The sequence below is a fragment of the Urtica dioica genome, chromosome 3, assembly GCF_054948205.1.
Source record: "Urtica dioica subsp. dioica isolate 48M chromosome 3, U.dioica_male_clone48M_v1_H2, whole genome shotgun sequence".
In the NCBI taxonomy this organism is placed as follows: domain Eukaryota; kingdom Viridiplantae; phylum Streptophyta; class Magnoliopsida; order Rosales; family Urticaceae; genus Urtica; species Urtica dioica.
Window position 1 is genome coordinate 33,896,490 of NC_142758.1, and position 72,089 is coordinate 33,968,578.

Genomic DNA, 72,089 nt, shown 5'->3' on the forward strand with positions numbered 1-72,089 from the left:
ACTTGGTCATATCAGTCTAGATAGGATTAAGTGACTTGTGAGGGACGGTCCACTCCAAGCCTCTGCAATAGGTTTACTACCTACTTGTGAATCCTGTATAGAAAGAAAAATGACTAAGCGACCTTTCTCCGATAAGGGTCGAAGAGCCACTGAGTTGCTGGAACTAGTACATTCTGATGTATGTGGTCCGCTCAGCCAACAGGTACGTGGAGGATACGAATACTTTGTTACCTTCACCGATGATTACTCGCGATATGGTTTTGTCTATTTGCTCAAACACAAATCCGAGACCTTTAACGTATTTAAGGCCTTTAGGGCTTTAGTGGAAAAGCAAACTGGCAAAGTGATCAAAACACTTCGATTTGATCGAGGTGGTGAGTATATGTCTGGAGAGTTCGATGACTTTCTTAAAGAAGAAGGAATCGCTTCTCAGCTTACCGCACCTGGCACACCTCAACAAAACGGAGTGTCAAAGAGAAGAAACCGAACTCCTATGGAGATGGTTAGATCAATGATGAGTTACTCATCACTCCCTCTTTCCTTTTGGGGATATGCCCTCGAAACAGCCGCTTATATTCTGAACCAAGTTCCATCCAAAACGGTCCCTGGTACTCCTTATGAACGATGGACTGGCCGTAAAGTAAATCTGGGTCACATCCGAATTTGGGGTTGCCCTGCACACGTGCTGAGGCAAAAGACTAGCAAGTTGGCTAGTAGGTCAGAATTGTGCTTGTTTGTGGGATATCCAAAGGAAACCAAGAGTTTCATCTTCTATAGTCCCGAGGACGATAAGACTTTCGTTAGCACGAATGCTCGTTTCCTTGAGGAGGACTTTATGAAACATGCAAAACCTAGAAGCAAAATTGTGCTTGAAGAAAAGTTGGGTGAGGAAGCTTCTACCTCATCTGTAAGAACTGTTCTTACCCCAACTGAAACACAACCTAACTCATCAGAATCTCGTCAAGTAGTACTTCGACGTAGTGGGAGGGCTACTCAAAAGCCTGACAGGTACATGTCTTATGGAGACTCTCTCGTAGCCGTCTCTGACATGGATGATCCTGTTTCCTATAGCCAAGCGATGGCTTGTTCTGAATCAAACCTTTGGCTTGACGCCATGAAAGTTGAAATGCACTCAATGTATGTCAACAAAGTCTGGAAACTTGTAGACCTTCCTGAAGGGATTAAACCCGTAGGGTGTAAGTGGATATACAAGAAGAAAAAGGGTCCTGATGGGAACGTCGAGACGTTCAAAGCACGACTTGTGGCGAAGGGTTATACCCAACAAGAAGGGATTGACTATGAAGAAACCTTCTCGCCAGTCGCGATGCTTAAATCCATCCGCATACTCATATCCATAGCTGCAGCTCTCGACTATGAGATCTGGCAAATGGATGTCAAGACAGCCTTTCTGAATGGCAATCTTGACGAGCGCATTTACATGGCTCAACCAGACGGTTTTGTGGAAGAAGGTCAAGAGACCAAGGTTTGGGAGTTGCTTAAGTCCATTTATGGATAAAAGCAAGCATCTAGGTCATGGAATATTAGATTCGATGAAACTGTAAAGAGTTTTGGCTTTGAACAGTCAATAGATGATCCTTGTGTTTACAAGTTAATACACGAAGGCAAAGTTGTGTTTCTGGTGCTATATGTCGATGATATACTACTCATTGGTAATGACGTGGGTAAGTTATCTGAGGTTAAGGTCTGGCTGGCAAAGCAATTCGATATGAAGGATCTAGGAGAAGCCGCGTACATTCTGGAAATCCAAATCTTTTGAGATAGGAAAAACCGGACACTGTCGCTCTCTCAAGCATCTTATATTGATAAGGTGATGGATCGCTTCTCGATGCAAGACTCCAAGAAGGGTCAAACACCCTTTAGGCATGGAGTTTCACTCTCTAAGGACCTGTCTCCCAAGACTCCACAAGAGATTGAAGACATGAGGAAAATTCCTTACGGCTCTTCCATAGGAAGCTTCATGTATGCTATGCTTTGCACTAGACCTGACATCTGTTTCGCCGTTGGCGTAGTTAGCCGTTTCCAATCCAACCCTGGACCCGAGCACTGGATTGCTGTTAAGCATGTTCTTAAGTATCTTCGAAGAACTAGGAACTTGATGCTTACATACTCAGGTACTGACCTGACTATGACGGGATATACCGACTCCGATTTTCAAGCGGATAAGGATTCCAGGAAATCCACTTCGGGATCTGTGTTTATCCTTAATGGTGGAGCTGTTGTGTGGAGAAGCATTAAGCAATCTTGCATTGGTGACTCCACAATGGAAGCAGAATATGTCACTGCTTGTGAAGCATCCAAAGAGGCTGTATGACTTAGAAAATTCCTTAAGTATATAAAAGTTGTTCCAAATGTCGACAAGCCCATGACCCTTTATTGTGATAATAGTGGGGCTGTCGCTAACTCAAAGGAACCTCGAAACCATAAGCACTCTAAGCATATTGAGAGGAAATACCATTTGATTCGAGAGATCGTGCAGCGCGGAGACGTGGAAGTGAAGAAGATCTCAACGGTGGACAACCTAGAAGATCCATTCACAAAGGCCCTAGCGAACAAGGTCTTCGACCAACATCGAGAGGGATTAGGCATGAAGGACTACACACATGTAGATTTGCATGAACAAACTCTTCGTAGTTTGCTTAAAACGATATATTCGCAATCTAAGGGTCAAAAGGACTATTGACCTCAATATGATTGTTAGGAGAATCTATGATGTCTGGTTATGAGGCATTGAGAGTTGGAGACTCTATAGTTCTTCTAGGTATCTTCTGAAGGTACTGAATTGACCAGTGCACTTCTATAGACAAGATAAGAACAAACCATTTAACCTCTTATGTCTCGAAGTCACTACGTATGAATTGCATCGTGCTTACCTTAATCCTGAAATGAGACATGTCATTTCACACCTTAGTATTCTCATTTGAGAAAGTCAGAGTTCGGACTCACTATGTGATTCTAAACGAGGCCTATTGGTGAAGTACTAAGTTGTGAGAATGTCATGAGTAACTTTGTGAAGTTCTCATAGATATGGAATTCATGTACAAGATTGCTGAAATGCAATATATATCACCTCATGCTTTGTTCCTTGGAGTGTGAATAAATGAACTGGCCAGTGTCCAAATTGAGTCTTGACTCTTTTGGATGAAACAATGTGACTTGTTAGCTCCTCGTCAATACATTGTTTCTAACTTATTCACAAGCGACAAAGGAGTTGAGGAAATAACAGCTAGAAGGGTAAAATGGTAATTTTGTAAATCCCGACTAGCTGATGATATTCATGAAGGGTAAACACTGATAATATTCTGTGGATCCACTCATTACAATTAGGTTGAATTCTTGAGTAGAAAATAAATTCATTTGAACCGAGAGATTTTCAGTGTCAGCTCTTTAGTGGAGTCAGTTGACATTAAGCTAAACTTGGAAAAGGTTTGTGAACTTTTGAGTCCAAGTATTTTAGCTCAAGCTTTGTTCATTTGTATCCATGAGGTCACTGTCACGAATCACATCGATTAGGAATAGTTAAACTGGAAGCTAAGTCAAAACAAGAACGAAAATTGTCAAAATGGTATTTTTGTCTTTTGAGACATAGCATGAAATGAATGTCAATAAATTTTTTGACAAGGTCATTTAAAGACATGTTTCACTCGGCCAATATTAGTCTTATTGGGCCTTGTGGATTAATTTCATTTCATAAGAATTTTATTGAAAATTCTTAATGGGCCTTTTTCATGTTGTCATGAACAAATGGAAAAGCTTCTAGAAGCCCTTTCTTGATGAGGATAGGCGCCCAACTTACCCAAGAGAAAGAGAGAATATTTTGTGCATAAAATGAAGATACTTGCCAAAAGAAAAAGTGGAAACAAATTTCCCCTATGAGGAAATGAAATAGGCGCCCAAGTTGAGAAAAAGGCAAGGCATGGAACAAAAAAGGAAATAAATCCAAAGTGAATATGTGATAAGGGATTGGCCGATCAAATGGAATGGGAAATAAGGGATTTTTTCTCATGAATATGTGATATTCTATAGAAGAGGAAACTACCTTATTGAAGGTGAGACCTCTCCTATAAATAGGAGCCTCATTCCATACATTTCATTCATTCCACACAAGTTAGAGATTGAGAGACTCTCTCTCTAGACATTGTGGCCGCCCCTCTCCTCTCTCTCTCTAGTCAATTTCGTTTTATTGTTTTGGCACCTAGGTCCTCATTTGACCTAGAGTTTAGCTCTGCGACTTCAAGACTCATTCTTAAGTCGTAGTGTTTAAAAGTGCCCACTCATTGATTCCTTTTATTTCGAGTGATTTAGTGATAGAAACTATCGTGGTTTCTCGAGTTGCCGAGGAAAGAAAGAGAGACGTGCTGCGAGGAGACGAATGTTTTCAACCTTCCGAAGGCTCATCAACGTTCAAGCTTCTAAAGAGGTTAGTAAATTTATTATGCTCATATTAGTTTTTATTTACATGTGCTTGCTTTTTGTCTAGGTTAGTAAAAACCGTTTTTACTTGAAAAAGAAATTTTTTAAAATTCCACCGCTTAACGAAGCGTTAAACTTTTTCTTAAACCCTAGATCAATTCCAACAGTTAGCTCAAGCTTTGTTCATTTGGATCCATGAGGTCACTGTCACAAATCATATCGAGTAGGAATAGTTAAACTAGAAGCTAAGTCAAAACAAGAACTAGACAAGTTTTACGAAAATTGTCGGTATTTTTGTCATTTTGGACATAGGACGAAATGAATGTCAATAAATTTTTTGAAATTGTCATATGATGACAAATGAAATGTATCACTCGACAATGATGAGATTTTTTTGGCCTTGAGGATTAATTTCATTTCATGAAATTTTACTTGAAAATTCTTAATGGGCTTTTCTTATGTTGTCATGAACAAATGAAGAAACATCTAGAAGCTCCTTCTAGATGCATATTGCTCGTCCAAACCAAAGAAAGAGAGAGACTAATTTTGTGCATTGATGTATGAAGATACTTGACAAAAGAAAAAGAGGAAACAAATTTCCTCTATAAGGAAATGAAGTGGGCGGCCTACAATAGGCAAGGGAGAAGCAAAACAAAAGAGGAAACAAATCCAAGGCCTTCTAGAAGAACTAGTTGGCCGTGTGACTTAACGAGAAGGATGGAATATTTGCTCATGAATATGTGATATTCTATAGAAGAGGAAACTACCTTGTTGAAGGTAATTCTTCTCCTATAAATAGGGCCCTCATTCTCATTGTTTCTCATCCCACATAAGTTAGAGATTGAGAGCTTCTCTATCTAGACATTGTGGCCGCCTATCCTCTCTCTCTCTCTCTCTCTCTCTATCTCTCTCTCTTCCCTTTTCGTTTGTGTTCTGGCACATAGGTCCACATTTGACCTAGTGTTTTAGCACTTCGACTCTTAGACTTGTTTTTGAGTCGTCGTGTTTAAAAGTGCCCACACACACTTATTCCTTCTTACCTACAGTGATTTATGTGATAGAAACTTTCTTGGTTACTCGAGTTCCCAAAGAATGAAGAAAGACGAGCTGCGTGGGGGACGAGCGATTCAACCTCCACAAGCTTCTCAACGATCAAGCTTCATAAAGGTTAGTAAACATATAATCGCTTTTTGATAGTTTTAATAATAACATGTGCTTACTCTTTGTCTAGGTTAGTAAAATCGTTTTACTTGTTTAAAGAAAATTTTTATTTTCTGCCGCTTGCATGAAGTGTTAAATATTCTTAACCCTAGGTCAATTTCAATAGACAATAACAAGAAAACCGAGTTGTGGCATTGCAGGCTCGGGCCCATGAGCGAGAAGGGGATGAAGATGCTGGTGAAAGATGACATGTTGTAGAGCTGAAGACGGTGGAACATCACTTATGCGAAAGTTGCATTCTCAAGAAGAAGAAGAGAGTTAGCTTCGCAAAGGCAAGCCAAAAGCTGAGAAACTCGAGCTGGTACATACTGATGTATGGGGACCAGCTCCTGCCCTTCACTCGGAGGATCTCGCTACTACTTGACATTCATCGATGAATCCGCGAGGAAGCTATAGGTTGATTTCTTGAAGAATTAATTTGGTGTGTTCACAACCTTCAAGAAGTGGAAGGCGATGGTCAAGCTGGGACAAGATTGAAGGTGAAGTGCTTGAAGTCAGACAACAAAAGGGAGTACGTCGACTCTGACTTCAGATAGGATTAAGCTGAGAATGAGATCTAGATGATGAGGATGATCCCAAGAACTCCCCAAAATTATGGAGTAGCGGAGAGGATGAACCGAACACTGAATGAGCGAGCTCAAAGTATGCAAATTTACTTTGGGTTTCTTAAGACGTTTTGGACAAATACGATCAACACGGTAGCCTTCTTGATAAACCGAGGACCGAGCGTTCCCTTGAGTTTCAGAATTCCAAAAGAGGCGTGGAATAGGAAGATGGTAAATCTTTATTAACTAAAAGTGTTTGGTTGTTTATCGTACATCACTAGGTATTAGGTATGATAGGTCTAAAAAGTGTTATTTCATTGGTTATGATGACACTGAGCTTGGCTATCATTTATGGGATGCCGATGCGAAAACGATTGTTCAGAGCATGAATGTCGTCTCCAACGTGTAAACGATGTAGAATGACGTACTGAAGGAGAGATCGACGAGCAAATCTCTAGAGGATGAAAAGTCAACGATCGACCTTAGAGACTTATTGACGACCGAGCTTGAAAAGACACTTCGACGATCAAGGAGCGATCAGCGCGAGCTGATGACGCTCACAAGATCAAAGTAGAAGAAGGCAATGAGAACACCGAGCTCGAGGTAAATTAGCGGACTTCGATCATCGAACGGTGCAGATCAACCGAAGTCAATAAACCTATGCACAAGTTTTCTCAGTCTCTCAAGTACATCCTGCTAACCGGAAGAGAAGAGCCCGGAGTGCTACGAAGAGGCTATGCAGGTCGATGCCTTGACCAAGTAGGAGCTCGCCATGAGGGACGAGATGGATTTGTTGATCATGAACAATACATGAGAGCTGACCGAAGTACGAGCTCTGAAGAAAGCACTGCACAACAAGTAGGTGTACCAGATAAAAGAGGAAAGCAATAGATGCTAATAATTCAAGGTAAGGCTGGTTGTGAAAGGGTTCCAGCAGAATGAGGAAATTAATTTCACAGAAATCTTATCTCCTGTTGTCAAGCACATGGCGATTAGAACCGTACTCGGGCTGGTAGCCAAGGAGAATCTGCATCTCTAGCAGATGAATGTGAAGATAGCATTTCTTCACGGTGATCTTTACGAAGAGATCTACATGAGGTAGTCCGAAGGCTTCGTAGACAAGGGAAAATATGAACTCGTGTGTAGGCTCCAAAGGAGTCTCTACGGGCTAAAGCAAGCCCTAAAGTAGTGGTACAAGAAGTTTGACAACTTCATGAAGCGAGCTAAGTTTGGCAGATATGAGGCCAACCACTGCTGCTACTTCAAGATACTTGAAGACTCCTACTGATTCTTCTTCTCTACGTCGATGATATGCTGATTGTAGGCCAACCTACACAAGATCGATGAGCTGAAGAAGAGACTATCCGAAGAGTTCACGATGAAGGATTTGGGAGCCGCGAAGCAGATTCTCGGGATGAGGATCAAGATGACCAGAGATGGCATCGAGCTTTCGTTGGAAGAGGATGTGAAGAAGGTACTCCAGTGCTTCAATATAGAGGAGGTGAAGTCGGCCAGCACACCGCTGGCTAGCCACTTTAAATTGTCCAAGGGGCAGTCACCACTGACGAAGGATGAGCTGGCGTACATGGATAAGATCCCTTATGCTTTTTCCATCGAAAGCTTGATGTATGCAATGTATATACTAGGCGAGACATTGCTCATGCAGTTGGAGTTGTGAGCAGGTTTATGAATAATCTAGGGAAAGAGCACTAAGAGGCTGTGAAGTCTATCCTTCGATATTTGAGAGGCTTCTCGAGCTCGGTGTTGATATTCAGGAAGTCCGAGCTAGGACTCCAAGTGTACGTCGATGCTGACAATGGAGGCGACGTTGACATCAAGAAGAGCATGTCCGGATACGTCTACACGTTCGGAAGGGTGGATATCTGTTGGGTGTCGAGGTTGTAGAAGATTGTTGCCTTGTTGAGCTGTGAGGAAGAGAATGTGGCCATCATCGATGCTACGAAAGAGATGATATGGCTGCAAACATTTTTGCGCGAGCTAGATCAAGACCATGAAAAAAGTGTGATATACAATGACAACCAGAGTGCCATTCAGTTGGCAAAGAACTCGGTGTATCATGCCCGTACGAAGCATATAAAGCTGCAATTCCTCTTCATCGTATTGACATTGGAAGATGGAGTATTGGTGCTTAGGAAGATCGTAGGAAGTCAGAATCTAGCTGACAAAATGAGGTTGTGCTCGACCTCAGTGGGGCTCCTCACTTGACGAGTTGAGTCGCCACTGCAATTGGAGAAAGTGATGTTATTAGCCTCCAAGTGGGAGATTATTGGTGTATGGAGCCTAATAGAAAGTTGAGATGACGAGCTGAAGCCCAACGCCGTGCTCACGAGTTGAATGCTAAAGATCGAGGTTGATTGCCAAGCTCATCACGTCGAGTTTGAGACCAGACGATACTACGTGTTTTGTTTTGCCCTATTTTTTTTTCTCTATAAATATTTGTAGCCGTCACTCTCATACGTGTGGAAAGAAAATAGTAAGATGTCATGACCCGTGAGCATCAGCTCGCCCACGAGCCGCGACCGATCAACCCGAAATGCAACATGAAACATAACATAACATATCATATCATGATCAAGACGGAATTATAAATACATAAAAATATTACAGGTAAACACATATATAATAATTAAGTGCGGAAGGTAATAACATAAAGGTAGTCACAAAAATCCGAGATTTTTTTTTTGTACAACTATGAGTATATAGAGACCCTTATAAACAAGCATATCACTAATATACATGTACGAGAGTTTTAGTTTTGGAGCGTAGATTTGAAAGAGTATAAAAAAATAGTAACATAGTAGATTGTTCCCCGGAATGAGACCCCATTACCTCGTCGGTCGAGAGATACACGTTTGGTCTCGGTCTTCCATCACCTCCACTTCATCTCAACTTTTCCCTCATCTATATTACTATTGTCAATGGTGCCCACAAGAAGAGTTGTAGTCTTTATTTTGTACATTTGATGTAATAAAGTCTCACGAAGACTCTTGCTTGTAATTGCTTATTCATTAATAAAAGTTGAAACGTTCATTCATTCTTCCTTGTTTGTTTGAAGCTTTATGATAAAACCTTAGTCTTTTGTCCATCAACAAACTTAACAATTTATGAAGAGACAAATGTAGATTTGCATGAACAAACTCTTAGTAGTTTTCTTAAAACGATATATTCGCAATCTAATGGTCAAAGGACTATTGACCTCAGTACGATTGTTAGGAGAATCTATGATGTCTGGTTATGGGGCATGGAGAGTTGGAGACCCTATAGTTCTTCTAGGTATCTTCCGAAGGTACTGAATTGACCAGTGCACTTCTAGAGACAAAATAAGAACAAACCATTTAACCTCTTATGTCTCGAAGTCACCACGTATGAATTGCATCGTGTTTACCTTAATCCTGAAATGAGACATGCCATTTCACAACTTACGTATTCTCATTTGAGAAAGTCAGAGTTCGGACTCACTATGTGATTCTGAACAGGGCCTATTGGTGAAGTACTAAGTTGTGAGAATGTCATGAGTAACTTTGTGAAGTTCTCATAGATATGGAATTCATGTACAAGATTGTTGAAATGCAATGTATATCACCTCATGCTTTGTTCCTTGGAGTGTGAATAAATGAACTGGCCAGTGTCCAAATTGAGTCGTGACTCTGTTGGATGAAACAATGTGACTTGTTAGCTCCTCATCAATACATTGTTTCTAACTTATTCACAAGCGACAAAGGAGTTGAGGAAATAACAGCTAGAAGGGTAAAATGGTAATTTTGTAAATCCCGACTAGCTGAAGATATTCATGAAGGGTAAACATAGATAATATTCAGTGGATCCGCTTATCATAATTTGGTTGAATCCTTGAGTAGAAAATAAATTCATTTGAACCGAGAGATTTTCAGTGTCAACTCTTTAGTGGAGTCAGTTGGCATTAAGCTAAACTTTGAAAAGGTTTGTGAACTTTTGGGTTCAAGTGTTTAGGTCAAGCTTTGTTCATTTAGATCCATGAGGTCACTGTCACAAATCACATCGAGTAGGAATAGTTAAACTAGAAGCTAAGTCAAAACAAGAACGTGACGAATTTTATGAATATTGTCAAAAGGGTAATTTTGTCTTTTTGGACATAGGATGAAATGAATGTCAATAAATTTTTTGACAAGGTCATTTGATGAGTCAATATCACTCGGCCAAGTTAGTTTAATTGGGCCTTGTGGATTAATTTCATTTCATAAGAATTTTATTGAAAATTCTTAATGGGCCTTTCTCATGTTGTCATGAACAAATGAAGAAGCTTCTAAAAGCTCCTTCTAGAGAGTATTTGGCCGCCCAACATAAAGAGAGAAAGGGAGATTATTTTATGCATGAATGTATTTAGATACTTGCCAAAAGAAAAAGAGGAAACAAATTTCCTATGCATGGCAATGGGAATTTCGGCCAAGGCTAAGAGAGGAACAAAATAGGAAACAAATCCAAGAGCTTCTAGAAGCCTTGTTGGCCGTGTGACTTAAGAGGGTAATGGGCAATATTTGCTCATGAATATGTGATATTCTATAGAAGAAGAAACTACCTTATTGAAGGTGAGACCTCTCCTATAAATAGATCCCTCATTCTTCACATTTCATTCATCCCAAGTTTTAGAGATTTGAGAGCTTCTCTCTCTAGCTTGGACGACTCCTCTCTCTCTCTCTCTCTGTAGTCAATTTCGTTTTTTGTTTTGGCACCTAGGTCCTCATTTGACCTAGCATTTTTAGCTCTTCGACTTTAAGACTTGTTCTTGAGTCGTAGTGTTTAAAAGTGCCCACTCACTAATTCATTTTCGCTTGAGTGATTCTTGTGATAGAAACCATCGTGGTTGCTCGTGTTGCCGAGGAAAGAAGAGAGACGTGCTGCGAGGGAGACGAACGTTATCAACCTTCCGAACGCTCATCAATGTTCAAGCTTCTAAAACGGTTAGTAAATTATTTATGCTCATAATAGTTTTATTTACATGTGCTTGCTCTTTGTTTAGGTTAGTAAAATCGTTTTACTTGTCAAAAGAAAATTTTTAATATTCCGCCGCTTACCGAAGCGTTAAACTTTTTCTTAAACCCTACATCAATTCCAACAATTACCAAGGGTCATAAAGCTATTAGTCAAATGACTAAGCAAGCCGGAATCTATGTAGAAAGGAAAAATAACTAATGCCATGTGACGTGCAAACATGCACATAAGGATGTAGAATAAAGCATGATATTTATTTTGCATCTCACTCTCGAGCTCCCAGGTGGCTTTTTCATCCGCGTGCCTCTTCCACAACACTTTGACCAAAGGAATAGTCTTATTCCACAAGTCTTTCTCCTTCTGATCAAGGATCACGACAGCCGGCTCCTCATATCTAACTTCAGGAGAAATCTTAACCTCTTGATCTTGTAGCACATCTAAAGGGTCAGACAAGTACTTTCGTAGCATTGATACATGGAATATGTTGTTGACCCGTTTTGGACCACCAAGGATGAAGCAATCACGAAGGCTCCCCGGATGTCCAGGCCCAAGCAACCTGTCCCGACTGGCCATTCTCGGGCGGCCATCCCCGGGCAGCCGATCTCGGGCGGCCACTCCCGGGAGAGCAGGCTTGGGTGGCCAGTCTTGGACGGCCGTTCCCGGTCAGCGAGACCCAGACGGCCACCCTTGAGCAAGCAAGCCCGGCTGGCCAATCCCAGACGACCACTCCCGGGCGAGCAGGCTTGGCCGGCCAGTCCCGGACGGCCATTCACGGGAGACAAGGCCTGGTCGGCCAGTCCGGGACGACCATCCGTGGGAGGCAAGGCCCAGTCGGCCAGTCCCTGACGATAAATCCTGGGTGAGCAAGCTCGGTCGGCCAAGGACTGGCCGACAAATCCTAGAAGACCATTCCCGGGCAGCCAAGCCCGGCCGGCCTTCCCGGTCATCCGGCCTCGGTCTACCAATGGCCGACTGGACGACTTGCATGCCCAAGTCTGTCCTTGGGGCGCGGGAGAAGGGCCGCCTAGTCTATAAATACCTTCACTCCATGCATAAGGTAATCCGAATTTAAGCTCCAAAATGCTATCGAACCTCTAAGTCACTCGTTTCACTCATCTTTGGTCTCTAAATCCCTAAACACTCTAAATCTTTATTTCTCACATCAATCCTACTAATTTTGAGCATCGGAGAGGTAAACAGAGGCAACCCTTTGTAGTTCATTGTTTTCATTTCTTTTAGGATCAACGAAGGACGAGAAAGGTCAATCACTGTTAGGGAGAACTCGAGATACCGAGCTCAGGATGCCCATGCCTGAACGCAATCACTTGGTCAAGCCTTGGGTTGAACCGTTCTTGAGCCTCTAAATCGTTGTCCAGAAACAAGCGACAAAATTTTGGCGCTAGATGGAGGGTGCTTCCCGACTTGGCAACTTGTTCCCTCTACCACGCTTTCCTTCTACTTCCCGACATATACTCTTGATAGATGAGTAATATGCCCGTGGCCTTCGCGACCGTCTGAGCGACTAGCTCGAGGTACGGTTTGAGAAACTTGGCACACCGAATAGGCAATTAATGAACTTGTGATAACGAGAGTCAGCCCGCCAAACCGACTGACGACGCCCGAGCCGCACTCATAGAGGACACATCCCGGAGACTTGCCGAACTCCTTGACGAACCAGGGGTGGATGGCACCCTCATAGCCGATATCCTGGTTTACAATGCGACAAACCCTGACTATGTGTGAGAGTCAAAGACCGGTGAGGGTTACCTCAACCACTTACACGCCAGGTCTGAATGGTCGAGGGGTAGCATTGGAGTCCTGACTCGAAGCCAACAAAGAGCGGCTCTATTAGCGCATCAAAACTTCTTAAACTCTCAAGGATAGGCTTCCTCGACTTCAAGGGAGGTCGGAAGAGACTTTCCACCCGAGATAGAGTTGACGACAGTGAGGACGGGGCAAATAGTCGTGAAGCCCACCGAAGGGCTCGACCAAGAGAAGAGCCTCATTGCCAAACCCTTACGACAAAGTTTGAACTCGTAGAGAGGCGCTTTAGGTGTTTCTATCTAGGCCGAGCCCCCATCAATGTCGTGGACCAAACATCCAATGCGCGCCAACAGGTTACACCCCTGGCTTAGACCATCAGTCTTGCTAATGGACTTGACATGGTCAGCATGATCCAAAGCCTCCAAAATAAAATAATCGAGATGAAGGAATAAGTGTCGGGCGGCCAAAGGCCATATGGCTAAAAAGAAGAGTTGTACTCACCGTTCGCCGCTCAAATCCTAGCATAGCCTTGCGTTGGGAATTTCAAATTTCCTACAATTCCCCTGTACGATGGGAGATCCGATCCTAATTTCCAAATCCAACAGTATGAGATGTGGACGACCATGCAAGGGCAGTCCGATGCCACCTTATGCCAAGCCTTTAGCCTAACCTTCACCGGATCCGGGTTCGAATGGTTTAGGAGTCTGAGGACTGGGAGCATTCATTCCTTCCTAGCTCTCTGTGATTTTGAGGCAATACCTCGTCTGTTTCACAGAAGAGTCACATAAGGTTGAAGGATTTGACACAAAGATGTTATAACTTCCATCACCGAAGGGGTCGCATTAGCGAGTTCCTAAAATCCATTGTTGGAAGGGTCCCATGGGACATGGCGGAGCTTATGATGAGAGCTCGGACATATATGAGGATCGAGGACCATCTCGATGGACGTAAAGGAAATGGCCGAAGCCGCCTCTATTCGGAAGTTTTAGAAAATATTTGGCATTTACTCCACTAAGTACCCTGGCATAACGAATTCTGGCCCTATATGGAGACAAGCTGTGTACCCCGGTGCCCCTGAAGAAGGATCCCGCGACGTGAGATCGAAATAAGTTTTGCGAATACCACCAAGACCACAAACTCCTGACCTCAGAATGCTACCAACTAAAGCGACAAATTGAGGCCCTCATCTAGGATGGAAAACTCAAAGGTTACGTTCTTTGAACAATTGGGATAGTCGCCACGGCTGGAGAACGCCCGTGTCAAGACAAGAAAGGGCCGGTTATCACCGACCGCATGGCAAACAATGAACCTGAAAGCTCATATATGCATGTCGTGGGCACAATTCTGGGTGGTCCCGAGTTTGGCGATTGTCATACTGACAGTAAGAAATATATCCGAGTGGTCTCCCAAGAAAACATAGCCCAACACATCAATCTCATATACGATGGTCTGCCATCGTCTCCTGTTGAATCCATGTTCTTCTCTAACTAGGAGGCAGTGCGCGTTCAACATCCACACAATGACGTGATCGTTGTCTTGGCCCCGGTGGCAAATAACGTTGTCCAAAGAATCCTAATAGACTATCACTACTACAAAACAGTTAATAGACTACGCTGTTATTTTATTAAAAGTCTACGTTTTAATTAAAAGACGTAGACTTTTTTAGTAGACTACAGATATCAAAATTTAAGAATTTATAAGTCTACGTTTAAGATGAAAAGTGTAGAGATTAAGGTATTGATACACTACCATATATTGTATGACGTAGTGAAAACCTTTGAAAATAACAAAAATCTTAATAAATGCGCGCACTATGTATCCCCAAATTATTTCACCCGCCAAGAAATATATTTTCTTATTCAAAATCAAATATATTGTTTCCAATAGAATAGCTCATATAGATATATACATTAAAAAAATTAAAAATTCTTTTCGTTGCGTTCTTTTCTTTCTTCTTCTTTGTTACGAACTACTCTTAAGAAAACCCAACGCCGCCAAACTGCTCCGCCTTCTTCCAGATTACCATCGCCGCCATATTGCTCCGCCAAAATCGAACCTTCTCCGCCGTAGAATTTGTACCATCGTTGCCCTTTTTCTTTGCGTTCTTTTCTTTCTTCTTCTTTGTTACGAACTACTCTTCAGAATTCCCAACGGCGCCAAACTGCTCTGCCTTCTTCCAGATTACCATCGCCGCCATACTGCTCCCTCAAAATCGAACCTTCTCCGCCATACAATTTGTACCATTGTCGCCCTTAGTCTGAATTGGAAACTTCTTCGTGGCTGTACCATCTCCGCCGAAAATCGGTAAGAATCAATGCCATTCTTCTTTACGAGGAAACTCATTACTTGTACCCTTTCAAATTGATGGTTTGAGGTTGGTTTTTTAATTGAGTCTTGTTTGAAGATGATTATATGGTTAATTGATATTTCGAATTTGGGGCTTTGTAGTGTTTTCGGGTTTGAACTGGATTGCTAAAGAATCATGATTATACTTTAGTTTTGTGTTGAGTCTGTCTGTTTTCCTCTTGGTGTGTAATGGCGAGTGCAAACCTCTCGAAACACCTTTGATACAAATCCCTTTTGGCATAATATTACTGGGTCTCTCTCTCTCATTATTGTTGTTATAATTATCATACGAACACTGTATGAAAAGCTTGCCCATTGCCACCATCGTTGTGCTTTAACCTGTTTAGTCTTGTCCTCATTGATTATAAGTGGAATTGCTTCTGTATTGGATAGATTGAATTTGGTTTGTCCTAAGCAATGACTAAACAAGTCCAATATCAAACTTAACATAATAAGGAAACAATTGAATTAAGCTTAGAAATGGGGTTTTCAGTAAGGTTCTTTTTTTTGTCATTTATAAATGTACATATCTACTGTATTTTTTCTCCTGCAGTGGTTGTACTTGTACTTCCTCATGCGGCTTCCAAAGAAATATGAGCTTTGGTTTCATTGGACAAATATGTAATGGAAGTGTTACGGGCTTCACTGATTCGGCTTTCTCTTTATCCCAATCAGTATGCCCATCTTTCCAAGGATTCTGATGTCGTTCATGCCGTTTATATGAAGTGTAGAAAACGACTTGAAGAAAAGAAAAAAAAACACCAAATATGATGATATTTGCCAAAACAATAAAGGAAGAACCATATTTATAAATGGATGGTAAAATTAAACTTCCATCTACATTGAAAGAAATAGGCAATTTCAGAACTTTCTTACATTTATAGAAATTAATTGTCTCAGAATACAAGATTTAAACTAGTTCAAGTTGTTATCTACGTATGTGTCGCATCTCTTGAGGGGTGGCATATATCCCGCTGAATTAAAAATAAAATACATAAAAATCTTTTGTATTTTGGTCCGAAACTATGTAGTTATTTGCTTCATGCCCCCCCTCTGAATATGTTGTTTTCCTTCCGTTCCCCTAACAAGTATGGCTCTGCCAATGTTGATATATAGCAGCAGCCCTGCAACAATTCTTGTGATTATAGTTTATTGTAAGATATTATTAGATGTTCTGTTTGTAAGATAATGTCTTTGTATGGCCAAATCACTTGTGGCTTTTATTAATTCTATGTTTCCCGTTCATGAGAATAAGACAATGACCTTAATACCTTTTATTTATTTTGTTTTTTTTCCCCTTATGCATAGCTTTCTCTCAGTAATTTGGCGTACTCAAGATTGAACTCTTTCAACCAATGGGTCGTTTGAGTAAGTATATTAAATCATAATATACTTAAAAAATTTGTACCGATGAAATGATTTAATTTAATTTATTGCTGTTTATATTAGAGGTCGGTCATAAAAAGGTAACAAGAGTTACACAGAGGATATTGGAGGCTGTGAAAAAAGTGTCGAATGATGCAAATGAAGATTCAAAGAGTAATAAAAGTGCAGCCGAGACTTTCCATAATTCTCATTCAGAAAAAGAAGATCACAGCGACAAGGCTGATCCAAAGTAAGTTCCATTTTCATCAATACTCTATTACTTTTATGCTATTTGGGTAGTACTAGTCCATAAACTTTAATGGTGTTTACATAAAAATATAATAATAACATATTGAAAATTTTCACTGAATCGATAAGTCATGGCTATTTAGTGATAGACGATCAAAAAAATATGAGAATGGTGTCGATAATTTCTTACAATTTTGCAAACAAAAATCACCCAATTCGAACGTGGTACCATGCCCATGTTAGGAGTGTGGAAATATGAAATCAAATACTTTTGAAATAATTAAAGATCACCTATTTTTTAACGGTATGGACAAAAGTTATGAAATATGGACATGGCATGGTGAAGATATCGTTGATACATATCGGGAAGAAGAGATCTTTAACGAGTCAGATGAACATGTTTTGGGTGAATATAATGATGCTGTAAATGCAGTTGAAATGGTACAAGCTGCCGAAGATCTTTTAGAAAAAGATTTTGAAAAGTTTATAGAATATATAGAAGATGCTAAAAAGCCGCTTTATGATGGTTGTAATAAGTTTACCAAGTTATCTACTTTGGTACGACTATACAATCTCAAAGCCAAATATGGGTGGAGCGATGTGAGTTTCGATGAGTTACTTAAATTATTGGCTGACATGTTTCCACAAGGAAATCAAGTGCCGAAGTCTATGTACGAGGCCAAAAAGACGCTTTGTTCATTGGGTATGCGATATGAAAAAATACATGCTTGTCCTAATGACTGTATATAGTTTAAATTGTTTTTCTATACATATATATTATTGATAAAGATAGTTGTCCAATGAACATCTTTATATCTATGTCAGAAATCATTGGGCGTTGTTGGTAATAGATCCGCATAGCGACATGGTCTATTATTTTGATTCTCTTGGGCGTAAACCTAAAGGAGACATAAAAGGTGTCATCAATACGTAAGTTCATGGTTACTAGTTTTTATATGACTATCTCCTAGATGTGTACATGTCTGATTGCTTACTTCTTTTTTTTTGTAGTGGAATGAAAATATTTAACTCCAAATCCAACAGATCTGCAAAAAAACAAGTGATGAAATGGGAAATTGTTAAGGTATATGCTTCAAGAATGTTATATTAAATCTTATGTTATTAATTAATTTTGATATTTATAAGGAGACATTATTAAATCTTATGTCTGGAATTGTAGTCTCCACAGCAACCATCCTCTTTTGAGTGTGGATATTATGTGTTAAAGTATATGAAAGACATTGTTGACAAGCACATCATCTCCACAGAAGATAAGGTAAATACGAAGTTATAATATCATGAAAAATAGTATATATATATATATATATATATATATATAATAAAAAAAATGGATTTTCTTTATTTAGGGTATGTATAAATAACTTATTTATGTATAATAGACAACTAAGACATACATTGTTATGTGTAAACAGTTCAACGGAAAAACCACTTACACTCAAGTCGAGCTCGATGTGATGCGCGAAGAATGGGCGGTCTACCTTCAAAGTTTGAATTAAGCATGAAACTTTTTTTAGTTAGATATTGAATATGATACTTAAATTTAGATACATTCACTATGGATATATTGATTCTAATTTTTTGAATCATATTTTTATATGATATTGAATGGTGGGCATTACATTTTGGTATATGGATTCTACTTTTTTGAACTATACATGTAGACTACTTTTAAAATGTGTAGTCGTATTAATATAAAACTAGATAATACTACAGTTTAAGGATGTAGACTACGGAAAAAATTAGTAGTTTAAATTAATCCATAACTTCATACTACGTTTAGAAGCTGTAGTGTATGACTTAATTCTTAAGTTTAGATGACGTTTTATGATGGTAGCTAAACATAATTCTAAATAAAGAACTACGATTAAAATAAGTAGTCTAAATTAATCCAAAACGTCATACTATGTTTCAAAACTGTAGTCTGACTTAATTCATAAGTTACGACTACAGTGTATAGTTGTAGTGTTTTTGTTAACACTACTGTTTAATTCCGTAGATTATTAAAAGGTGACCAAATTTTCACTATATCAGACTACAGTGATAGACTGTAGTCCATGGTAACGACGATAGACTACGGTGAGAAAGACTACGATAAAAACACCGTAGTGTTTTTTTAATAACTACGGTGTTTAACCGTAGATTATTAACTGTTTTGTAGCAGTGTATGGCAGTTCGACTGATATCATTTTCAAGACAACTTTGGACATTGTTTATTTTGTGTGGCATCATTTATTTGGCAACAAATTGTAACAGAGTTATTCAAGCCGCTCTACAAGTTGTTCAAGCAACTTATGCAACATGCAGTCACAGCAGTTGCTTCTTTTTCCTTAGTGGAAATCTTGTAACTACCACCTTGGTTAGTTATCCGATTTTCTTGGAGATGTAATCTCGAATCTTCAGGGATTTGTTTATATTATTTCTTCGTAGGAATTCAGAAGCTCATAACCTGACAATATATAAATCCACCTAGGGTTTATATTTTTGATCAACGAGGTTCGTCGATTGTTTGGCTATTCACAAAGCCGTAAAATCTTTGCCTGTCTTCTCATTCCAGAGAACTTCTTCAACTACATGCATTGATTAAATCAGACCTTTTGTATTGTCATATTAACCTTGAGATCGTGTGTCGCATATGTGTGCTATATTCGGTGCAAGATCGGGGTAAAACAGGGAGAGAAGTCTATGGTTCAAGGCGGGTTTGAATCCATAACCACCGGAGATAACCATTGAAGAGAGATATTAGCAAAAAGGAGTTTTTTCTAGCTTAATATTCCTATAATCGTGGTTGATTGAGTGGATTGCTTTTACCGGGACATAATAGTCCCCTTGAGTAGGTCGCTATACCGAACAGGGTTACCAATTTGCATGTGTCCTTTATTGCTTTCTATTTGATCGTTTTTGTCTCCATAGCATTGCATTATCTGCTAAAACAAGCAATTAATACACAAGTTGTGTAACCTAAAACTTGAACAACCATCTTAACTGTGTTAGTTAATTTCAATTGGTATCAAAGGATCACTTTATCATATTGAGTGTTTTTCCTGGAATTTTACTAACGTCTTTTGCTTGATAAGATGAATACGAAAGAATGATACAATATAAGACGTCCTCCTCTATTGAATGGATCCAACCATACCTATTGGAAAGCAAGGATGAAGGCATTTATGAAGGCCATCGATGAAAGTGCCTGACAGGCTATTGAATCATGGATGGAACCTCCGTACTATTATTACTGAGAACAAAATTGTTGCTTTGCCTCTTGACAAGTGGATAGACGTGCATCGTAGAGACGCCAATGGGAACTCTAAGGTCATGAACGCTATTTTCTCTACTATGGATGAAAACGTTTTCAAACTAATCTCTAACTGTGACACTGCAAAGGAAGCATGGGACATCCTCAATGTTGCCCACCAAGGTACCAAAACGGTTAGAGATGAGCCTATTCGTTAACTACTACTCTGGTTGAGAATATCTCTACGAAAGATGAAGAGACTATTGCTGAATATAGTGCTAGAATTCATGATATCTCCAATGAATCTCATTCTCTTGGAGAGACAATTGACAATGCCAGGTTGGTAAGTAAAGTGCTTAGAACTCTTCCAGAAAGGTTATGCATGAAGGTTCTTGCCATAGAAGAAACTCATGATCTGACTACCATGAAGCTTGACAAACAGTTGGGATCTCTCAAAACGTATGAGATGAACCTCAAGGAGAAAGAGAAAAAGTCAGATATGAAGTTTAAAGAAATCGCATTGAAGACTGAAGCTGCTCCAGAAGAAGAAAATTAATTAAAAAAACGGCGGTCAAGGGCAGCAATATACTTCTGGATCTCAGAATAGAAGATGGAAACCTCCAAAAGAAGACTCGTGGTGGCGATGGAAGCAACAGCAACCAGGAAGACCAGACCAGGAGGATTCAGTGCCATAAATGTGAAGGTTTTGGGCACATAGCTGTCGAGTGTGCTAACATCTTGAAGAAGAACAATAATTATTTTGCTGTAATCTAAAGTGACAGTGACTCGGAGTCTAGTAAGGCTGAGGAAGATGTAAGCTTCATAGCTCCTAATGTGGTGACAAGGAAGAAATCTGATGATAGCACGCACAAGCAGATGGTTGAGCAAGATTTTGACTTATGGAGCAGTGACGATAGTAGTGAAGTAACTGATGAAGAGATAGTCAAAAAACATGCTGAACGAAAAGTGGCTTATCGTTCTAGAGCACAACAAAATGCTTAATCAGAACATTACTGGGTTTAAGCTGCATGCAAAACCTTATAAGAACGAAAAAAATTTCTACACCCCAGCAATTTGCAAAGATTCTTCTCATAGATGATACACACGATTAAAATATTTAAATTGTGTGCTATCATGAAGATGCTCAAAAAATTTTGTAACAGTATGGATTGCCAAATAAGATCTGGGTTTGTAAACGACCGACAATGCAAATGTTTCATCCTAAAATAAAACGTTAAGAAAACGATAAAAAAAAGTTTTTGCCATTTCGATGTTTGCTTCAGTTATATTATGGAATCCAAATATGTTCACATATTCTCTAATAACTTGTATGTAACCTTCTGCCAGAAAGGCTATCAACATTAAAAATGTTGAGTTCAACCTAATCCTATTATCAATGTGAAAGGTCCTCACATCAAGGCCGTTAAATAAAAAAGCCTCTATAGTGTTGTTAAGTACGTTTTATACATACAACCCATCATTCACAGGAAAGAATCTAGCAAGTTCTCAGGTAAATTTAAGGTTATTGTCTATTCTTATAGTGAATCTCAGGTTGTAGGTGAATAGTATCAGAACATCATATGAGTCATTTAGCAGATATCGGAGGTCAAAATGGAGCAAAGCGACAATTTCTGAGCAAAGTCAACAAAGATTGGAGGTGATCAACGCTCCAGTGTGGTAAGCAAGTCATTAGCACACCACGTTAATCATCCCGAGATAGAGAGAAACAAACATCGGCACGTCATTCTGGACCGCGAAACATTGCGTTGAGGTAATTACCAAATACTTTCGCTAGTTTTTCGCTCATGCACAGTGCACTAACTCCTAATTAAAAAAGGATTATTACCCGGTTTTTAGTGTTTTTTAGCCTTTGGATCTAATCCAAAATCCCATATTGCTCCGAAAACCCCTTGACCTATATATTCGACCATGAAAAATCATCTTCCCTTTTGTTTTAGTTTCTATTTGATTGTTTGCTTGCTTTTTAGAGCTTTTGAAAGAAAAAGGCGTTCTTTGACAGAATTGACAACCCGACGAGTTCATCTTATCCGAATTCATTCGTTCTTCTTATTTCTCTTATTTTATGAATTCCTTTACTTTTCAGTGTTTATTTTATTACTTTCGATTACTGTTATGTGTTTTTTCTTGTTTATGGATTCTTGTAGTGGTTAAATTTTTATATGGCTGCGATCTAGGACAAAAAAGACTTTTGGGTGCGACATTTTTCGCACCTAAAAGTCAAATTTTGCACCCAAAGATATCTTTGGGTGCGACTTTTCCGCACCCGAAAGTCCGCACCTAAAGGTCTTGGGTGCGAAAAGTCGAACCCAAAATTCCTGACTTTCGGGTGCGACTTTACGCACCCAAAATCGCACCCAATAACACCGTATTAGCGGGTATTATTGACTTTTGGGCGCGAAAAGTCGCACCCAAAGCTCTACCCGCCAAATTTTGGGTGCGAATTTTCACAGCCAATAGTCGTTGCTGAGTAAAAAAAAATAGTACTTTAGACGGCGCTTGTTTATAGTGTTGTTAAATCTATTATTGACAGTATGTTGGATGTCAGCTAATTTAAAAGTGACTTCAATTCCTATTTCGTATCTCAAAACATACACATACAAACACAAATACACCCATACAGAACATACACACAAATACACCCACACACAAACAAATACATCCAAACTCTTTATTCAACCCAAACAAACAAACAAAAAGAATTCATCATTGATGAAGTAAAAGAACATAACCATCAAAGATCAAATAAAAAAAATCACTTACTCAAGTACTATAAGTCATTGACAACCACATGCACAAAAAATAAATTAGTCAAATAAACCACTCGAAGAAGCGGCGACTTTGAGGCGACGTATCTTTTGAATCGGGCGTCAGTTTTCCTATTCGCGCCACTCGTTTCGAAGCTACTTTGAGACGACGTATCGTTTGGAAAAATTTCGAATGAAGTGATATGATGCCTGAAGTTGTACACATTAAGTGCATCCAATTTTGCAGAAGTTTCGGAAGTCATGTTCACCTATGAATTTCTTGCCATCACTCATCATGGCGTGAAACAACCAGGAAAAAAAAAGAGCTTGATTATCGGATAACATGTAACACCTTTATTTACCTCTTTCTATTTTCAAAAGATAAGCCACATGATAACTACTAGAATCTTGAAACAGGGATTCAAAATGAGAAAAAGAATTGCGCACCCTCGGAAACAACTTGAGGTTTGACCGTAAAAACAAAGCAAGAACCTGCATCAAATGAGATTCAGATGCATGGAAACAACTTGTCTTCACTATGATTGGCGTCATTCAAGAACTCAAAATAATCAAGCGAAAAAAATCCTCTTATAATTCATTTACACAACGTTGATAAACGATTTCCAAGTAAATTACAAGAGAAGTAAACATATTGGTTTCCTACGAAGTTTTACAATCGCATTAATGACAACGAAGTACGAGAAGCAGCATGATGATCTTTGCAAAACTTACTTGTCCAACAAAAGAAACTCCCTTGTCTGTTCTACCACATCTCGAATATTGCCAATCCTTATTGTCACCAACTACAGGCCTCGTCTTTTCTAGAGCTCCAAAAAGTTCAGACTACCATATAAACATAGTCACAAACAGAGCATACACACACTCAAATAAACACACACACACACACACACACACACACAAACACACACACACACACACATTCACACACACACACACACACACACACACACACACACACACACACACACAAATAAACACACACACAAATCACACAGTGAAACCAAAGTTACTTCAAAACTTGCATTGCCCAAACTCTCCGCTGATATCACAATAGAACTAGATATTCAGCATTTAATATTCTACTATGCTTCTGCCAAATTCCTTCATCATTAAGAGCAAATATAGCCAAGCCACGAAATTAAAAACGTCACTATCCTCTTAAAAAACAGTCACACAACAGACTTTTGATGAAAATTTCTCGCTCACTCATATACCTAAGCCTATTTTTTTTACCATTTCTCAGTATCCCAACACTGAATACCGATGCCATCTAAAATTCACTATCAGATTCGAAGTAATTACCATTTTGATTAGAATTCCTCGGCATTGACAAGAAAATATAGATAAAAACAACTAAAACTAAGCTGTTTTATTTGACTTCCCGAGCTCCAATGACGCCTGTAACTACCACATTGGTAAGTCACATACTCCGGCAAGAAATGGCGAGAAGGAGAAAGAGAGAGAGAAAGAGAACACTTACCACATTGGTCGGTCGGTGAAGCACGGCTGAAACTACCAGTGACGCTCCAATGAAGGCATTGTGCAAGACTCCGGTGAAGGCACAAAATTTCTGCAACTCCGGCGAAGGCGTTGTGCAAGCTCCAATGTGGCTATGGAGTTCGTGAAGAAAGTTGGGCTGTAGAGGTCGGAGATTGAATATTTTGCAGAGGGAAGAAGTGAGAGTGGCGGAGACAAATGAGTAAGACGAAGTGAAAAAATTGATTTTATACAAATACCTAGAATTTAGGTGCGACTTTGTCGCACCAAAAGATAATGAACATAAATTAAAAAGAGGGAAGCCACGTCGAAAAAAGTTGGGGAAAATCCTGCCGCTAAAATTTTTTTTTTGACATTTGGGTGCGACTAAGTCGCACCCAAAAGTCAAAAAATTTGAGCAGCATAATTTCCCCCACTTTTTTCGACGTGGCATTGCCCCCAAAAATTTTGACAAACTTTTGGGTGCGACTTTTCGCACCCAAAAGTTTTTACTAACTTTTGGGTGCGACTTTCGCACCCAAATTTAAAAAAATCAACGAATTTTTGTAGTTGCTTCAATGTCTTTTAGGTGCGACTTGTCGCACCCGAAAGTCTTTTTTGGTGCGACTTTTAGGTGCGAAAAGTCGCACTCAAAAGTCATCCGCACCGGAAAACTGTATTTGTAGTAGTTAGCCAGTGTCGACTTAGCGCATTGATGATTCTCTAATTTAGTCTTTTGCTCGTTTAAATATATGTTTGTTTGATTATTAGCCATGCATCTTGCTAGTTAATTGATTAGCTACCTTTAAATTATTATATAGGATTTGTTTTCTACTAGAGAGAGAGAGAGTAAAGTTATCATGCTTTTGCTATAATCTTCATGATCGACCTAGGTTAGTAATAAACTCTAGGGGAGAGAGCAATCGTTTGAATTCTTGTTCTTTATGCGTTTGATTTTTTGAATAGGATGAGAGGTGGAGGAGATAATAATCCGTCAATTGCATAGGTTTGCTAAAAAAACTCGAGAGAGCTTAGTGAATATGTTAGAAAAAGTGATGTTGGTAACATTGGAGCGTGGCAACAATAGACAAAATTGGATAGTCAATGTAGTCCGTTCGTTGTGAAGTCGTGGCCCTACTTTTCTCTTTGATTTAATCTCATTTAATTGTCTTATTTATTTAATTTAAATTCGTTGTTTAAAATCATTTTCCATTCACCTTGAAATCAATTCGCGTCAATCTAAAGAAGTCGTTAAAAGTGCTAGTCCAAATCTTTATTACTTCGGCGACATGTATGCTTGCGTGTGTGAATTATTCATGACATGATTTTGGCTCACCGAAGACTCTCTTTAAGTACGGCTTGCCACGACGCAATCGGCCATCATGCTCCTGGTCGTTGGGGATAACCAAAACTTCGAGATCAAGACGAGGGTGATCCACATAGTACAACAATTCCAATTCGCGGGGCTGACCACCAAAGATACCCAAGACCACATCACAAACTTCTTCGAGACAAGAAACACTTTTAAGCTCGATAATGTCACCGACAAAGCTATCCGCATCAGCCTCTTCTCGTTCTCTCTATGAGATTGCGCAAAGCCTGGCTCTACTCACTTCTATCGAGCTCCATCACCTAAGACATAATGAGATCCACTCGTTCCCACAATACAAGGGGAGTTTCTCTACGAGGTGTGGGTGTGCCTTAGCTCGAGCAAAAGTGTCCCAACCACAATGGATGATTGTTAAAATCTTCTACGGTGGCCTCTCTCCATCATTCTATAACAATCCATCAACACCGCGACGGGATGGTCTTTCTTTCAAATGACTGAAGAAGAGTCCCATGCCATCCTTGAGGACCTTGAATACAACAACGATCAATGCCCCTCAAAGCGGAGAATCATGAAGAAATATTTGGTCACACTACAGATGGAGTCGATGAAAGCGCACGCTACTCAAGTCGGCAACCTCACCAAGATCGTCAACCACCAAAAGGAATCACAACCAAAAAACCTTCTACCGAGATTTAACGATGTCCACAATGTCTTCTTAGAGCAAACCAAGCAACAAGTGCATCTCGGCGTTCCATGATTCTTAGTATGGGCTTCGTCGTTTCCGGGCGAGACCCAACGATTCCAAAAACTACTTGAGCTGTAAGATTCCATGGCATTTTGGTGAACTGGATTCGCGATTGGTTTCGTGAACTTGACGATTCCAAACTGATTTGGGGATTTAAAGAATCCTAAATCCAAAATCTAATTTTTTTTGGGATATTGCTCTGAATTGGACATATAAAATGGATGATATCAAAGGGAAATTCAATAATTTTTCTCTGAATTGGGCACATGTGCGTCACACGTGGTCTAAATGATAACAGAATCGACCATAACTTGATGGAAGGATACGATGTGAAAGAGTTTAAAAAATACATGGTTACCGGTAGTAACAAAATAATAGTTAGGATAAAATTTTTGGTTCGTCAAGAAGTTCAGGGGGCAAAAGTGAAAGTAATCCTTACGATTTATGTTACCCTTCTCGTGTACTTGTTGATTTTAGTTTAGGAGGCATAAGTCGTGAATTATTAACCAAGTGTCAATTTGGTTAATCCAAAAAAATAATACCAAAATAAGATTTTCTTCATATATTGCCATATTTGTGTTGTATTTTTTTCATTTAAAAATGGAAAATTAGGCTAGTAGTTCAATAGTTCACTCTCCTCTTAAAATGTAGTCCAAGTTTCATTTTATTAAGAAAATAGCTTATCAGTCCGAAGTTAATTAAATTAATTATTCAGTTAATTAAGTTAATTGAATAGTTAATTTAATTAATTTAGTCTGGTGGGCTATTTCCATAATAAAATGAAACTTTGGTTAGATCCATAAAAAGAGGTGGAGGATTGACTAGTCGCAACAATTACTTGTAAAACATAATAGCGAAATAAGATTTTCTTCATATATCTATCGTAAAAAGTTAAAATTTGATTTGATTTAAGCGTTTTTAACCAAATAGGACAAAGTTTATTGTCTTCTTCAAAAACAAATTTGTAATATTTTTTCAAGATTTTGACAAGATATGAAGAAATATGACCAAGATACAAAAAATCGACTACATTATCATAAAGAAATTATTAGCATGCATCGAAAATCATTCGAAAACATGAAGTATTATTTTGAAGTCTTATAAATTTTTCTTTTTTAATCAAACAAATTTTGAATGTCAAGAAAGAGACCAAATGTATTGAGATAGATAAAGAAACAAAGGCTGCTACATGCCATCTACACCCCACCAACCAAACTATACTCATACGGAGCAAATGGTGAACAATTGAACTTTGTGGCCGACCATAGTCGTTCGGCATTCTAACACACAACCTAATATAACGCGGAAGCAAGGAACATGTCACCACCTGCAATGCATTCATGAGTGAGACACGAGCTTTGCTCCAGATCCAATCGGCTAAAATAAGAAGTCTGAGGTCTGAATGGGGTAGCTCTCCAATGCCATCTACACACAACCCCAAGGCACACTTCCAAGAATCTCCAAAGTTAATCCGAGGGAACAATGCAAATCCATCTCACAATCAACGCCCTTGTTGGCCCTGATCATCGAAGCTCCTAAGCTGCCCTTGTTGGCCCACACCTATGAGCCACCGCTTTTATTCTAGCAAAGGCTCACGATGGCACTCTCCGCGGAGTATAGCTCACTTCTACAATAAGAGCTCCTGCAAAACTTGAAGGACCCGGGCCAATTTTCACAACCATGCACCATAGGAGACGTCTTCATCGAAAAGACCTCATGCGACCTAGGTGCGAGCATCAATCTCATACCGTCCACCATCTTCAATAAAATTGGGGAGGATGAACTAATGCACACGCCCACCACTCTCTAATTGGCAGACCAATCCATAAGGCAACCACGCGGTTTGGCGGAAAACATCTTCGTCAAGGTCAGAAAATTCACCTTTTGGCTAACTTTTATATCCTCGAGATGGACGATGACCGCAAAATCATCATGTTATTGGGAATGGCTTTCTTAGACATTGTCGATGCTCACATAGATATGCAAAAAGGCAAGCTAAAGATGCAAGTGAAGAACGAGGAAGATACGTTCGGGATCTAAAAACCCAAAATCACGCGAAAGAAAAGGAAGAGGTCTACGTTCTTGAGATGGACGAATTTCTACTTCCGCAGTCTCTACTACCGCCACGTGGTCCGCCTGACAAACCCGATAAAGATACGAGAAAAGGGGCACCACCCAAGTCTCCATTTAATCCATGGTGTTGAAAATGGCTGACACAATTAAAAAAGAGGTTGAAGAAGAAAGGCAATCAAGAGCCTCGTAGCGAAGAAGATTCACTGGTGCATGAGTGCGGAGGTGATGAGTAGGGGCGGTCCACGATCCCCGCGAGGTAAATTTTCTCTCTTCCGTGCTTTTATAGCTCAACATTGGGGCAATGTAGATATTAAGTTTGGGGGATGAACTATTTTGTGAGAGATTCTTGTTGGATTTGGTTGTTCGACCAAAGGCCGAACCAAGTAGTCACGTTCGAGCCTGAGCGTCCTGAACTTGCTATCCGAAGTCCTCCCTAGTTGTGGTTTGTCCTTCTCGTTCTTTGTCGATCCTGGAAGGAGTGGAAACGATGAACTACAAAGAGGAAACAGATGGGTTTCCTCTGTTTACCTCTTCGACGCTCAACATTAGTAGGATTGAGGTGATAGATAAATAAATAGGGTGTTTGGAGGCCAAAAATGAGTGAAACGAGTGACTCAGGGGTTCGACAGCCTTTCAAGACTCAAATTCGGATTACCTTGTGTTTGCAGCGGAGGTTCCTATTTATATACTCAGAAGCCCTTCTCTCTTGCCTCAAGGATGGCCTTGGGCGTACAAGCCGTCCACTCGGCCATTAATAGTCTGAGGCTAGACGACTAGGAAGGGTATGGCCGCTAGGGACTAGCCAGCCGGGCCTTGGCCGATCGGGCCTGATGCCCCAGGATTGGCTGGCCGAGCCTTAGCCGACTAGGCCTGCTGCATCGGGACTGGCTGGCCGGGCCTTTTCGCCCGGGTGTGGTCGTCCGGGAAGGGCTGCTCGGGCCGAGACGTTTGGGGAGATGTCGTGACAGTTTTGTCCTTAGCGGCCCGGAACGGGCGAAAAACACTGCGCATCGTGCTGATGATCAATGTGCCAGCCTGACCTTCTACGTGGAGCACTTACTCCTAGTCGAGAAAGGATTATTACCCGATTTTAAGCATTTTTTAGCCTTTGGATCCAATCCAAAGGCCCATATTGCTCTAAATGGAGCATCGGGATTCACAACGAGTCAAAGCGACAACTTTAGAGCAAAGTCTACAAAAATTGGAGCGCTTCAAAACTTCGGCGCAGCATGCTATAGTCCAAAAATAGGGCGTAAAGAAGGACGACCACCAGCGTGGCACGAAAAAAAATTTCCGAAGAGTACGCGCTAGCGCGCTGAACAATTCAACTGGCACGCCGCAATGGTCGATTAGTGTTCCGTCCTTTATGCGGCATGTTAAAGACCATATCAAGAATGTTAATTACTTATTTTAAAACATTTTGAGCCTTTGAATTCATTTCAAAGGCCTATATTGCTCCGAAATCACGCCTAAGCCTATAAATAAAGCCATTATATCCTAACAACATAATCTTTTGCTTTCCCTTTATTTTTCTTAGAGTGTTTGGTTTGTAGAGCTTTTTGAAGAGAGAATATGTGGTCTTCGTTGGAATCGACACCTTCGAGGAGTCTCTTGAACGCATTCTTCCTTTCTTTTATTTATTTTATTTCTTTAGACTATTGTTGAACAATGCTCTTAATTTAATATGAGTTTGTTGTTAGTTTCAATGTTTACTTTATTGATAATGATAATTATTATGTGATTAGTTTTGATTATGTATTCATTTAGCTACTAGATTTTTATGGGGCAGCGATGTAGCTCGAACTGATACTCAATGTGTATATGATGCTCTAATTTTGTCTATTGCTCGTTCCAATATTGTTTGCTTGATTATTAGCCATGCTTGTTGTTAGTTCATCGATTAGCTACTTTTGAATTATATTATAGGATTTGTTTTCTATGAGAGAGAGAGAGAGGGAGAGAGAGAGAGAGTAAATTTATCATGCTAAGTTAGTAGAAAAATCTAGACGAGAGTGCAATCATTTGGATTCTTGGGCTTATTGCATGTGATTGTTTTTATAAGATTAGAGGCCGGGAGGATAACAATCCATCAATTGCATAGGTTTGCTAGATCACTCAAATAAGGCTAGTGAATATGGTAGAAAGAGTGAGATTGGTAACATAAGAATGAGGAAGAAATATACAAAATAGGTATAGTCAACGTAGTCGGTTCGTAGGGAAGTTGTAGCCCCGTTTTCTCTTTGATTTAAACTCTCGTTAATTGTTTTCTTTATGTCATTTAAATTCGTTGTTTTGAATCCTCTCTCATTCACCTTAAAATCAATTCGCCTCAATATAAAGAAGTCATTAAAAGTGCTAGTCCTCATGGGGGACTAGTTTAATTTAGCAATTGAAATAGCTTGTTTCTGTAATTTGATTTCTTTTTATTTTGTTTTCTAATTTTGTTCTCACTTTCTCTTTTGAAGGTGGATGCAAAAGGATGGTACATTGATGTTTCTTCCATTGGATCTTGAGATAGAAAAGGCTTGCAAAGAGAATTGAAAAGAAGCCAAAACGCAAAAGATGGGAGACGCGTTGGAGACTCTCTTGAGTACGGCTTGCCGCCGGCCGACATGACGCAATCGACAATCGTGCTCCCAGGCGTTGGGGAGAAACAAAACTTTGAGATCAAGACAAGGGTGATCTATATGGTTCAACAAGCCAAATTTTTGGGGCTTCCCATCGAAGATCCCAAGACTACATTGCAAACATCGTCAAGATACGCGACACCTTCAGGCTCCACGACGTCACCGACGAAGCTATCCTCCTCCGCATTTCCCATTATCTCTATAGGACCACCCCAAAGCCTGGCTCTACTCACTTTCACGTGGCTCCATCACCTCATGGGCGGACTTTAGCACAAAAATTATCACCAAGTTCTTCTCCTTCGAGACGATGCACCGAAGATGAAATCCACTCGTTTACACAATATGAGGGCGAGTCTCTGTACGAGGTGTGGATGCGCTTCAAATAGATTGAGGGAAAAGGCCGCAACCACGGTGGCACGCTATGTGGAATGTAGTGCAATTCTTCAACAAGAGCTCCTACAAAAATTGGATAACCCCAGTGACCTAGGAGACGTCTTCTTTGACAACACCATGTGTGACCTAGTTTCCAGGATCAATCGCATGACCTGTGCTACATTCAACAAAATTGGGACGGGTTAACTAAATCCCATGCCCACCACTCTCTAATTGGTGGACCAATCCATAAGGGACCATGTGGCTTAAAGGAAGACATCCTCGTCAAGGTCGAAAAATTCACTTTTTTGGCCGACTTTTATATCCTCAAGATGGGCTTTCTTAGCCACTATTGGTGCTTCCATTGATGTGAAAAAAAGCGAGCTAAAGACGCAAATGAAGAACATGTTAGAATTGATCTAGGGTTTAAGAAAAAGTTTAAGGCTTCGGTAAGCGGCGGAATTTTAAAAAATTTCTTTTACAAGTAAAACAGTTTTTGCTAACCTAGACAAAGACCAAGCACATGTAAATAAAAACTAATATGAGCATAAAAGATTACTAACTTTTTAGAAGCTTGAACGTTGAGAAGCTTTTGGAAAAAGGTTGCAACGTTCGTCTTCCCTCGCAGCACGTCTCTCTTCCTTCCTCGGCAACTCGAGCAACCACGAAAGTTTCTATCACTAAATCACTCGAGAGAAAAAGGAATTAGTGTGTGGGCACTTTTAAACACTACGACTTAAGAACAAGTCTTAAAGTCGAAGAGCTAAAACACTAGGTCAAATGAGGATCTAGGTGCCAAAACCAAAAACGAAACTGAATAGAAAGAGAGATAGAGGACTCGGCCAAGTCTAGAGAGAGAAGCTCTCAAATCTCTAAAACTTGGATGATTGAAATGTGAAGAATGAAGCTCCTATTTATAGGAGAGGTCTCACCTTCAATAAGGTAGTTTCCTCTTCTATAGAATATCACATATTCATGAGCCGATTTCCTCTTTTCCCACTTGAGATACTCGGCCAGACAAGGTCTTCTAGAAGCCTTGATTTGTTTCATATTTTGTTCCTTTCTTTAGTTGGCCAAAATTCTCTATGCCATGCATAGGAAATTTGTTTCCTCTTTTTCTTTTGGCAAGTATCTTGATACATTTATGCAAAAAAATATTCTCTCCTTCCCTTGGGTAGTTGGCGCCCATATTCACTCTAGAAAGGGCTTCTAGAAGCTCCTTCATTTGTTCATGACAACATGAAAAAAGGCCCATTAAGAATTTTGAATAAAATTCTTATGAAATGAAATTAATCCGCAAGGCCCAATAAAACTAATATTGGCTGAGTGATGTATGTCATCAAATGACCATGTCAAAAAATTTATTGACATTCATTTCATCCTATGTCTCAATAGATAAAAATACCCTTTTGACAATTTTCGTAACACTTGTCTCGTTTTTGTTTTGACTTAGCTTCTAGTTTAACTACTCCTACTCGATGTGATTCATGACAATGACCTCATGGACCCAAATGAACAAAGCTTGTGCTAAACACTTGGACTCAAAAGTTCACAAACCTTTTCCAAGTTTAGCTTAATGTCAACTGACTCCACTAAAGAGTTGACACTGAAAATCTCTCGGTTCAAATGAATTTATTTTCTACTCCAGAATTCAACCTAATTGTAATGAGTGGATCCACATAATATTAGCAGTGTTTACCCTTCATGAATATCATCAGCTAGTCAGGATTTACAAAATTACCATTTTACCCTTCTAGCTGTTACTTCCTCAACTCCTTTGTCTCTTGTGAATAAGTTAGAAATAATGTATTGACGAGGAGCTAACAAGTCACATTGTTTCATCCAAAAGAGTCAAGACTCAATTTGGACACTGGCCAGTTCATTTATTCACACTCCAAGGAACAAAGCATGAGGTGATATACATTGCATTTGAGCAATGTTGTACATGAATTCCATATCTATGAGAACTTCACAAAGTTACTCATGACATTCTCACAACTTAGTACTTCGCCAATAGGCTCTGTTCGGAATCACATAGTGAGTCCAAACTCTGACTTCCTCAAATGAGAATACGTAAGCTGTGAAATGGCATGTCTCATTTCAGGATTAAGGTAAGCACGATGCAATTCATACGTAGTGACTTCGAGACATAAGAGGTTAAATGGTTTGTTCTTATTTTGTCTCTAGAAGTGCATCGGTCAATTCAATACCTTCGGAAGATACCTAGAAGAACTATAGAATCTCCAACTCTCAATGCCCCATAACCAGACATCTTAGATTCTCCTAACAATCATACTGAGGTCAATAATCCTTTGACCCTTAGATTGGGAATATATCGTTTTAAGCAAACTACGAAGAGTTTGTTCATACAAATCTATATTTGTCTCTTCGAAAGTTGTTTAGTTTGTTTATGGACTAAAGACTAATGTTTTTTTTTTCATAAAGCTTCAAACAGAATGGAAGGAATGAATGAACGTTTCAACTTTTTATTAATGAATAAGGAATTACAAGCAAGAGTCTTCATGAGACTTTATTACATCAAATGTACAATATAAAGACTACAACTCTTGTTGTGGACACCATTGACAACAAACTCCCACTTAACTCAAAGATGATGTGTGTAGTCTTTCATGCGTAATCCCTCTGGATGTTTGTCGAAGACCTTGTTCGCCAAGGCCTTGGTGAATGGATCTGATAGGTTGTCCACCGTTGAGATCTTCTTCACTTCCACGTCTCCGCACTGCATGATTTCTCGAATCAAATGGTATTTCCTCTCAATATGTTTAGAGCACTTATGGCTTCGAAGTTCCTTTGAGTTTACGACAGCCCCACTATTATCACAATAAAAGGTCATGGGCTCGTCGATGTTTGGAACAACTTCCAAATACTTAAGGAATTTTTTAAGCCATATAGCCTCTTTGGATGCTTCACATACAACCACATATTTCTCTTCCATTGTGGAGTCAGCAATGCAAGATTGCTTAATACTCCTCCACACGATAGCTCCACCATTAAGGATGAACACAGATCCCGAAGTGGATTTCCTGGAATCCTTATCCGCTTGAAAATCGGAGTCGGTATAACCCGTCATAGTCAGGTCAGTACCTGAATATGTAAGCATCAAGTTCCTAGTTCTTCGAAGATACTTGAGAACATTCTTAACAGCAATCCAGTGCTCGGGTCCAGGGTTGGATTGGAAATAGCTAACTACGCCAACGGAGAAATATATATCAGGTCTAGTGCAAAGCATAGCATACATGAGGCTTCCTATGGTAGAGGCGTAAGGAGTTTTCCTCATGTCTTCAATCTCTTGTGCAGTCTTGGGAGACTGGTCCTTAGAGAGTGAGACTCCATGCCTAAAGGGTGTTTGGCCCTTCTTGGAGTCTTGCATCGAGAAGCGATCCATCACCTTATCAATATAAGATGCTTGAGAGAGCGACAGGGTCCGGTTTTTCCGATATCAAAAGATTTGGATCCCCAGAATGTACGCGGCTTCTCCTAGATCCTTCATATTGAATTGCTTTGCTAAGCAGACCTTAACTTTAGATAATTTACCCACATCGTTACCTATGAGTAATATATCATCGACATATAATACCAGAAACACAAGTTTGCCTTCGTGTATTAACTTGTAAACACAAGGCTCATCTATTGACTGTTCAAAACCGAAGTTTTTCACAGTTTCATCGAATCTAATATTCCATGACCTAGATGCTTGCTTGAGTCCATAAATGGACTTAAGTAACTCACAATTCTTAGTCTCTTGACCCTTTTCCACGAAACCGTCTGGTTGAGCCATGTAAATGCGCTCGTCAAGATTGCCATTCAGGAACGCTGTCTTGACATCCATTTGCCAGATCTCATAGGCGAGAGCTGCAGCTATGGATAGGAGTATGCGGATGGATTTAAGCATCGCGACTGGCGAGAAGGTTTCTTCATAGTCAATCCCTTCTTGTTGGGTATAATCCTTCGCCACAAGTGGTACTTTGAACGTCTCGACGTTCCCATCCGGACCCCTTTTCTTCTTGTATATCCACTTACACCCTACGGCTTTAATCCCTTCAGGAAGGTCTACAAGTTTCCAGACTTTGTTGACATACATCGAGTGCATTTCAACTTTCATGGCATCAAGCCAAAGGTTTGATTCAGAACAAGCCATTGCTTGGCTGTAGGAAACAGGGTCATCCATGTCAGAGATGGCTACGAGAGAGTCTCCATAGGACATGTACCTGTCAAGATTTTGAGTAGCCCTCCCACTACGTCGAAGTACTACTCGACGAGATTCTGAAGAGTTAGGTTGTGTTTCAGTTGGGGTAAGAATAGTTCTTACAGATGAGGTAGAAACTTCCTCACCTAACTATTCTTCAAGCACAATTTTGCTTCTAGGTTTTGCATCCTTCATAAAGTCCTCCTCAAGGAAACGAACATTCGTGCTAACGAAAGTCTTATCGTCCTCGGGACTATAGAATGTGAAACCTTTGGTTTCCTTTGGATATCCAACGAATAGACAAAATTCTGACCTACTAGCCAACTTGCTAGTCTTTTGCCTTAGCACATGTGCAATGCAACTCCAAATTTTGATGCAGCCAAGATTTACTTTACGGCCAGTCCATCGTTTCATAAGGAGTACCAGGAACCGTTTTAGACGGAACTTGGTTCAGAATGTAAGCGGCTGTTTCGAGGGCATATCCCCAAAAGGAAAGAGGGAGTGTAACTCATCATTAATCTAACCATCTCAATTAGAGTTTGGTTTCTTCTCTCTGACACTCCATTTTGTTGAGGTGTGCCAGTTGCGGTAAGCTGAGAAGCGATACCTTCTTCTTTAAGAAAGTCATCGAACTCTCCAGACATATACTCACCACCTCGACCAGATCGAAGTGTTTTGATCACTTTGCCAGTTTGCTTTTCAACTAAAGCCCTAAAGACCTTAAATACATTAAAGGTCTCGGATTTGTGTTTGAGCAACTAGACAAAACCATATCGCGAGTAATCATCCGTGAAGGTAACGAAGTATTCGTATCCTCCACGTGCCTGTTGGCTGGGCGGACCACATACATCAGAATGTACTAGTTCCAGCAACTCAGTGGCTCTTCGACCCTTATCGGAGAAAGGTCGCTTAGTCATTTTTCCTTCTATGCAGGATTCACAAGTAGGTAGTGAACCTATTGCAGAGGCTTGGAGTGGACCGTCCCTCACAAGTCTCTTAATCCTATCTAGACTGATATGACCAAGTCTTAAGTGCCATAGGTATGTTGATTTTGTTAGATCGGAGGATTCAGAAAGTTTGATCCTCTTTGGCTCCCTAATTAGATCATTATCTATTTCGGTGTCTAAAATTGAAGGTTGAGTGGGATAAATGTAAAAAAGAGCATTCTTCATACATGCATTAGTGATAAAAGAATTATCAGGAAACGAAATACGAATTCCATTCTTAATGAACTTTAAACAATAATCTTGCTCAAGTAGACGAGCAACGGATATTAAGTTCTTCCCAAACGTAGGAATAAAATAAACATTATTCAAGTTTAAAGTGCGGTCTTCATAAGACAGCGTCACGGATCCCACAACCTTCGCAGACACCAGGCTCCCATCACCCCATTTGAAACAGAACTCGCCTTCCTCTAAGCTTTTGGTTTTCTTGAAACCAGTCAAGGAACAACAAATATGGTTAGTAGCAGCGGAGTCAAGAATCCACGTTGATACATTATCAGCTACTAAGCATGCTTCGGTAACTAGTACAATACTATGTTCCTTTCTTTGAAATAGGCAGGACAGTTCTTTTTATCGGCCTTGTGTGGTCTCTTCTTAGTTCTAGAGGAGGAGGCTTTTTGCTCAGCAACATGTGCCTGTCCTTGATTCCTCTTTCTCTTAGTGAGACCTACAGCAGTGTGAAGTTCCTTCATAAGCTTGGTAACAGTGTACTCTAGCTTGTTTATGGAGTTGTTCATCTTGGAGGTATCAAGAGATGCGGGGAGAGTTTCTAAGATCATATCTATGACATTCTTCCCATCAATCTCAGATCCTAGGATTTCCATTTTATTCAGATAACTAATGATTAGTATCATATGGTCCCTGACAGGAGTCGCAGCCTTCATGCGACAGTTCATAAACTGTCGGACTGCTTGTAGCCTTGTTTGATGCTTTTGCCCTCCAAACATCTCATGGAGATTGTTGAGCATGTCGGCGGGAATTTTAAAAATTTTAAGAAAAATTTGTTGGAATTGATCTAGGGTTTAAGAAAAATTTGTTGGAATTGATCTAGGGTTTAAGAAAAATTTTAACAAGCGGCGGAATTTTAAAAATTTTCTTTTACAAGTAATACAATTTTTACTAACCTAGACAAAGAGCAAGCACATGTAAATAAAAACTAATATGAGCATAAAAGATTACTAAACTTTTAGAAGCTTGAACGTTGAGAAGCTTTTGGAAAAAGGTTGCAACGTTCGTCTCCCCTCGCAGCACGTCTCTCTTCCTTCCTCGGCAACTCGATCAACCACGAAAGTTTCTATCACTAAATCACTCGAGACAAAAAGGAATTAGTATGTGGGCACTTTTAAACACTACGACTTAAGAACAAGTCTTAAAGTCGAAGAGCTAAAACACTAGGTCAAATGAGGATCTAGGTGCCAAAACCAAAAACGAAATTGAATAGAAAGAGAGAGAGAGAGACAGAGGAGTCGGCCAAGTCTAGAGAGAGAAGCTCTCAAATCTCTAAAACTTGGATGATTGAAATGTGAAGAATGAGGCTCCTATTTATAGGAGAGGTCTCACCTTCAATAAGGTAGTTTCCTCTTCCATAGAATATCACATATTCATGAGCCATTTTCCTCTTTTCGCACTTGAGATACTCGGCCAAGCAAGGTCTTCTAGAAGCCTTGATCTGTTTCCTATTTTGTTCCTTTCTCTAGTTGGCCGAAATTCTCTATGCCATGCACAGAAAATTTGTATCCTCTTTTTCTTTTGCATACATTTATGCACAAAATATTCTCTCCTTCCCTTGGGTAGTTGGCGCCCATATTCACTCTAGAAGGGGCTTCTAGAAGCTCCTTCATTTGTTCATGACAACATGGAAAAGGCCCATTAAGAATTTTCAATAAACTTCTTATGAAATGAAATTAATCCGCAAGGCCCAATAAAACTAATATTGGCCGAGTGATGTATGTCATCAAATTACCATGTCAAAAAATTTATTGACATTCATTTCATCCTATGTCTCAAAAGACAAAAATACCCTTTTGACAATTTTCGTAAAACTTGTCTCTTTTTGTTTTGACTTAGCTTCTAGTTTAACTATTCCTACTCGATGTGATTCGTGACAGTGACCTCATGGACCCAAATGAACAAAGCTTGTGCTAAACACTTGGACTCAAAAGTTCACAAACCTTTTCCAAGTTTAGCTTAATGTCAACTGACTCCACGAAAGAGTTGACACTGAAAATCTCTCGGTTCAAATGAATTTATTTTCTACTCAAGAATTCAACCTAATTGTAATGAGTGGATCCACAGAATCTTATCAGTGTTTACCCTTCATGAATATCATCAGCTAGTCGAGATTTACAAAATTATCATTTTACCCTTCTAGCTGTTATTTCTTCAACTCCATTGTCGCTTGTGAATAAGTTAGAAACAATGTATTGACGAGGTGCTAACAAGTCACATTGTGTCATCCAAAAGAGTCAAGACTCAATTCGGACACTGGCCAGTTCATTTATTCACACTCTAAGGAACAAAGCATGAGGTGATATACATTGCATTTCAGCAATCTTGTACATGAATTCCATATCTATGAGAACTTCACAAAGTTACTCATGACATTCTCATAACTTAGTACTTCGCCAATAGGCCTTGTTCGGAATCACATAGTGAGTCCGAACTCTGACTTTCTCAAATGAGAATACGTAAGCTGTGAAATGGCATGTCTCATTTCAGGATTAAGGTAAGCACGATGCAATTCATACGTAGTGACTTCGAGACATAAGAGGTTAAATGGTTTGTTCTTATTTTGTCTTTAGAAGTGCACTGGTCAATTCAGTACCTTCGGAAGATACCTAGAAGAACTATAGAGTCTCCAACTCTCAATGCCCCATAACAAGACATCATAGATTCTCCTAACAATCATACTGAGGTCAATAGTCCTTTGACCCTTAGATTGCGAATATATCGTTTTAAGGAAACTACGAAGAGTTTGATCATGTAAATCTACATTGTCTCTTCGTAAGTTTTTTAGGTTATTTATGGACTAAAGACTAATGTTTTTCTTTTCATAAAGCTTCAAACAGACAAGGAGGAATAAATGAACGTTTCAACTTTTTATTAATGAGTAAGCAATTACAAGCAAGTGTCTTCATGAGACTTTATTACATCAAATGTACAATATAAAGACTACAACTCTTCTTGTGGGCACCATTGAGAACAGAACAAGGAAGAGACTTTCGGGATCTACAATGCCCGAAAGTACGTGACACAAAAGGAAGAGGTCTCGTTCTTGAGATGGACAAAGTTCTACTTCTGCAGCCCCCACCACCGCAATATGCCTTGCTTGACAAACTAGAGAATGGGGTGAGAAAAGGGTGTGATGCCAAAGTCTCTAATCAAACCATGATGTTGAAAGTGGCCGACACAATTCAAACATAGGCGAAAGAAGAAGCGCGATCAAGAGCGCCGCAATAAAGAAGATCCATTACCGCCTGACGTGGAGGCGACGAATAGAGGCACTCTACCACCTCCTTGAGGTATGTTTTCTCTCTCCCGTATTTTTGTTGCTCTACATTGGGGACAATGTAGATATTAAATTTTTTTTTATTAACTACTTGTGGGGTTCTTGTAGATTCGGTTGTTTTTTTTTCTTAATTTTCTTTGGTGATTGTTTGTTAGTAGTAATGTTTGGTGTTTTCTCATGTTGAGTGCCAATGATACCATGTTTTTTCTAAGATATCCGGGTTTGAGTCAATTTTAAAAATTTTGTGCTTCCTTATGGTTGACTAGTGATTTGAGTAGCATTGTTTTGGTTTATTTTCCACTTTTATGCACACACGGCCATTTCGAAGTTTTAAGTAATCTCTTAGGGGTTCGATCACGAACACTAAGAATCACTCTAGCCCTCTTCGAGGCGAAAGGACTTGATAAAAACTTTGGAAAAAATGATATAGGCCCTCATTTGGACCGATCAGAGCCAAAAAAGCCAATCTATACTACTATCTTTGAGAACCCTTTCAGAAAGAAAGCCACACGATTTTTCTATTCTCGATACAAGTCAGAAAAAGCCTAGTCGGAAAAGTTTTAAATCCCACAAAGAACCTCGTTAACTTAGCAACTTACGATCGACATTTGAGTTATTTATTATGAGAGTTTGTTAAACTAGTCTCTACATGTTTCATTGTTCATTAGACACCACATTGGTGATTATTTGATTCGATTTTTATTTCTTTGAAAAAGAAAAGTAAAAAACACGAAATTTGGTGTATTTGAGGTTGTTTGTTATTTTTATAGTGGATTTGGGTACGCATAACTGAGCATCGGAACATCACGAGAGTCATTTAGAAGAAATCGGAGGTCAAAACGGAGAAAAATGGAAACTTTTGACCAAAGTCAATAAAGTTTGAGTTGGTCAATGCTTCAGCGGCGTGCAAGTCATCAGTGCACCGTGTTGATCATCCCGATACAAAGGGCACTCAGAAGCGACCATAAGCACGATGCATCAACAAAATTCTTGAAACTTTTGCTAGTTTTTTGCTCAAGCGCGGCACGTCATTCATTCTGCGCGTTGCGCCAATGATCAGTGTGTCGTGCTAACCTCCCGTGCGGCGTGCTAACTTCGAATCCAAAAAAGAATAGTACTAGATTTTAAGCATTTTTAAGCTTTTGATCCAATCCAAAGGCTTATATTGCTCTGAAATACACCCATTGACCTATGTATCCGACCTTATAACCTCGAAAACAAATCTTTCCTTTTGTTTTAGATTTTTTTTTTGTTGTTATTGAGAGCTTTTGGAAGAAAAAAAAGACGTTCTTGGACAAAATTGATAACCCGACGAGTTCTTCTAATGCGAATTCATTCGTTCTTCTTTCTTCTATTCTTTAATGAGTTCTTTTTTCTTTTCAATGTTGATTTTATTGCCTTTGATTATTATTTTATGTTTATACTTATTTATGAATTCTTTTAGCGGCTAGATTTAAGGGACTGCGATGTAGCCCGTACCGACATTAACGCGTTGATGATTCTCTAATTTAGTCTTTTACTTGTTCCAATATATGTTTGCTTGATTATTACTCGTGCATCCTGTTATTAGTTAGAGAGAGAGAGAGAGAGAGAGAGAGAGAGAGAGAGAGAGTGTGTAAATTTATCATACTTTCGCTATAATCTTCATGATCCACCTAGGTTAGTAGAAAACTCTAACAGAGAGTGCAATCATTTGACTTCTTGTGCTTTATGTGTGTATGATGATTTTAATATGATTATAGGCCGTTGGGATAACAATCCTTCAATTACATAGGTTTGCTAGAACACTTGAGATAGACTAGTAAATGTGTTAGAAATAGTGAGATTGGTAACATAGAAACAAGACAACAATAGACAAAATAAAGATAGTCAACATAGTCGGTTTACGGTGAAGTCGTGGCCATGCTTTTCTCTTTTATTGAAACTTGTTTTATTGTTTTCTTTATTTAATTTAAATTCATTGTTTAAAAGTATCTCCCATTCACCTTAAAATCAATTCGCGTCAAGCTATAGAAGTCATTAAAAGGGCTAGTCCTTGTGGGTTCCACATCTTTACTTACAAATCTTTATGACTTGGCGACACATACGGTTGTGTGTACGAATTATTCGAGAGAAGTTCATCAAATTCTTGGTTAGAACTGTTTATCTAAACTATGGCTTTTCTAATCTTAGTAATATATTTGTTGACATGTAAAAACCCAAATTTCATTATAAGCTTAGTGATATGGGCATCACATCTTTGGTGTAAAAGAAATTTTTTATTAGGTATCTTAAGTCGTAAAGCTCTAACCACGACGTTGTTGTTTATAGCGTTATCAAGGGTTATAGAAATTATTCTCTCACGTAAGTTCCACTCATATATAGCTTTTAGAAGGATTTCTAAGATGGTATATGCGGTGTTAACCCTCTATTATGTTAAAGGCTATGATCCACTTTTTGAAGTTACAAGACTCATCTATCTTATGAATTACAACACTCATGTAGTCCATTTTTGTGCTTTCAGACCAAGTATCAGATGTCAGGGCTACATTAAAACTAGTATTATGAAGCAGGCTTTAAGTGTCTCTTTGTCTAAGTGAATTTTTTTTAAGGGTTTCTCTACATAGAGTACGTCTAGAAATTATTTGAATGCCATGAACTAAATTATGCACAAATCTACCAAAGCCTGTATCTTCTACGTGTGAAAATGATTGGTCGGTAGAACTATGTATCGAACAAGTTCTTTTTTAAATTATTCGAGATCGTGTGTACTTGCTTGAGATAAAGAAGATCCTGCCATCAAGCGCGTTTGTAGTGGTCATGCAATAATGAAGTCCCTTCAGCCCTGTTGTCGGTTTTGATGATCTTACAAAATTCATTGCATTGATTCTTCGGATATCACCATCATTGAGCTCTGTGAGAAATTTTTCAGATTTTGAAATGTGATTTTTTTTCTTTGGTTGTGGTGGTTAGGGATTTGTTGGGCTTTCTTCCTCTCGTGGGTTTTGTTGACTTGGTAGATCTTTTGGTGGATTTTGGTGAATCGTGTTTGTTGATATACCATGTAAGAGTCTTTGAAAGGATGTTGATGTGGAGGAAGAGGCGGTGGAGGTTATTGTGTAAGATATTGTTGTTGTGGTAGAACCAAGGATTCGAATACGATTACTGATGTTGTACCAATACTCAGATTTTGCTGGGTTAACGAGAGATACCCTTAGTTTTCCGGGGTACCCAGCGAAACTGAGGTTATATCGTGCCGGTGAACTTACCGTTACCAATGTAGTTTACAAAGAAATACCACACTTATCGAGGGGGTATTCAGTGAACAATTAATTATAAAATGTCATCTTTATTACATAATCAATTTGAAATAGTTCAGCACAAGCTTAATCAAAATAGTTCAACAATCTACCAAATATCCAAGTGATCAACAAAAAAACCAAAAAAGGACTACTCTGGCAATATCCATCGGCTAACGGCCATACAATAATCGTACCAACTCAAAAAATGAGTGTGTGAAGTTTGGTACGTTTCCAAATGGTAGTCATATTCCCATTGAGTCATATTTATAGAGAAAGAGTATGCGGAATAATCTTGTTGGGATCGAACTGGGGTAATGATGAGTGGTGGTGGTGGAAAATATTGGTTGTTGTGATAAGAGGAATACCCCGTGTCTTGAGGAGCAATTAATGTTGATGATAATATTATGGTTATCTAACTAGATCTAGATTTACTTATTAATTATTCATGAAAGCAATGTCAAGCAACCAATAAGAGCTAGGTTCAGAGATTCAGTAATACTTACGTGATTTGGATCAGCTACTGAATCTTCAAGCTTTGACTCCTCCATCTTCAGTCTTAAAAGACTATCTTCAAGCTTTAACTCCTCGATGCTCTGAATTGATGACACCGTAATCTTCCGAAACGTAATCTCTTAGACGAATAAGAAAGATGAGTGGGAACAGTCTTTATCTCACTATGATTTACAACGAGGTGTGTAGATCGCACCGTGTTTATGAGATTGGAATCACGGAGTTCCAAGAGGGGGAAAGGGGCGTCGGCCAAGAGGGGGAAAAGGGCGTCGGCAAGGAGAGAGGGGGATAGACTCTCTTGTTCGAAATTTCTGAAGCACAAAAGTGTCTATGTTGCCTTCTCATGAACTCCTATTTATAGTATTGGTTATGATATATTCGTAGTAGTTCGTAAAATATATAATACTTCCTTTATTATGTTCACACTAGTGAATCTAAGCTTGGTGATTGAATCTTATCTCATGAATCCTACTTTCTCTCTTAGTCATCAAATCAATATCTATGAGATTTTTTTTCCTATTTAAATAGAGAGAATAAATGACAATATCCTATTTCATTTTAAATATTATTCTCTCATTAGTATTCATGGGAGAGAATAAAGGACAATATCTTATTTCCTTTTAAATATTACTTTCTCCTAATATTCATGAGAGAGAATAAATAAAAATATCTTATTTCCTTTTAAATATTTTTCTCTCTCCTTTATTTAAACAACTAAAGAGAAATTATTGGTAAGTACCAATAATGGCATGGACGAAATTTTGGCACTCGGCCAAGGAGGATATCGTGCAAATCTTGTGCCGCGATCCTCTAAAATCCGTGCACCTCAATATGTGCAAGGCGCAATTGCTTAAAATCCAAATAATTATTTATTTACTTGGTCCAACAATAAACAAATAAGTAATTGATTAATTATTTACTTGATCAAATAAAAAATAATTATTACTACCATAAATAATTATTTAATTATGCAAATACCCATATTTCAGAATTGATGTTGTCAATCACAATTACAGCTAGTGAGATTATAATAATGAAAACATTATTATTCTAAAGTTCTTATCCGCCTTTATTAGAAACGAATTGGGGACTATGGACCTAATATTAGAAGCTTAACAAATCCGATGAAAAGACAAAAAAGTCATTTCTTTTTTCCATATTGATTTGTCTAATCATGGTCAGACTCCACCTTGCAAGCCAAGACTAAATCCACCCTGGTACTAGAATTATATTTACTCATCATGACGAGTGTCCATTGATATAGTCTGTTCGTGATACAGATCCTCCAAGTTCAACTCGTGTGAGAAAAGTCAATTATTTCATTATACTTTTCTTAACACCTGTAAGCCCTAAGCATTGTTGCTTCCCCAGCGAAAGATTCTTCCGAATGTACAAACTTCGGAAGTGCGCGCAATCTATCGGTTTTGGAATCAACCCTTAGGTGAGAGAACATTTACCTTCTTTTAGGAAGGTCGGATTCCACATCTATAAATCACTTTCCACTTGAACCATGTTCCACAATGCTCCCAAGACATAAGCTGTGATTAGCATGATATTGGCCTTTTAGGGAATGAGTCAAAGAGTACGGTAACATAATCCACTGTCCATGATCACCTCAGGATTTAGATCAAGTCTCACTGTGACCTTCATTTGTGATCTCGGTTAGGGTGTCGTAACGGTCCTTAAACGACAAATCCACAAGCAAGATATTTCCGGGTCGTCCACTTACCACAAGTATAGAATGCTCCCACTAAGTGATCAACCTTCACTTGTGTTCCACATATATGATTTCAGATACAGCTACCCAGGCATGAAGCAATCATTGACCAGTTTTAGTTCACCGCCCATGCTCAGATGTCGTGCATGTGACTCAGTTCGATACGGAGACTATGGGTTGATGAATGTTTGAGAAATCCTAATATATAAGAAATAACACTTTCGATTCGAATAACTTATAAATGTCAAAACTTTATTTTATTAATATTTCAGCGAGAATTTACAAAAGCATCTTCTCGTGGGCGAGAATTCCTAACAATTACCGCCGATCCGATGTTGTTAGACAAGTCATCAACGTCATTGCTAGACGTAAATGACATGGCATCGTTCATACATCCGTCGTGGATGCCCTTATAACCTGTGTAAAAAAAATTGGTGGAAACGGTTATAGTCTTCATCACTTGGTACGTATCCACCGCCACCATCGCCACTATAGGAGCCTCCACGTTCGTCACCGCCACCACCAACACCACTATGGGAGCCTTTTCCATAATCACCACCACCATAAGAACCTCGATCTTCACCACCCCCTCCACCTCCACCTCCTCCAGAACCTCGACCTCCTCCATCACCACCTTCAGAATCAGAATTGTCGCTAGATTTGCGTCGAGGAAGAACTTCCTCCTCCATCACGCACTCCAAATAAAGTCCCAGCTCTCAGGCCATCTGAGCTATTGTCGGATTCGAGTTCCTGTTATCATCGTCCAGTGAAACCGAGACAATTCAGCGAAGCAGTTCACCGTCTCCCTCATTATCATGACCCGAACATTCAAAAGCTCTATCCATGATATCCACAGGATCCATCGGGGCCGTGGAGTTGTCGAGAAACCGGGCCAATTCTCTGATCTGCAGCGTCATGTTGTACAAGCAAAAGACAAGCTTCTCTAGCGTCTTGTATGCTAGGCGGTTCCTTTGTTTGGTGTGGATCAAGGTAAATGCTTGCAACGCCGATATCCAATTCCCATAACATTCCCCCCTATCACCTGTAATCATATCACAAAAATTCATATAATTTCATTTCATTATAGTCCATGGCATAATCTTCATATAACAGTATTTGTAACACTTACTTGTATACAACGTCCCTCGTGCTGAGATAACACTTTTGTGAGAAGTTCCCTCTAGCTTCTCGAAATGCCATTAACTATGATGGATAACTTCAATGTGACTACAAGTACTAAATCTCTTTGAATAACATATGAGCAAAATTATACCTATCTTCCAAGTAAAGCTCCACCTAACTCCGGATGCAACTTATCGAACACCGTCGTGACAGCCGCCAGATGCGTATTATCCATTACTACATTCGCGTTATATTGCTACCTTGGATAGAGAAAGAAAGCTGCAAAACCATCACGTGTTACTAAAAGCAAAATGTAAATGACTGATTTGTTTGCGAGAATAAGTTTATCTGTAATATTTAATAGATGACACATTTGACTAGTCGATCTACGCTTCACGATCAAGAGCCCATTTCTTGCCATTAAGTGCCGATAACTTCTTCTTCATCTCATAGAACACATAGTAGATTAGACCCATCGTCAGATGCACTTCGGTATCAACCAATTGAAGAATGATGTACATTGGCTCAAAAATTGCACACAACTCTTCAACGTATTGCCAAAACTATGGGGAACAGTCTCAGTGATGGATTAACCGGCAGATGTAGGGCTCAATCTAGCGTCTTCCAACCACTGACTAGTGAACAATGACCTCAACGCGGCTCTTTAATTATGGAGACTTCTGAGGGCGAAGAAAGTCTTTGCAAACCTTCTCATAACTTTGACAACACCGTGACAAGGTTGTAAATCATTTTCATCGCATCCATTGCCGGTTTGATTGTCCCATTAACCATGTCTATCTTCCCGATGTCTTCAAACATCATATCCAAGCACAATGTGTCTGTACACATTGTAATGGCACGTCAATTTTGTAGCAGCACTCTTGTAGTTCGATCCATTGTCGGTGACTACTTGGATGACATTGTGTCTCCTGACTTCTTTCAGCACATCTCTCAGTATTGAGTAGATGTAGTCCGAACTCTTCACATTCTTCGACGCATCTATAGATTTCAAGAACACTGTCGCACCGGCGCAGTACACTATTATGTTGATGATACTCAATTTGGTCGGCCTCATCCAACCATTAGCTAGTATGGTGCATCCATACAACTTCCACCAAGGTACTTGTTGTTCTTCCAGGAAATTCTCGCATCTACGACCTACATCTCGAGGTACTTGTGAACTTCGTCCGCCCATGGAAAAGGAACCTTAGGACCTACAATACAGATGAACATCACATTCAAATAAAAAAAATTGCAAAAAAAAAAATATTGCAATACAAGTACAACAAGTTAGGAAAAGTAGCGAGATCTTGAGCACTCACAACCACGTTTTTGAATTCATGACTGTTGACCTTGCTCGCGAGCACGTGCTGGTGAACGATGAATTTGGTTATAGTCCTTCCGAGCCAGATCTTCTTCTTTGGGTCAAGCTGTTGGGAATTAAACCCCTATATATAATCATACGGAAGAATTAATTACGCTATCTTAAGCTAATTAATATTGATTATATTTAAAACAAGATCCAGTTTTACGAGTTTGTACTATAAAGTTGGAGAAGCAATCAAGCAACCGATAAGAATTAAGGTTCGAGGAGACTTACGGGTTAGGATCACGAACCGAATTCTTCAAGCCTTGTCAGATCCGTCTTCGTTCTTGAACGTTAGTCGATGAAGAGGACTTCCAGATCCGCTTCGAGTCGTCGATGATGACATCGCAGTCTTCTGAAACGTAATCTTCGAGACAAATAGGACAACTGAGTGGGCAGCTTTCTGAATCTCACTTCGATCTCGAAACAATGATGTTTCGGATCTCACCGTCTTTATGGGATTGGAATCATGAAATTCTAAGGGGAAGGGAGGAGGAAAAAATTTCGACCATCCGTAGGATAGGTTGGACGAATTTTTCCTCTAACTTTTTGGATGATTTTTGTTCAACCCTAGACCCCCTAAATGTAGTGGTAGAATGGAGAGGTTTAGTCTCCAATTAAAGATCAACCGTTAGATCTTTATTTAAATTCTTACTTTCTCTCTCAACCCTTAGATCATAATCTAGGATATATTATTCCATAATATCTTCCTTTAAATAAGGAATCTATTCAAAAAGACAATATCTTATTCCCTTTTAAATAGTGAAATAATATCAAATTTAATATTATATCCTAGATATTAGGAATTTAAATATAGAGAGAATAAAGGCAAATATCTTATTTTCTTTTAAATATTATTCTATTTATTTAAATCATGAAAGAGAAAAATTGGGCGTTTTCCCAATATACCCACTATGGGTATTTCGAATTTCATGTGCCCATGAGCAAATGATTTCGTTTTTGGGCGTTTTCTCAATATACCCACTGTGGGTATGGAAAAATAATTGCTTCTCCATGGGCCAAGGAATTTTGAATTTTGCAATGCCCATACGGCCCAATTCAAAATTCAATTAATTATTTACTTGATTCAACAACAAATAATTAATCCCACTATAAATAGATAATTCGACAAATTAACAAATTTCTGAATGTATGCTGCTAATCATATTACAACATGTGAGATTTTAATAAAAACATTATTATTAGAAGTTCCTATTCGTCTTTATCGAAGCTGAATCGGGGACTATGGACCTAGTATTTGAAGCTTAACAAATCCGATCAAAAAGACGAAAAAGTCATTTCTCTTTTTCGATCGATTCATCTAATCTTAGTCAATACTCCACCACATAAGCTAAGACTGAACTCTCATTTAATACTGGAATTATATTTACTCATCGTGACGAGTGTCCACTGATATAGTCAGTACGTGATCAAGATCCTCCAGGTTCAACCCGTATCGAGAAAAGGTCAATTATTCTGTTATACCTTTCTCATACATATAAGCCCTAAGCATTGTTGCTTCCCCAGCGAAAGATTTTCTCGAACGTTGCTTACTTTGAGCGTGCCGGCAATCTATCGGTTCTTGAAACAACCCTTAGGTGAGAGAACATTTACCTTCTTTCAGGAAGGCAAGATTCCGTATCTATGAAACACTTCCCTTCTATGATCAAGTCCCGAGTTCCCAAAACATCTGCTTATGCAACCTCAATTGGCCTTTAACGTGATGAATTAAAGAACTAAGTAACAAGACCTAGAAATCCATGAACACTTCAGGATTTAGATCAAAACTCACTGTGACCATCATAGTGACCTCGGCTAGTGTGTAGTAACGGTGCTTAAACGTCACATCTCAGGCAAGGTCTGTCCAGGTCGTAAACTTACCAAAAGTGTAGAATGCTCCCACTAAGTGATCAGCCTTCACTTAGTGTTCCACATATATGATTTTAGATACAGCTTCCCAGGCGTGTATCAATCATCGACCATGTTTTAGCATACCGTTCAAACTTAGATTCTTAGCATGTAATTCAGTTTAATACGGAGTTATGTGGGTAGTTATTATTGATTCTAAGTATTCATATCAGAATTCAACCCACTAATCATAAATGGTACAGTGTTCTTCTTATCGAATTCAATAATCATTTATGTTCAGTGGGCAATATTCCTAACAATCTCCCACTTTGACTAGAGAAGATAAGGCAACTCCCTCACGTCATTAATGCTTTGCCATCGTACAACAGACGGCTCAGATTTCTGATCAGGGTTGAGACTCCCATCTTATGGATTCTCACCTTAATTTATATCTCTATCAGTTATGTCTTTCGACGTACGTCTCATTTAGTTTTCTTCTAGTTCATGCTCTTTAGCAAGTGATCTTTTGACTTACCAATCAAGGTCAAGTCAAATTGCTCACAGTAAATAATTTACTTTCGAACATATTAACACTTCGCGTATCATACATTGGACTTTATATCTTTTAAAGAACATAAGTCTACATATTCTCGGTGTATGACCCTTTTGGTGCCAAAACAAGTTGCACCATAGCATGCATTACTCTTTCATCACTAACCAGTGTGAATTATTGAATCATGTTTGCTAAGAACTTTTATTGGCATTTTTCCATTACTCGGTTATTTATAGTTTTCCTTAATTAGTCGCGTTCATATCTCATATATACGGGACCTAAGGATTTTACTATACTTAATAACTAAGTGTCTCACTATTTCTAGAAACCTTAGTGTTCAACACTTTGACGTTTCTCAGGAATTTACTTTTATCAAAGAATCTTATTAATTAGATCTTTTAATGACAAAGTTTTTAGCCTCGACAATCGAGCGCATACCTTATATCAAATAAGTATGTGTGAGACAAAATGGAACGAGCTTGTCGTTTCCAAACTATATGTTGAAGAAACTGTTAGCTCTGTCAATTTTTAGTGTGTCACAATTTAGTCCAATACCAACGGGTAATGACTTTATTTATGACAATTATTTTGGAGATTCATTAATCGATCATTTTCAAAATATCAATTAGTTCACAAACTATCATATTCGTTCAGCAATTGGATCAACTTTTCATATTTCAAAAAGTTTTAGTAGTTCAACTACTATGATCCATGTCATAAGTTTTTCAGAACCTCATTTAATCAATTTGGACTATTAATCTTCTAGTTGGAAGACCCCAATGATCTTGTTCATAGTATTATATAGAAGAGTGAAATTGTTGCCAATGACTCTTCTAAAGGGTTCAATCCCTTTTATACCATTCAGCTTCTTAAAGCTCGAACATGTTGATTAATCTATTTATATGTACATCTCTATCCATTAAGCTAATAGCTTAACTGGCAGATCTACAAAATTGGGTATATGACAATTGCTTAGTTAGTTTTGATCCTATGTGATGATTCACGATCAATTACTTTCTTCTTAAAGAAAGATGTAGTTGATGATTATGACAATGATCCACGCAAGGAAGCTTCCACCAGTGTATTGATTTTTAATGGTAAGGTAATTATCAATTATTCTTCCATTCGAATTATCGAATCATGTGGTAAAGTAATTAATTACCGTCCCACTCAAATCATTGAATAATAGCACTTTACTCCAATTAAGGATGCCATTGTTGAAATTGGCTCAAATCCTGTGAAGGATGTTGCTATGATGTCATTGATCATACGAAGCCGCATTCCTGTTAAGGATTCCTCTTTTGATCAACAGTGGTCAGATTCCATTCAAGGATGCTCCCACTCAATAATTTGATTTCTCATAGTGGCTAGGTTCCATATAAGGATGTTCCCACTTTTGATAATTCGATGCTTGTGGTTAGAATCCATCAAAAGGATACTCCCACTCAATTATTGAATAAGAGTAGCTAGGTTCCTTCCAAGGACGCTCCCACTCTTTTAATTCAAATGGCTATGTTCCAGTAAAGGAAGCTTGTATTTATTAATCAATAGTGATGAGGTTCCATTAAGGATGCTCTCACTTAACTATATCATCAACACTAATTAATATTTTTTTTTGTGTCTCCATATTACCTTTATTCGCACAAATCATTATCGATATATGGTAATATATATTTAGATGCAGCTATTGCCCTAAATAGTTCTTAACATTCAAAAACATATTCAATAACTAGAAATAAAGATAACCTTAAAGCTAACAAAAGTTCTAATAGAGATTTACAACATAGAAAGTTATGAAATAATTGTGCTTATGAATGGACACTCATATCCTTCCTATTTATAGTACATGAACGGTAACTTATAACCCTCACATTCTATATCATTAAGACCAGACATTCATGCATTTCATAATATCATAAAGCCATTCATGGCACGGATTTCAATAAATAAGGAGAGAAATATTTAATGAAGCACCCATGTGCTTATAAACAATGTAACTAAACATAACGAAAGAAAAGATTCATCGTATCCGAAATAACCTCAAATAAAAGGTTACAATCCAGAAAAGTGGATAATTATTATGACACATCCTCATGTTCAAAAACAATTATTAATCCAACAATGAAAATAATTAAATAATCAAAATATTAAATCTTCAAACGGAGCATGAGTTTCTCTAGAATTCGGGCTTGAATCCGACATTGTTCAGCAAGCTCATCGACACATTCGTGCTCCATCAGATCTACTCTACGACATGAAAAGAAGTATGCTCATGATTAATTATCCTCAAAACATTTTTAGGATATCTTTTATCATGAATTTTAAGGTTCCGTTCTAGCATTCTTCTTGTTGTTTTCAAGCTCGGTCAAGTATAAAGGACAATGCCTTTTCCAATTGCCTTCAGTGTTGCAGTGGTGGAATTTACCAACGCTATCATGCTTCTTTTCTTTCCCATTTCCATTCCTCTTGAACTTCTTCCCTCCTCTCTTAGCAGGAACCTTCCCCTTAGAAGAGCTAGGGCGTGCCTTAGATGACTCAGCACCAGAAGATGATTTCTTCTTGTTTTTGGGTGACGAACTCTTGTCAGCATAGTTTGATAACCCTTTGTTCCTCCCAGGTCGAGTGATAGACTCGAAAGTCTGTAGCTTATTCAACAGCTGAGACAGTCCATAGTTCAACTTATTCATAATATAGTTGGACGTGAACTGTATGAAGTCACTCGAAATGGAGTTCAGTATGATTCCCACCTGAGTGATCTCATCCATCTGTGCCCCATGGAGTTCAGCTTAGGTAAAGTAGTTAGTCATTTTCATGATGTGGTCTCTTACCGGAGTTCTCGGAATCATCCTAGTGCTATTGCACTTACGGGTGAGTTCAATACGGGCTTGCTCGCTATGCATCCCAAACATTTGTTGCAGTGCGTCAAGGATCTACACAGCCGTCTCTTTCCTTTCCATCTTTGTTCGCAATGCATCAGATATGCTTGCGAGGCCACAGCTTTGTTATTGGCCGTGACCCACTTGTTGTAATCCTCTATTAGGTTTCTAGAGGCATTAGGACCAGGGAGAGGAGGTCTGTCTTCAGTGAGGATAATGCAAATGCTTTCACTCACTAACACAATGTTCAGGTTCGACTTCCACTTAGGGAAGTTTTCACGAGTAAGTACGTCTTTCGATAACCAGGCCATAATAGGGTTATATATGATTACTGAATATATAAAAGAACTTCTATTAGCAATATGAAAAGAAACAACTATCTAACAAGTTTAGGAAATAAAAACATAATGAAAACAAGCACAGGATAAAACACAAAAACAAAAGAACCTAGTGTTTATATTCTAGGGTAATCCACCAATAGCCACAGTCTGTCCCACTATGTTGGTGTAACGAAGTGCACCTAGTGAAAATGAGTACCATCTCAGATTAGTGAGCAATCACGGTTCATGTACATTCATAAGTATGCTCACTAACTACCCAGTTTTATAAGAATCGTTGGCCACATGAGCAACCAAAGGTTGGTTCATGCTTGAGTCGACCCAACATTTCCATGAAAGAAGTCTAGCCCAAACGCACTGACTTAGCCAGTACACGCCGGATTCGACCCTCCCACCTATCGCCAGAGACACAACCTTGGTATTGAAATCAAGAAAAGCCTGTCCTTAGGAGCATATCACCATGTCTTAAATAAGACCACCGATCAAGCATGGATCCATCATCCTCACGGTGTTGTGCCAATGTTGGAGGCCTAAGACTCAATATACTCTCAGTATTTTGATTTTCCTAGCATTAAAATTAATCTAGGGATCCACTCGAGTTTACTAAATCATATTAAAAACACAAGAGTGTTTCTAAACTACCCTTAAAAACAATTAAGTTTCGATATAGTTTAGTGATTAGGTTTTCGTGACATCTAGTCTTGATTAAACTAATAGCATCCTTTCACGGATGAGCTTCCAGTAGGGAGGGAACACAACGTATTTAATAACCTCCCCGCTTAGCCTCTTATCGGCTTGATGACAAAGCCTTCCGATCCGTTCAACTAATTCATTAAAACTATCCTAATCCAATTAGATATTTTTAAATGAATGAAAACCAAAAAGCAAGCAACCCACGATACAATATCCAAGCATAGCAAGCATATATGGCAAAGCAATTAAATAAACAAGCATAAACTAGCGAGCATGGTTTGTTTCGGTTTTAATCGTTTCCTATTTGATCCTATAAAGAAATTGAGATGAGCCCAATCATATTGGCCCATGGATTCTTATTGGGCCCATGAACAATGTCCCATGAAAGATAAATCAAATATCCAAATTATTTATTTTTCATTTAAAATAAATTTCATTAAGGCCCATAATTATATGAATTAATAAAAAAAAATTATAAAACAGTGGGCCCTTGGGACCACTGGGCAAGCTGGGCCGAGGCCCAGCAGAGTCCTGCAAGCCCAGCACGCCACGGTTGGGCTGCACTCAATTGGGCAAAGCTGTGCCCTAGAGGCACGGCTGCAGGAGCAGCACCACAGCCAGAGGAAGGCCGCGGCTCGGAGGATGGCGCATAGCTGCTGAAGCTCGCGGCCTAGGCGGCGGCTCTGCAGGGTGGCAGCTGCGGCACTGGGTCAGTAGGAGCGGGGACACGAGTGCAGCTCCCCCGCTGCTCTGCTCGGCCGTGTGGGAGATGTGCTGCACGGCGGTGCAGCGGCTTCTTCGGTTGTTCGTGGTCGCGGCGTCTCATCGATCATCGTGATCACGTCGGGATTAGAAAAGAGAGGATTTACATAAAATAAATTACATAAAGCTTATACCCATCTTAATCGGGTTTACAAATTTTTCTAATAAAGCGAGAATCAAATATTCTACGATCAAATCCGAAAACAATTCACATAAATAATTAATGTTATCGCTCGTTTTCGGGCAACTATTTAGGAGCCCAAAGTGGTCAGACCCAAGGCCAGACCAAGTGGTCTCGCTTCGGCTCAAGCGTGTCGGACTTGGTATCCCAAGTCGTCCCTTAGCTGTCGATGGTGTTTGCCTCGTCCGTCGTTGGTCCAGGTCGGGAGATCCCCTCCTTCTAGCGCCAAAATATTGTCGCTCGTTTTCGGACAACTATTTAGGAGCCCAAAGCGGTCCGTTGGCCGGCCGAGATTGGGCCGTCCGTTGTGTTGGAATCGATCTAGGGTTTGAGAAAATAATTAACGCTTCGGTAAGCGGCGGAATTTTAAAAATTTCCTTTTACAAGTAAAAACAGTTTTTACTAACCTAGACAAGAGAGCAAGTACATGTAATTAAAAACTATTATAAGCTAAGAAGTTTACTAACCTTTCTTGAAGCTTGATCTTTGAGAAGCTCTTAGAAAGTTGGCAACGCTCGTCTCCCCTCGCAGCACGTCTCTCTTTCTTTCCTCGGCACCTCGAGCAGCCACGAAAGTTTCTATCACTAAATCACTCGAAAAGAAGGAATCAGTGAGTGGGCACTTTTAAACACTGCGACTTAAGAACAAGTCTCGAAGTCGCAGAGCTAAACACTAGGTCGAGTGAGGACCTAGGTGCCAAGACAAGAAAAATCGAAAATAAACTAGAAAGTGAGAGAAGAGGGGCGGCAACCACAAGTTCTAGAGAGAGAAGCTCTCAATCTCTAACTTATGTGGAATGAGAAAAATGAGAAGAATGAGGCTCCTATTTATAGGAGAGGTCTCACCTTCAATAAGGTAGTTTCCTCTTCTATAGAATATCACATATTCATGAGCCAATTTCCTCTTTTCCTCTATGATGCACTCGGCCAAGGTAGGCTTCATTAAGCCTTGGATTTGTTTCCTTTTTTGTTCCTTGCCTTGCTTCTTTCTCAACTTGGGCGCCTACCTCTTGTTTCCCTTAGAGGAAATTTGTTTCCTCTTTTTCTTTTGGCAAGTATCTTCATACATTTATGCACAAAATATTCTCTCTATCTCTTGGGTATGTTGGGCGCCTATAGCCTTCTAGAAAAGGCTTCTAGAAGCTTTTCCATTTGTTCATGACAACATGAAAAAGGCCCAATAAGAATTTTCAATAAAATTCTTATGAAATGAAATTAATTCACAAGGCCCAATGATCAAGTCATGGCCGAGTGAAACATGTCATAAAATGACCTTGTCAAAAATTTATTGACATTCATTTCATCCTTTGTCTCAAAAGACAAAAATACCCTTTCGACAATTTTCGTTCTTGTTTTGACTTAGCTTCCAGTTTAACAATTCCTATCGATGTGATTCGTGACAGTGACCTCATGGACCCAAATGAACAAAGCTTGAGCTAAACACTTGGACTCAAAAGTTCACAAACCTTTTCCAAGTTTAGCTTAATGCCAACTGACTCCACTAAAGAGCTGACACTGAAAATCTCTCGGTTCAAATGAATTTATTTTCTACTCAAGAATTCGACCTAATTATGATGAGCGGATCCACTGAATATTATCTATGTTTACCCTTCATGAATGTCATCAGCTAGTCGGGATTTACTAAATTACCATTTTACCCTTCTAGCTGTTATTTCCTCAACTCCTTTGTCGCTTGTGAATAAGTTAGAAACAATGTATTGACGAGGAGCTAACAAGTCACATTGTTTCATCCAAAAGAGTCAGGACTCAATTTGGACACTGGCCAGTTCATTTATTCACACTCCAAGGAACAAAGCATGAGGTGACATACATTGCATTTCAGCAATCTTGTACATGAATTCCATATCTATGAGAACTTCACAAAGTTACTCATGACAGACTCACAACTTAGTACTTCACCAATAGGCCTTGTTCGGAATCACATAGTGAGTCCGAACTTTGACTTTCTCAAATGAGAATACTAAGGTGTGAAATGGCATGTCTCATTTCAGGATTAAGGTAAGCATGATGAAATTCATACATAGTGACTTCGAGACATAAGAGGTTAAATGGTTTGTTCTTATATTGTCTCTAGAAGTGCACTGGTCAATTCATGTAGAGTCTCCAACTCTCAATGCCTCATAACCAGACATCATAGATTCTTCTAACAATCATACTGAGGTCAATAGTCCTTTGACCTTAAGATTGCGAATATATCGTTTTAAGCAAACTACGAAGAGTTTGTTCATGCAAATCTACATTTGTCTCTTCGTAAGTTGTTAAGTTTGTTTATGGACTAAAAGACTAAGGTTTTATCATAAAGCTTCAAACAAAGAAAGAATAAATGAACGTTTCAACTTTATTAATGAATAGATAGGCAATTACAAGCAAGAGTCTTCATGGGACTTTATTACATCAAATGTACAAAACAAAGACTACAACTCTTCTTGTGGGCACCATTGACAACAAACTCCCACTTGACTCAAAGAAGGTGTGTGTAGTCCTTCATGCCTAATCCCTCACGATGTTGGTCGAAGACCTTGTTCGCTAGGGCCTTGGTGAATGGATCTGCGAGGTTGTCCACCGTTGAGATCTTCTTCACTTCCACGTCTCCGCGCTGCACGATCTCTCGAATCAAATGGTATTTCCTCTCAATATGCTTAGAGCGCTTATGGCTTCTAGGTTCCTTTGAGTTAGCGACAGCCCCACTATTATCACAATAAAGGGTCATGGGCTCGTCGACGTTTGGAACAACTTCCAAATACTTAAGGAACTTTCTAAGCCATACAGCCTCTTTGGATGCTTCACAAGCAGCCACATATTCTGCTTCCATTGTGGAGTCAGCAATGTAAGATTGCTTAATACTTCTCCACACAACAGCTCCACCATTAAGGATGAACACAGATCCCGAAGTGGATTTCCTGGAATCCTTATCCGCTTGAAAATCGGAGTCGGTATATCCCGTCATAGTCAGGTCAGTACCTGAGTATGTAAGCATCAAGTTCCTAGTTCTTCGAAGATACTTAAGAACATGCTTAACAGCAATCCAGTGCTCGGGTCCAGGGTTGGATTGGAAACGGCTAACTACGCCAACGGCGAAACATATATCAGGTCTAGTGCAAAGCATAGCATACATGAGGCTTCCTACGGCAGAGGCGTAAGGAATTTTCCTCATGTCTTCAATCTCTTGTGCAGTCTTGGGAGACTGGTCCTTAGAGAGTGAAACTCCATGCCTAAAGGGTGTTTGACCCCTCTTGCAGTCTTGCATCGAGAAGCGATCCATCACCTTATCAATATACGATGCTTGAGAGAGTGACAGGGTCCGGTTTTTCCTATCTCGAAAGATTTGGATCCCCAGAATGTACGCGGCTTCTCCTAGATCCTTCATATCGAATTGCTTTGCCAGCCAGACCTTAACCTCAGATAACTTACCCACGTCATTACCAATGAGTAGTATATCATCGACATATAGTACCAGAAACACAACTTTACCTTCGTGTATTAACTTGTAAACACAAGGCTCATCTATTGACTGTTCAAAGCCGAAGCTCTTTACAGTTTCATCGAATCTAATATTCAATGACCTAGATGCTTGCTTTAGTCCATAAATGGATTTAAGCAACTCACAAACCTTGGTCTCTTGACCTTTATCCACGAAACCGTCTGGTTGAGCCATGTAAATGCGCTCGTCAAGATTGCCATTCAGAAAGGCTGTCTTGACATCCATTTGCCAGATCTCATAGTCGAGAGCTGCAGCTATGGATAGGAGTATGCGGATGGACTTAAGCATTGCGACTAGCGAGAAGGTTTCTTCATAGTCAATCCCTTCTTGTTGGGTATAACCCTTCGCCACAAGTCGTGCTTTGAACGTCTCGACGTTCCCATCAGGACCCCTTTTCTTCTTGTATATCCACTTCAGGAAGGTCTACAAGTTTCCAGACTTTGTTGACATACATCGAGTGCATTTCAACTTTCATGGCGTCAAGCCAAAGGTTTGATTCAGAACAAGCCATCACTTGGCTATAGGAAACAGGGTCATCCATGTCAGAGACGGCTACAAGAGAGTCTCCATAAGACATGTACCTGTCAGGCTTTTGAGTAGCCCTCCCACTACGTCTAAGTACTACTTGACGAGATTCTGATGAGTTAGGTTGTGTTTCAGTTGGGGTAAGAACAGTTCTTACAGATGAGGTAGAAGCTTCCTCACCCAACTTTTCTTCAAGCACAATTTTGCTTCTAGGTTTCGCATCTTTCATAAAGTCCTCCTCGAGGAAATGAGCATTCGTGCTAACGAAAGTCTTATCGTCCTCGGGACTATAGAAAGTAAAACCTTTGGTTTCCTTCCGATATCCTACAAACAGGCACAATTCTGACCTACTAGCCAACTTGCTAGTCTTTTGCCTCAGCACGTGTGCAGGGCAGCCCCAAATTCGGATGCGGCCAAGATTCACTTTACGGCAAGTCCATCGTTCATAAGGAGTACCAGGGACCATTTTGGACGGAACTTGGTTCAGAATGTAGGCGGCTGTTTCGAGGGCATATCCCCAAAAGGAAGGAGGGAGTGATGAGTAACTCATCATTGATCTAATCATCTCCATTAGAGTTCGGTTCCTTCTCTCTGACACTCCGTTTTGTTGAGGTGTGCCAGGTGCGGTAAGCTGAGAAGCGATACCTTCTTCTTTAAGAAAGTCATCGAATTCTCCAGACATATACTCACCACCTCGATCGGATCGAAGGGTTTTGATCACTTTGCCAGTTTGCTTTTCCACTAAAGCCCTAAAGACCTTAAATACGTTAAAGGTCTCGGATTTGTGTTTGAGCAAATAGACAAACCCATATCTTGAGTAATCATCAGTGAAGGTAACGAAGTATTCGTATCCTCCACGTGCATGTTGGCTGAGCGGACCACATACATCAGAATGTACTAGTTCCAGCAACTCAGTGGCTCTTCGACCGTTATCGGAGAAAGGTCGCTTAGTCATTTTTCCTTGTATACGTGATTCACAAGTAGGTAGTGAACCTATTGCAGAGGCTTGGAGTGGACCATCCCTCACAAGTCTCTTAATCCTATCTAGACTGATATGACCAAGTCTTAAGTGCCAGAGGTATGTTGATTTTGTTAGATCAGAGGATTCAGAAAGTTTGATCCTCTTTGGCTCCCTAATTAGATCGTTATCTATTTCGGTGTCTAAAAGAGAAGGTTGAGTGGGATAGATGTAAAAAAGACCATTCTTCATACATGCATCAGTGACGAAAGAATTAGAAAAAGAAATACGAATTCCATTCTTTATAAACTTTAAATAATAATCTTGCTCGAAAAGTTGAGCAACAGATACTAGGTTTTTCCCAAAGGAAGGAACATAATAAACATTATTCAAATTTAAAGTTCGATCTTCAAAAGATAGCGTCACGGATCCCACAGCCTTCGCAGACACCACGCTCTCATCACCCCACTTGAAGCAGAAGTCGCCATCCTCTAAGCTTTTGCTTTTCCTCAAACCAGTCAAGGAGCAGCAAATATGGTTAGTAGCAGCGGAGTCAATAATCCACGATGATACATTATCAGCTACTAAACAGGCTTCAGTAACAAGTACAATACCTTTTGCTTTGGTTTTGAGGTAGGCAGGACAGTTCCTACACCAGTGACCAGGCTCGTTGCAGTGGTGGCACTTGTCGTTAGACTTGTCCACCTTCGGAGCCTTTGGCGCCTTCTTCTTCGTGTGAACCTTAGGTTGGTTCTTCTTCTCGGCGTTGCGAGGTCTCTTCTTAGATCCAGAGGTGGAGGCAGTAGTATGTACTTCTCCTTGAGCCCTCTTTTTCTTAGTGAGTGCCTCAGCGGTTTGAAGTTCCTTCATGAGCTCGGTAACAGTGTACTCTAGCTTGTTCATGGAATAATTCAACTTGAAGGTATCAAAGGTTTCGGGGAGAGTTTCCAAGATCATATCTATTTTAGTCTCCCCATCAATCTCAGATCCAAGAATCTCCATCTCGTTGAGATAGCTAATGATCAGCATCATATGATCTCTAACGGGAGTTCCAGCCTTCATACGACAGTTCATGAATTGTCGGACCGCTTGTTGCCTAGCTTGACGTCCTTGCCCTCCAAACATCTCATGGAGATTGAAGAGCATATCGGTGGCAGTTTCATAATCACGATGTTGTTGTTGCAACACATTGTTCATCGATGCCAAAATATAGCATCTCGCAATCTCATCGGATCGAAGCTAGGCCGCCAGGGCGTCTTTCTCCTCTTGCTTCGAATCTTCATTCGTTTGAGGACAGGGGGTGGTGAGAACCCATTTTTGCTTGTCGACAGTAAGGACTATGTCGAGGTTACGTTTCCAGTCGACGTAATTGTCGCCTTCGAGTTTATTCGAGGAAAGAATTGTAGAGAGAGGGTTGAGAGACATATTGCCTATAAAAGTTTAAACAATTTTATGATTAGTCTTTGGTTAAGGATTTAAGTTTTATTAAGACTTTTGTAAAATCCAAAGGTGTTATAAACCAAACGATAATTTACTCCCTCAAGAGAAGGCCGCAAAAAATCTCCATTTATAAGTAAATGACACATCATTAATGCTAAGCCAAGATGTCAATACATCTATTTAGACTAGCCACCTTTTAAATTGGTTTGATCACTCACATCCTTTCCAGAGCCTCAAGGGAGGATACTAGGGATTAAGCCTAAGCGTGCAACCAACCACTTAGTCCAAAAGATCAGCTTTGAAAAACAATCCCCCAAGGGGAGGCCTTGCCATCATTGCATCACTCTCGGACGTAGCTCATTGAGCAATGATCGAAGCAATAACGCCTTGGAGTACTCACATTTAAGTGAGGGTCGCAAGAGCGGCTCTTAGTCCCATGTTATTGCATCTTTCATTAGTGTTGGGGATCGTGGGTTACAAACAACGAATATAACCCTCCCACTTAGTTTTTGGAGTTGGTTCATCGACTCTTATAATTTCGTAAACAAATTTCCTAGTTAGAGAGCGACAGAGCGGACAACTAGAAGAGAATCCTAGATCGACATGTTCAGAGCAGTATTAGTGCATAAAGGCACAAGGTACATACTCGATCTTTTCCTATTTTCTATTTCGGGAAAGTGCGTGAGGGAAGTGTGAACTTCAACTCACTCGAACACTTGAAAGTTTGAGATTACACATCCTTTTATTTTTCGGCTTGTCTACAAGGAGACATCCCACTCAAATTTTCAAGAGCATATAGATTTTGAACATATGTGATATAGATATAGTTTTGAAAACATTTTGAAAATTTATTTGATTTGGATGACAAAATATTTTCAAGTTTGAAAGTGAAAACGGTTTTTCAAAATTCAAACTAGTTTTGTAAAAATTCAATTTCAATTAAACTTCCAAAAATCAAAACATTTTAATCTTACGCATCATGTTTATAATCATATGAAAAACATTTTTGCTCAAGAAAATTTTTCATTAGAGTTCTATAACTCATGGTAGTGGGGTTTGAAAATCCGGATTTCTAAAAAACTGGAGTTTCAGACAGCCGCGCACCTCGGAGTAAAGTCGCCATATCTGGCGGCTCCGATGTCCTTTTGAGCCGAAACCGGTGTCATTGGACAGAGTACAGACAGAGCTTTAATTTGATTCAAGAATCATTAAATTTCGATTTCTGAGCAGAGAGTTATGCCACTTTTAATGCGGGTTTACTCCAGCTCGAAGAAAAAGAAATAAATTAAAGCTTGGTCCTTTTTAGGTGCGAAAAAGAATCGAGTGTAACGGAACGTTTTAAGATGTTGTTTAAAGCTTTTATTTGTGTTTTATTAGCAGGGTAATAACATAGAATAAAAGAAATAACAACATGCATAAAACGATTCAAGTAAATAAACGAAACTAGAAAGACAATATAACTAGTCACAAAATTTTACTCGAAATTTCTCAAACCTTTAAAACACGTTTTTCAATATAAAAAATTAAAAACTTTTAGAACTGATTCTAATGTGTTTTAAAAACATCCCAAACTCATAGAAAATCAACATGCTTTTTAATTTAAAGACAAGAGCATTAAATTAAAAAAAAAATCTAAGATTACAATTCTAACTTGTCACAAAATTAGTAAACTTTCGAAAACGATTTTCAAGCTCATAATTTTAAATACATGTACATGCTAATCTTTGACCATAGCTCTGATACCATTTGTTGGAATCGATCTCGGGTTTGAGAAAATAATTAACGCTTCGGTAAGCGGCGGAATTTTAAAAATTTTCTTTTACAAGTAAAAACAGTTTTTACTAACCTAGACAAGAGAGCAAGTACATGTAATTAAAAACTATTATAAGCTAAGAAGTTTACTAACCTTTCTTGAAGCTTGATCTTTGAGAAGCTCTTAGAAAGTTGGCAACGCTCGTCTCCCCTCGCAGCACGTCTCTCTTTCTTTCCTCGGCACCTCGAGCAACCACGAAAATTTCTATCACTAAATCACTCGAAAAGAAGGAATCAGTGAGTGGGCACTTTTAAACACTACGACTTAAGAACAAGTCTCGAAGTCGCAGAGCTAAACACTAGGTCGAGTGAGGACCTAGGTGCCAAGACAAGAAAAATCGAAAATAAACTAGAGAGAGAGAGAAGAGGGGCGGCAACCACAAGTTCTAGAGAGAGAAGCTCTCAATCTCTAACTTATGTGGAATGAGAAAAATGAGAAGAATGAGGCTCCTATTTATAGGAGAGGTCTCACCTTCAATAAGGTAGTTTCCTCTTCTATAGAATATCACATATTCATGAGCCAATTTCCTCTTTTCCTCTATGATGCACTCGGCCAAGGTAGGCTTCATTAAGCCTTGGATTTGTTTCCTTTTTTGTTCCTTGCCTAGCTTCTTTCTCAACTTGGGCGCCTACCTCTTGTTTCCCTTAGAGGAAATTTGTTTCCTCTTTTTCTTTTGGCAAGTATCTTCATACATTTATGCACAAAATATTCTCTCTATCTCTTGGGTATGTTGGGCGCCTATAGCCTTCTAGAAAAGGCTTCTAGAAGCTTTTCCATTTGTTCATGACAACATGAAAAAGGCCCAATAAGAATTTTCAATAAAATTCTTATGAAATGAAATTAATTCACAAGGCCCAATGATCAAGTCATGGCCGAGTGAAACATGTCATAAAATGACCTTGTCAAAAATTTATTGACATTCATTTCATCCTTTGTCTCAAAAGACAAAAATACCCTTTCGACAATTTTCGTTCTTGTTTTGACTTAGCTTCCAGTTTAACAATTCCTATCGATGTGATTCGTGACAGTGACCTCATGGACCCAAATGAACAAAGCTTGAGCTAAACACTTGGACTCAAAAGTTCACAAACCTTTTCCAAGTTTAGCTTAATGCCAACTGACTCCACTAAAGAGCTGACACTGAAAATCTCTCGGTTCAAATGAATTTATTTTCTACTCAAGAATTCGACCTAATTATGATGAGCGGATCCACTGAATATTATCTATGTTTACCATTCATGAATGTCATCAGCTAGTCGGGATTTACTAAATTACCATTTTACCCTTCTAGCTGTTATTTCCTCAACTCCTTTGTCGCTTGTGAATAAGTTAGAAACAATGTATTGACGAGGAGCTAACAAGTCACATTGTTTCATCCAAAAGAGTCAGGACTCAATTTGGACACTGGCCAGTTCATTTATTCACACTCCAAGGAACAAAGCATGAGGTGACATACATTGCATTTCAGCAATCTTGTACATGAATTCCATATCTATGAGAACTTCACAAAGTTACTCATGACAGACTCACAACTTAGTACTTCACCAATAGGCCTTGTTCGGAATCACATAGTGAGTCCGAACTTTGACTTTCTCAAATGAGAATACTAAGGTGTGAAATGGCATGTCTCATTTCAGGATTAAGGTAAGCATGATGCAATTCATACATAGTGACTTCGAGACATAAGAGGTTAAATGGTTTGTTCTTATATTGTCTCTAGAAGTGCACTGGTCAATTCAGTACCTTCGGAAGATACCTAGAAGAACTATAGAGTCTCCAACTCTCAATGCCTCATAACCAGACATCATAGATTCTTCTAACAATCATACTGAGGTCAATAGTCCTTTGACCCTAAGATTGCGAATATATCGTTTTAAGCAAACTACGAAGAGTTTGTTCATGCAAATCTACATTTGTCTCTTCGTAAGTTGTTAAGTTTGTTTATGGACTAAAAGACTAAGGTTTTATCATAAAGCTTCAAACAAAGAAAGAATGAATGAACGTTTCAACTTTATTAATGAATAGATAGGCAATTACAAGCAAGAGTCTTCATGGGACTTTATTACATCAAATGTACAAAATAAAGACTACAACTCTTCTTGTGGGCACCATTGACAACACGTTGGTCGGCCGAGTTTGGGTCGTCCGCTGGCCGACCGAGTTGGGCCGGCCATTGGCCGGGTGGAACTTGGGTCGGCCGTTGGTTAGCCGGGTGAAGGTCGGACGAGCTATGGCCGTCCTGGAGGTGTCGTGATGGTCCTGGATCAGCCGGGGGTCAACCGGAACGTGGCGTGACGGTTTTGCCCTTGTTGGTTCGGACTGGTCAACAAAACTTCGCTTTCACGGTTCTTCGAACCGCGACGTATATTTACTTCTTTGCCCTTGTCAATCGTCGACAGGCCGACAACATTAGCCCCTCGAGTTTCTTGTCGAGCGTGGGTCGAGTGGAAACTCGGTAGTTGCGCCGATGCGCACACTTCGGACGAACACTCTCGAGTTTGTGAGTGCACCGTAGAGAGGCTTTAGTGCATCGCGAGGGACGGCTTTGGTGCTCGCGAGCGACGTCTTTGTGGCGTCACAAGGTATGGCTTTTTTGCGTCACGAGGGACGACTTTGGTGCGTCGCGACGGACCGCTTTTGTGCGTCGCGAGGGACTGATTTTCTGCGTCACGAGGGACGGCTTTTTTGCGTCGCGGGGGACGGCTTTTTTGCATCGCGAGGGAAGCGTCACGAGGGACGACTTTTGTGCGTCGTGAGGGACGGCTTTTTTACGTCGCGAGGGACAGCTTTTGTGCGTCATGATGGATGACTTTTGTGCGTCGCGAGGGACGGCTTTTGTGCGTCGCTATGGATGGCTTTTTTGTGTCACGAGGGACAACTTTGGTGCGTCGCGAGGGACGGCTTTTGTGCGTCGCGAAGGACGCGTCATGAGGGATGACTTTCGTGCGTCGTGAGGGACAGCTTTTGTGCGTCACGAGGGATGTCTTTTGTGCGTCGTGAGGGACGGCTTTTGTGCGTCGCTAGGGACGGCTTTTTTGCGTCACAAGGGTGACTTTAGTGCGTCGCGAGGGACGGATTTTGTGCGTCACGAGGGACGGCCTTGGTTGTCTTTCTTTTTACGTGTCTTATGTTCTCGACATACTATCGTAATCGATTCGCACGGTTTTGTTGATGCGCGTCTTATTTTCTCGATTTGCCGACGAAGACGTAATCGATTTGCACATCTTGTCGGTGCGCGGCTTATTTTCTCGATTTACCAATGAAGGCGTAATCGATTCGCACGTCTTGGCGGTGCGCGGCTTATTTTCTTGACTTACCAAAGAAGGCGTAATCGATTCACACGTCTTATCAGTGCGCAACTTATTTTCTCGACTTACCAATGAAGGGATAATCGATTCGCATGGCTTGGGCCTTGAGGGGCCTCGGTGCCACATTGCGTGACCAGGATTTCCGTGGATGGAGGCTAGACCAGTTTCGTTCGGCGGGCGCAGACCTTTGAAACCCATATGTGACTCGCTGCCTATTGGCGCACGAGCTGGGCGGCGAGCGTGACCATACCACCTCATGAGTGTGGCACCCTTGGGTGTGCGTGTTAGGTGAAAGGCGGGATTAGGTATAGACTTGATCCCCCGGCGAGTGTGGCACCTTAGTGCGCTGGTCGCGTTTTCGGGTTGAGTCTCTTGGGTCGAGTCTTGTGCCCTTGTGAGCGTGACGCCACGGCGCGCGTGTCACGTTTGGGGACTCAATTGGCCCATTCGTTCTCTCACGATAGCGTCGTAGAGAGAATTTTGGTGCGCCGTTAGGGGCAACTTAAGCACGTCGTTAGGGACGATTTTTCTGTTGCTTGTAGGAGAGCATGTAGATTGGTCATCGAGACTTGTGACTCTATCGCTGATTGGTGAGTCAAGAAGTCGTGCATGTTTGACATGAGGACTTGTGAGTCGACTCGAGGACTCGGAACTCAACTCGAGGAGTGAATTCCACTTGAGGAGTCATGTGTAGAGTCGGAACGAGGATTTATCAGTCGACTCGTGGACTCGGAACTCAACTCGAGGAGTTATGCGTAGAGTCAACGCGAGGACTAGTTAGTCGACTCGTGGACTCGGGACTCGACTCGAGGAGCAAACTCAACTCGAGGGGTTATGCACAAAGTCGACAAGAGGACTAGTCAGTCGACTGGTGGATCGGGACTTAACTCGAGGAGCGAACTCAACTCGAGGAGTTACGAGTAGGGTTGACACGAGGACCGGTCAGCCAACTCGTGTATGTAGATTATTTCTCTTCGGGACCTCCGGCCTAACCATCGGCCCCTTGATACTTCGTTATAATTTTGTTTTTGATTTTTAAGGTTTTCATTGAGTATTGTTCCCCATTAGCCCCCCGAGTTTCTTGTGTTTGCGAGATGAAGACCTAGAAACTCTCGTGTAGGGGATATACAATAATACGTGACAATGGGTAGAACAACTTTTTATTGCAATGAGAAGGTTGTTTATATCTTGCCTTGACATTTGGACTTTTCAGGAAGAAGAAAACTACATGTTTGAAATGAAACGGTCATAGAGTCGGGTAAGTTCAGGCATGAATTTAATGGTGAAAGCTATGCAAGTTGTGGCCGCAAGTGGTGGGAGCTTGTTCTTTAGTTGATGGACAATGTTCACCGTCTCATTGTCTTTATGCTCGAGGATTCTCCCCTTTCACAAGTCGGGCGCTCAGTCGGGGTTGTCATCTTGCTAGTGAATGCGATGAACTCTTTGAGATTCCCACCTCGAATCAGGGAATCAATTTGCTTCCTAAGCTGGTAGCGTTCCGTCATCGCGTGTCCGTGTTCTTGGTGATATTCGCATTGTTTGCTCCTGTCCCGCGTTGCGGGGTCCCTCTTCATTGGAGGCGAAGATACCAGCTTCTCTTTGTGTAAGCTCAGGATCCTGTCGGGTGTCGTGTTGAAAGGGACAAAGGATTGCTTCGGGGTCGGAGAAAGATGGTCATTAGGGACCTGACCATTTCTACGCCTCTTCCTTCGTGAGTCGGGACCGACGGCCGGTGCCATGAGTGTGGCAACGCGCTTTATGTTGGATACTCGATTAACAACGTTGGGCGGTTGGTGTCCCAAACAACTTCTCTTGCGTTCTCACGTTGGGTGTTGAGTTTTTCTCTCAAGTCACTCCCATGAGATTCCCTTCGGGAATTGAGGCGGTCTCTCAAGTCTCCGTTGGCCGTTCCTATCACCCCTAGCAAGGGTACGTCATTCAAGCGACGTCCTCGATGGGCGCCGTGACCATCGATGTCGTCATCTCTCCAGGGGTTTTTGACGTAAATTGTGAGCTCGGAGAATCCTTTTCGGGACCTTGAGATTGAGCGTCCTCGAATATTGCTCGATCTTTGATGCCTTGATGTGGTATCTCGAGGGTGTCCCCTCGAGGGCGCATGTGTGTGTTCACCCGACGATTTATGCCTTGACGCGGTTGCCTGAGGGTGTCCTCTTGAAGGTGTGCGTGCGCGCTCACTTTCGTGAATTGCGTGGTCGGGGTTTTTCTCATCGTGGTTGATGTCGTCCTCGATGCCGTAGCCGAGGAGGTCAGTGATGAGTGCACCATTCACCCCTGGCCGCTTGAGGAGTTCAGAGAGTCTCCAGACCGTGGCTTCACGGAGAGCGTCATTGGCGTTGCCGGCCGGTTCATGGATGGCTGGTTTGAGGGGCGGGCTCTCGTTGTCACGAGGCCCTTGTTCCCCAATCTGGTCTGCCAAGCTTCCCAAGGCGTATCTCGAGCTAGTCCCTCGGTCGGCCGCAGCAGTGACGGGCAATTGACTAATCTGTCGAGAGTTTTGCCGTTGAAGGTAGAAGAAGAGTAGTAGAGGGAATGCGTTGCCAAGGTCGGGAGATCCCCTCCTTCTAGCGCCAAAATGTTGTCGCTCGTTTTCGGACAACGATTTAGGAGCCTAAAGCGGTCAGACCCAAGGCCAGACCAAGTGGTCTCGCTTCGGCTCGAGCGTGTCGGACTTGGTATCCCAAGTCGTCCCTTAGCCGTCGATGGTGTTTGCCTCGTCCGTAGTTGGTCCAGGTCGGGAGATCCCCTCCTTCTAGCGCAAAAATATTGTCGCTCGTTTTCGGACAACTATTTAGGAGCCCAAAGCGATCAGACCCAAGGCCAAACAAAGTGGTCTCGCTTCGGCTCCAGCGTGTCGGACTTGGTATCCCAAGTCTTCCCTTAGCCGTCGATGGTGTTTGCCTCGTCTGTCGTTGGTCCAGGTCGGGAGATCCCCTCCTTCTAGCGCGAAAATATTGTCGCTTGTTTTCAGACAACTATTTAGGAGCCCAAAGCGATCAGACCCAAGGCATAACCAAGTGGTCTCGCTTCGGCTCCAGCGTGTCGGACTTGGTATCCCAAGTCGTCCCTTACCCGTCGATAGTGTTTGCCTCGTCCGTCGTTGGTCCTGCGAAATAAGGAAATGATGATCTACAAAGGGGATACAGAGGGGTGCCTCTGTTTACCTCTTCGACGCTCAACATTAGTAGGTTTGAGGTGGAATGTGGAGATTTTGGTGTTTAGAGGGCCGAAGCTTGAGAGAAACGAGTGAAGTACGAGTTCAGCAACGTTTTGGTACTCAATTTCGGATTACCTTTGGGAGAGGATGGACCTCTGTATTTATAGGCGACCAAGGGGTGTTTGGGGAACCCGTTGGCCGAGTGAAAGTGGGCCGGCCATTGGCCGGGTGAGGCTCGGCCGGCCAATGGCCCAGCGAAGGTGCTGGGACGGTCAATGGCCGGGTGAAGAGGTTTGGTCGGCCATTGGACGGGCGAAGAGGTTGATGGCAGGCCGAGTTGGGTCGTCCGTTGGCCAGCTGAGTTTGGGTCGTCCGTTGGCCGGCCGAGTTGGGTCGTCCGTTGGCCGACCGAGTTTGGGTCGTCCGTTGGCCGACCGAGTTAGGCCGTCCGTTGACCGGTCAAGTTTGGGTCGCCCGTTGGTTGGCCGAGTTGGGCCGTCCGTTGGCCGGCCGAGTTTGGGTCATCCGTTGGCCGGCCGAGTTGGGCCGTCCATTGGCCGGCCGAGTTTAGGTCGTCCGTTGGCCGGCCGAGTTGGGCCATCCCTTGACCGGCCAAGTTTTAGCCGTCCGCTGGCTGGCCGAATTTGGGTCGTCCGTTGGCCGGCGGAGTTGGGCCGTCCGTTGGCCGGCCGACTTGGGCCGTCTGTTGGCCGACGAGTTGGGCCGACCATTGGCCGGGCGGGACTTGGGCCGGCCGTTGGTCGGCCGGGAGAAGGCAGGACGGGCCTTGGCCGTCCGGGAGGTGTCGTGACGGTTCTCGACCGGCCGGGGGTCGGCCGAACGGGCCTTGACGAGCCGGGTGCCGGCCGGAACGTTGCGTAACGATTTTGCCCTTGTTGCTCCGGACTGGTCAACAAAACTTCGCTTTCACGGTTCTTCAAACCGCGACGTGTATTTACTTCTTTGCCCCTGTCGGTCGTCGATAGGCCGACAACAGTTATCGAATCGAAAGAAAAACATAATCATATATAATTTCATTCAAACCTCTAAATATTTAAAAGCATGAACGGATCAAACAAACAAGTAAAACAACTAGCTCTGATATCACTTGTTGGGAATTAAACCCCTATATATAATCATGCGGAAGAATTAATTACGCTATCTTAAGCTAATTAATATTGATTATATTCAAAACAAGATCTAGTTTTACGAGTTTGTACTATAAAGTTGGAGAAGCAATCAAGCAACTGATAAGAATAAAGGTTCGAGGAGACTTACGGGTTGGGCTCACAAACCGAATTCTTCAAGCCCTTTCAGATCCATCTTCATCAGCTTCGGGTCGTCGATGATGACACCGCAGTCTTCCGAAACGTAATCTCCTAGATAAACAAGACAACTGAGTGGGCAGCTTTCTTTATCTCACTTTGATCTCAAAACAATGGTGTTTTGGATCTCACCGTGTTTATGGGATTGGAATCACGGAAGTCTGAGGGGAAGGGAGGAGGCAAAAATTTCGACCATCCCTATGATAGGTTGGACGAATTTTTCCTCTATTTTTTTGGATGATTTTTGTTCCAACCTTAGACCCCCTATTTATACTGGTAGAGTGGAGAGGTTTTTGGAAACCCTAGTCTCTTGTTCTCACACGAAAATGAACAACGATTATATACCTCAGGCAGTTCGATCCAAGGCCGGACCAAGTGATCGCACCCTGGCCAACAGTGTGAACTCGAAAGTCTCGAGTTAGGCTTTCTTCGATCAACCCACCTCTCAGAGGAGGGAATGGGTGATGAGGAGGAGTGACTGTGCCTTTGTGTCGTAGGCTGCCTAC